Source organism: Miniopterus schreibersii (assembly GCF_964146895.1).
Source record: "Miniopterus schreibersii genome assembly, chromosome: X".
NCBI classification, from domain to species: Eukaryota; Metazoa; Chordata; class Mammalia; order Chiroptera; family Miniopteridae; genus Miniopterus; species Miniopterus schreibersii.
Window position 1 is genome coordinate 28,249,947 of NC_138104.1, and position 71,895 is coordinate 28,321,841.

General features: G+C 38.9%; 3 protein-coding genes and 2 pseudogenes across 11 annotated transcripts; 1 reads left to right on the forward strand and 4 right to left on the reverse strand.

Annotated features, from left to right (window-relative positions):
* Positions 1-3,982: 3,982 nt before the first annotated feature.
* TCEAL8 (transcription elongation factor A like 8) lies at positions 3,983-6,136 on the reverse strand. Of its 2 annotated transcripts, XM_081126061.1 has the most exons (3): positions 6,051-6,136; positions 5,554-5,622; positions 3,983-4,956 (listed from the first exon to the last, which is right to left on the reverse strand). In XM_081126061.1, the coding sequence occupies exon 3, from the start codon at positions 4,912-4,914 to the stop codon at positions 4,564-4,566; it is 351 nt and encodes a 116-aa protein (XP_080982187.1). In that variant the 5' UTR covers positions 4,915-4,956; positions 5,554-5,622; positions 6,051-6,136; the 3' UTR covers positions 3,983-4,563. The 2 variants fall into 2 exon arrangements, with proteins under 2 accessions (XP_080982187.1, XP_080982188.1); XM_081126062.1 differs by lacking the exon at positions 5,554-5,622 and having other exon boundaries at positions 6,051-6,134.
* An 18,335-nt stretch (positions 6,137-24,471) lies between these two features.
* Positions 24,472-29,415, reverse strand: LOC308551219 (transcription elongation factor A protein-like 5). Of its 2 annotated transcripts, none has more exons than XM_081125641.1 (3): positions 29,293-29,415; positions 27,921-27,988; positions 24,472-27,271 (listed from the first exon to the last, which is right to left on the reverse strand). In XM_081125641.1, the coding sequence occupies exon 3, from the start codon at positions 27,242-27,244 to the stop codon at positions 26,660-26,662; it is 585 nt and encodes a 194-aa protein (XP_080981767.1). In that variant the 5' UTR covers positions 27,245-27,271; positions 27,921-27,988; positions 29,293-29,415; the 3' UTR covers positions 24,472-26,659. The 2 variants fall into 2 exon arrangements, with proteins under 2 accessions (XP_080981767.1, XP_080981768.1); XM_081125642.1 differs by having other exon boundaries at positions 26,412-27,271; positions 29,373-29,409.
* A 4,694-nt stretch (positions 29,416-34,109) lies between these two features.
* On the reverse strand, positions 34,110-34,795 carry LOC308551522 (large ribosomal subunit protein uL1 pseudogene; annotated as a pseudogene). The gene has a single exon. The product of its transcript is annotated as a large ribosomal subunit protein uL1 pseudogene (transcript).
* Positions 34,796-38,930: 4,135 nt separating this feature from the next.
* LOC308551489 (protein BEX1 pseudogene) lies at positions 38,931-40,469 on the reverse strand (annotated as a pseudogene). 2 transcript variants are annotated; one of them, XR_014000604.1, is made up of 2 exons: positions 40,380-40,469; positions 38,931-39,561 (listed from the first exon to the last, which is right to left on the reverse strand). The product of XR_014000604.1 is annotated as a protein BEX1 pseudogene (transcript). The 2 variants fall into 2 exon arrangements; XR_014000605.1 differs by lacking the exon at positions 40,380-40,469 and adding an exon at positions 39,919-39,996.
* Positions 40,470-51,489: 11,020 nt separating this feature from the next.
* TCEAL7 (transcription elongation factor A like 7) lies at positions 51,490-53,390 on the forward strand. 4 transcript variants are annotated; one of them, XM_081125802.1, is made up of 3 exons: positions 51,490-51,562; positions 52,068-52,176; positions 52,481-53,390. In XM_081125802.1, the coding sequence occupies exon 3, from the start codon at positions 52,498-52,500 to the stop codon at positions 52,798-52,800; it is 303 nt and encodes a 100-aa protein (XP_080981928.1). In that variant the 5' UTR covers positions 51,490-51,562; positions 52,068-52,176; positions 52,481-52,497; the 3' UTR covers positions 52,801-53,390. The 4 variants fall into 4 exon arrangements, with proteins under 4 accessions (XP_080981928.1, XP_080981927.1, XP_080981929.1 ...); XM_081125801.1 differs by having other exon boundaries at positions 52,484-53,390; XM_081125803.1 differs by having other exon boundaries at positions 52,106-52,176; positions 52,484-53,390.
* The last annotated feature ends 18,505 nt before the right edge of the window (positions 53,391-71,895 follow it).

Genomic DNA, 71,895 nt, shown 5'->3' on the forward strand with positions numbered 1-71,895 from the left:
GAGGAGAAAAGTCAGAAATGGATAAATTGATTTTAGCTAGCAAAATCTGACACATAGGAGGCAACCAGTAAATATTTGTTGAATGAGTAAATAAATACAATGCATATTTGTGAACAAATGCATTTGAGTGTTTATCCTTTCCAGTATTTTCCTATACCTGTTATTTTTAAAGTAGAGTTTAGAATCAGTTTTATGTTTTTTGATATTTATGTTTATTGCCATTTTATTTTTGAAAAATAAATATCACTGCCCTAGCCGGTATTACTCAGTGGTTAAAGCATCAGCCCTAAGACTGAAGGGTTCCGGGTTCAATTTCGGCCAAGGATTAAAAATAAAAAAGAAAGGAAGAAAAATAAATATCATTTTATGAGAGGATATTTATTTATTTATTATTATTTTTTAATCCTCACCTGAGGATATTTTTTCCATTGCTTTTCAGAGAGAGTGGAAGGGAGAGAATGAGAGAGAAAAAGAGAGAGAGAGAGAGAGAGAGAGATCAAGTGGTTGCCTCCCGCACTAACCCACACCAGGGCTGGGGATTGAGCCTGCAACCAAGTATGTGCCCTTGGTCGGAATCGAACCCGGGACCCTTCAGTCCTTGGGCTGATGCTCTAACCACTGAGTAATACCAGCCAGGGCTGAGAGGATATTTAAAACATAGTTATGAAATAACACCTTGTGACCAGACAGAAATACAGCATCAATTTAGCTCACAAGGGAGAGTGGCAAGGAGGTCGCATAGAGCGGGGAAGCTTCTCAGCCAGGACCCACAGAGGTCTGACACTTATACCAGATTCTTCTCAGAAGTAATATGAAACAGAAAGCAAATGAGGAACTGAAAGAGCCAATAGCCCCTATTTCAGCTAAGAGAAAGGACAAAAAGAATTATACTATTTTCACCTTTACTTTTTTTCTGATCATAAAAACTCCACATGTTAATTGAAAATAATAAAACTAGAAATAGAAAGATAATGATGAAGTTAGAAATTTTCCATGAAAACACTACCTATAAATATTCACTTCAAAGAACTGGTTTATGCAAGGTCACATACTGTAAGACTAACTCAGATTGGAATCCAAGTTTATCTGTCTCTATGGCCATATATTTAACCACTTTGCTTTTTTAAACCCAAGAATCTGAATTTCATCTTCACCTTATTGCCCAACCAGTCCTTTAGGATGTCAGAAAAAGTAATAATGATTCCTCAGATGGCAGACCTAAAGAACAAGGATCATAATGGCATTGCTTCCTCCATCATAAATGCCTTCAAAAGCAACTTCACACCAATTCACAGTTTGACAGCCCTGGCCCCCAAGTCAAGGGCTGGACTTGCAGTGCATAGGGGTGTTCACACAGGTAGTGACACTTTTCTCCTGAGTTGAAGGACCACATGGTTTTGCAAACTCCCTTTACCTGGGGTCTACTGTGTCTCTGAGCCTTGGCTGATGCAGACATCACAAGCACTGCGCCAGGCACACACACAGCTAAAATCACCACAGAACCACCCAAACAGGCTGGGACATATCCAAGGCCCTTCTGGGAGCCTGAGCAAGGTGGGTGAGCTTTTGTTGGAAGTCCATCACTATTGGGGGAGGGGGGCTCACTTCACTGTACTCTGAGAGAAGGACCAGCCAGCGGCTTCTGCTTCAGCCCCTAGTGACCTGGTCAGGCCCAGGTCAGAGGTCTTGCTCAGAGATGATCCCAACCAATGTTCCCAGCTAGAAATCCCGGGGGCTTTATCTCCTCCTCTACAAAAAGTTCCCCAAAAGAGAAACAGAAGGAAGGAAAAGCAAAGTGCTCTGACTTCAGATGGGGCCAGTCATTGTCCTCTAGGTAAGCATGTCCAGGACTGCCTGGCCATCAGCCTAGGAGGGTCTGGTGCCTGCTGCAGGCTGGAGCAGAGAAACCAAAGTCACAACCTGGAGAGGAGTGTGGTTGGGGTGAGTCCTTTTACATCCTACCTTAGCACCACCCCTTAGAGCACCAGGGGGATGGATTCATCCTGCCTGTAAAACTGTCACAGTGAGCCCCTGGATCCTCATCTCACTCCAGCTGGAATCCAGCCTGACCAACAATCATCAGTCTGCCATAACTTTGAAGACTTGTCTAAAGACTTAAAAATCCCCCAAAATGGCATCACACAGTGAAAAGGGGGCACAGGGTTTGCTCACTGTTTTGTGAGCTGATCACAAAAAAAGAGAACTTGGATATATACTACTGATATTGGGAAAAGTGAATCATGACCAAACATAGTTCATCCTATATTATATTCCCTCCCTTGGCTTTTTATCTTGTCTTTCTTTGTTAAAGGGAATCTTAAATTTTATGTATAAATCTATCAATCTTTTCCTTTAAAAGTTCATACTTAAAAAATAAATGCAGTTATAGAATTCTACTTCCTGAATTTCAATAAAATTCACCAATACTTTCTTCTAATTATTTGTAATAAGGGAAAGCATACACTATATACCAGTTGTCCTCATGTTTCAGCACGTATGATAATCACTTGGAGGAACTTGTGAACTGTTATTTCTATAGCTCACCTTTTGTCAGTGAGTAGGGCCCAGAAATCAGTATTTTAAGATGTTCCCCAGGTGAGTCTGATGCAGGTGATTATACAAGACTTTGATAAAAGCTTTAGAGTGCAATCCATTCCATGCACTATTTCTTTTTGGAATTGCTTGTCACAATACTAGAGAAATAAAAAGATTTGTGCAAGATTATTGAGTGAATAGCAGAATTTGAAAAACTTATTGGTTCCTTGTTAATAATCAAGAAATCAATTAAAGCCCTGGCCTGTGTGGCTCCATTGGTTGGAGCATCTTCTGGTGCATGAAAGAGTCACAGGTTCGATTCCCACTCAGGGTACATACCCAGGTTTCGGGTTTGATCCTTGCTCGGGGCACGTATGGGAGGCAACTGATCAATGTTTCTCTTTCACATCTCTTTCTCCCCCCCCCCCAAAAAAGAATCAATAAAAAACATTCTCAGGTGAGGATTTAAAAAAAGATAAATCAGTTAAATGATAAAACATGATGTGTCCATTAAACAAAAGTATGTGGAAATATCAGGAGAAAAAGTTAAGTCTTTGTTTGACCTGTAAGGGAAGTATAATTCCTAACATTTACATAGTAGCCATTTGACTTCAAGTGCATTAATAAAGTTCTTACTGCCTTTACACGTTGTTTTTTACACATTTCAACTGGGGATGGGATCAGGTAAACGAGACTATTCCCTTAAATCTCTTTCCTGTATTGCTTTGTGCAATTTATACATATCCTGAGTCTTCTGAACCAGGAAGGCAGGCCCACCAGGAACCTTCAGGGAAAGATAATCTCACTTAAGAAAATCTTAGTCCTTAGACCTAGGGCAATAACTCTGACTACAGCATTTTTCACTCAGCCTTGTACCCTGTCCAACTCCCAAAATGAACTCATTATGTCTGACTCCTATGGAGAGGAAGGGTTGTGGGACTGAAAAACAAAAGGGGCTATTTTGCTAAGAACTCTGCAAAGCACCGTGACCCAAGCATTCCTGGGACAATCCCCACCTGTATTGTCACTGTAACGCAGAAAGAGGCTTCAGAAAACAGAGTGGGGAGTTCAACCCCCTGGGGACTCCAGGTAACTCAGTGGGGATTTGACACTCAACTCCAGAGCCCCATCAGCAGTGGGGCCAGCAAGGGAGCAAAGGACCCAGCAGACATGGCAAGTTCCAAGGGAGGGGAGGAGGTGGAGCTCACCATCAGAAGACTGGCATGGAAGCTTCCACCTCCTTGCCTATTGGATTTGTTCCAGAACACAAGTTGAGTCATGCCAGGGCCCTCCCTCAAATAACTATGTTCTCTAGTGGGTTGGGATCCTGTATGCACAGGTAGGAACATGAGCCCACCAAGCACATCCTAGAGTCCCTTCCTTTCTTCCCCACAGCTGCTTTGTGAGGCCAATTTTCCCCATGAAAAGACCAGGACTTAAGCAAGTGTGTCTGTAATAATTGCCAGTTTTATTCCTCTGGCTAAGAGATCCAGAGGTGACTTGAGGTTTACATTTTAATAGTTATTTCATCAAGAGTTTGGGTGCCCCCATTGCCCTTATAAGCTGGTTGTAAATTATTTTATTCTCTTACTTATTAAAAAATTTTAATTCTGTCTGTGACACGAGTTCATTAAAAAATACATATAAGCAAAAAGAAAACTCACACCACACAGAAATAAGCACAGTTAAGTTTTTGATGTATGTATGTATGTATATACACACGCACACACAATTTGGAATTTTTATCCTACATATGTGAACTGATACTAAATATGCTTTGTAACTTATGTTACTTTACAATATGGAATGGACATATTTTCATGCATTTGTGTGAAACTTCCCAAATGAAAAATAGACCTGGAGAATGGGTCAAAATACAAAATCCAGTAAGATGCTGGTTAACAAGGAAACTATCTAAAACAAAATTCCACCAGATGATTAAAAGTAAATTGAGGGTAAAAGGTATGTCATAAAATGCTAACAGAAAGAAAGCAGGGGCCATATTTTACTATCAGATAAAAAAAGAATTCAAGGCCTAAAGCACACAGGATAAGGTCGTCTGCGTGAATGTCTCTGCTTCCAATGCATCATCACAAACTTGTTTCTTACTCTTCTTATTTCTTCCCTAAGCCTTTCCAACTCATCTACTCCTCTTAGCATTTCTTCAGGGTCCAAATGCCTCACGGGAGTGTCCTCTTTAAATCCCTGGACAGGTTGAGTCAGCCCGCTTCTAAGGTTTCCTGCGTCCTGGCTTACACCTTCTTCCGAAGGTTGAGGATTTCCTTCTGCCTCCTGTGGTACATCTTCTGAAGGGTGGTCTTCCTCGGCCTTTGACATGTTCTGTGGTTTTCCTTCATTTTCTTCACAAGACTTTTGCATGTTGAATATTTTTCTATTATTGCCTTTTTAAATAAAGGAATCCTAGAAAACAAGGAAACAAAACAACTAGATGCCAGGCTAACACACCAGTAGCCAGAGTACGGATTCCCAGAGAGACTGGCCTTTTCTCATTCGGATTCCTAATTGTCAAAGTTTTCCAACTACAGAGGGCCAGATTCTCAGGCTCCGAACTCCCCTGACTCCACCCCTTCCTCCACCTCCCTTCCCTCCCCCTCTCACTCCAGCTCCATCTTCTTTCCTCCGGCTCCAGCCCACCATTTCCCAGCAGGCCCTGCTCCAGGCCCAGAAATGCAGGCTGCGCGGAAGCAATTAACCCTTCCCTCGCCACTGGTCTCCAACACTCGCGCCCTCTCGGGCTTTCCCAAACCATCCCAACCTCCATCCCCTCACCTGAGACCGGCTAGTCCAGTCTCAGGCCTCCCCTCCCCCTTCCATGCCTCTCCAACCTTACCCCCTCCCCCGCCTCATTTCCGCCGCAGGCTCTGCAAAGGCCTCCGGGCTTAATCCGGATGGGGAGAGGCTGCTGCGGCGACCGCGAGATGGGCTTTGGTGTCATCCACACTCCCACTCCCACCCCCCACCCCAAGGGGCATGAGGCAATTGTACCCTTACACTGACCTGCAGGGATCCAGGAGATTTTTCTCCTTCCCTCACTGGATTTGTGTCGCGCCCAAAAGACCAAAAGTCCTGCGGACCAACAGGAGTGCTTGGTGAGCAGGCCGGTACCCGAATCGCGGGTCCCCTTCACGATCCTAGGCCTTGTTCCTCTAAAGTTTCCCCACGTCCTCACCCTCTTTCTCCTTTTCAGGCAACCCCGCCCTCCCTGCCCGGTGCCCACCGGTTCCCTGCAAGCAGAGAATGGGAGATGCAAGTTATTTCCAAATTGTTTCTATGTCTCTCTCGCGCTCGACCCTCAATTGGCTACACTTCTCCCTCTCCACCCCCACTCCCCCCCCACCACCACACACACACACCAAACAGCCCAAAAATCCTGCACAAAAATGGGAGTTTGGCGGAACTGTAGTGTTGAGAAAGCAGTGCCGGCCTTGCTTGGCTTCTGTTCCCTGACTCCTAGACCGCAGGGTCCCCAAGGCAGCTTCCACCTTTATACTCACCTGAAAGGATCCGGGGCACTTTTCTTCTCCAGCAATAGGGAGCTGCTACAGGGAAGCAGGCCACCGACTATAAGGACTTCTGCACACGTCGACTCCTGGTCACGTGAGGGTCGCGCGTCATCAATGAGCTGGAGTCCTCAGTTACCCCTCCCTTTTAACACCGCAACCCGCCCCCTGCATTCCCTCCACTTGATGCTGTCAGTCTTTTTTCGTACTTGCCAATCAGAAACAATAAAACTGGTACTTCTCCCTGCAGTTTCTATTCGCCTTCCTTGGATTACCAGGGAGGATCAGCCTCTTGAGTTTAATCGACCATTTCTCCTTCATCTTTAGGGAATCATCTCTTTCACTCTCCTGCATCCAATTCGCCCACCCCCCCTCTTCCCCCAACACCCTACAGTCCACCATTTCCTCTGTGGTCTTATTTAGCATTAAAATGGGCGAAGGTGGTAGACCCTGCACGAGTAGAAAAGAATCTAGGAGTGAGGATGTGTGTTTTTTCTTTCACTAGTTTTCTTGAATAGGTGTGTGTCTTGGTTAATGTTTCAAACAATCAGCATACTTTTAAAATATTTTAAAGAGATCCTATATAAGAAATAATTGACACATTATGGAGCACAAATTAGTTATATCAATTTTTAAGACTTTGGAAAATAGCTACAAATGAAACGACAGTTTTCGCATCATATTGATGTGTTAGAAAAAAAAAATTTTTTTAACTCTTACTGAAACAGCACCTTTAAAAACTCCCAAATTAATGTGTGCAAAGAGGCCCAGTTTTCTCTAGTTAGCAAGTTTATATAAGTAATTCAAGACTTTTTTCTCTTTCTGGCTGAACTTGAATTATCAAGCGCTATGTCTGACTTTTCGTTGAGGAGTGCTGGATGGTTCCACTTGGTTTTCAAATGGAGGCTTCAGACAGACCTTCAAGTGCATCCAGTGCCTTGTTCATTAAATGAGTCCATAGAAAAGCCTGCTTTCTTCAGAGTAAGCTTCATTTTGGAACACAAAGAAATATGTTGGAAAATAACTCTCATACATTCATGAAACACTCAGAGAGTATCCCACTATTTGGTGTGAGGCTTATTAGCAGGTAGAATTTTTATTCACTCATTGGCACTCTTGAGATATTAAAAAGAGAACTAGCAACATGTATAATTGTTATGATCAGAACGAGGAGAGAACATCATTGCTGTAAAAAAAAAAAAAAAAAAAACTTGAGGAAACTGATATCCCCACCTCCCAGAATCCACTGGTACTTGGAAGTGTGTTGATGTCTGGAATGGCAATCTGGCCAGTGAGACCATCTCCAGAGTCTTGGGAAGGAGGCAAAGAGGGGTCTCTTGTCTAAGATTGTCACAGTGGGATATGGCAGCCAACAACAGAGTCCACCATGGGGAAGGAAGGGTTGGAAAAAATAAATGTTCTTGCTGGCTTAATGTTTTATAATTTATATTTAAGCATGAAAATGTTATTCCACAGTTGAAGGATACACTTTCTATTATTTGAGGAAGAGTTTTTAATGTAAATATAGTTAGTGAATTATAAAGATGTAGTCATTAACCGCCGTTACAAAATGTTTCCATTATTTCAGATCTTATATTTAATATAGGACAACTCTGGTATTTTTTTTCATAATATCATATTGCAAAATTGACCCCTTTTTGGGTGTACAGCTCCATGAAGTTTAACAATATATAGTTTTGTGTAATTACCAGCATAGTGGATACACAGTTCAATTACCCCCCCCCCCAAATTCCCTCATGCTATCCCCTTTGTAGTTATATTTTACCCCTTCCCTGAACTCTGGCAACCACTGATCTATTCCAGATTCCTATAGTTTTACCTTTTACAGAATGACATATAAATAAAATCTACCATATGTCACATTTAGAGACAGGCTTCATTCATTCAGCATAATGCCCTCAAATTCATTTAAGCTGTTTCATGTATCAATAGTTTTCATTCTTTTCTTTTTGCTGAGTAGTATTCTGTCATAAGGATGTTCCAGTTTATATGCCCATTTACCCACAGAAGGATATTTGGGTTGTTCCTAGTTTTGAGTAATTATGAAAAGAACTGCTATAAATATTTGTGTACAGGTTTAGGTCCTTATTGCTTCACCCAGGTAACCCCTTCTCTGACCTATCTGCCTTCAGCGCCTCCTTCTCCCTTTCCAATTTACCTTGCATGTTATCATCAAATTTAACTTCACTCTTCACTATTTTCAACTTGTCATTCTTCTGCCCAAAGGCCCTGGCTGGCAACCCTACCATCCACAAAGTAAACCCTACTTTCCTCATCCTGAAATGCAGCATTGATCAGAACTGAGCCTTAGAACACAAGTCATCCACTTCTCTGCCCCATTCAAAAGGAACTCTCATTCACTCCGCCCCAAGTGTGCCTTCTTCAATCTCTTTGTCCTTGCATGACATTTTCTTCCTCCTGATTGCCCTCCTCTTCTTCTTAGAGCCTGGTCCTGCTCATTCTTGGGGGTTCAGCCTTCATCACCCAGCTTCTGAAGCCACCCCAGCTGGAAGTGATCTCTCTCCCTGGATGCTGCACACAGCGTCTGCCCCTCCCCCTGCCATGCCCTCAGCAAATGTTGCCTTGTGTACCTTTCCCCATTCCTGTGTGTTTTTGTGTGGGGTGGCGGGAAGTGGAGAGAGGAGGGTTATCTAACTAGGCAGGTAGTCAGATGTGAATTGGGAATGGGGAGTAGAGGTCAGGCTCCAGCTTTCATGATGCTTGAGTGGCTCTTGTGATTTTAAATGATGCATCAGCCAAAAATCTCAGCGCTTCAGAAGGAGCTGTTGGCCAGTTGGCCCACAAAGGAAAATTCTTGACTGCACAAAAATAGGAACAGAAGTTTCATTGTCCATTCCTCTGCTTATTCTGCTTATATACCCCAACACTATTTTTATGGAACTATTATTGACAGAGGATATTGACCCTGTCTTCCTAAATGTTCACAAGAGAGATACAAATCTTCACCTTCAACTTGGTCCCTGAACAATTTCAGTGCATCAATACAACACTCAACTACCTTTGAAATTAAATTAATCACAGTAGCTTTTAAATATAAATAGATTTTTAAAAAATTTATCTTTATTGTTGAAAGAATTACAGATGTCCCCTTGTTTTACCCATTGACCCCTTCTACCCGGCACCCACCCCCACCCCAGGCCTTCACCACACTATTGTGGGTTATGGGTATATGCATATAAATTCTTCGGTTAATCTCTTCCTCCCCCACCCCCACCTCCACTTTCCCTCTGAGATTCGTCAGTCACTGGATCCATTTTGCTCATCAACTTATTTTGTTCTAAATAGATTTTTGAAGACAGTAGCACTATATTGAAGTAAAAACTATTTTTAAAAAGGAATGAAAAATATGCACATGTTAATTTTAACACTGAAGACATGCATTCTAGAACATAGACACCCTGAGCCTCTGACCAGGTGGTGTGAAGGGAGGAAAAAGGAGGCAGCATGTTAGCATTCAAAAGCTCTTACATAAAAATTTGATATCCAGAATATTGTTTTCTGTGTTCCCTTTAGAAGTCACTTCCACAGTTTTGTGCTCTGAGGAGCTATATTTAACAACTCCTCCTGCACATTTCTTTATTACTGTTTCAAATTCATCCATAGAAGAGCTTGAGATTGGTATTCCTCTCCCTCGCTTCTCTAGCATGCTCTGCATGGCTTGAAACATCCCTCCCAGCATGGCAATATCTGCTCCAGATCCAAAGATTTGGCCGCATAGTACGCACTCAAGTGGCCTCTATCAGATGATTTTACCCCTTCAGAGCGCAAACAGACTTAGCACATTCCGTTACTTTGCTAAACTGAGAGTAGTCCACCCATATTCTGATGTGAGTGGTGCACACAGAGTCTGGGCTAATTTTCACTTAGAATCCATCTGTTTCAGCCCAACCTAGCGTGGCTCAGCAGTTGAGCATCAACCTAAGATCCAGGAGATCATGATTGGATACCCATCAGGGCACATGCCCAGTTTGTGGGATGCAGGAGGCAGCTGATCAATGATGACTCTCTCCCTCTCCCTTCCTCTCTCTGAAATCAATAAAAATGTATTTTAAAAAAAAGAGTGCATCTGTTTCAGAAAGTAAACTCTTCTACCATCCCTCTTGTCATTCATTCCCTAACATTTGGAAATTTGGCATGGATGAGTTTCTTTTTTATTTATTATTATTATTGTAACTTATCTTTATTGTTGAAAGTATTACAGATATCCCCCCTTTCCCCCCCATTGATACCCTCCACCCTGAGTCCACCCCACTCCCAGTCCTTTCCCATACCATTGTTTGTGTCCATGGGTGGCATGGATAAGTTTCAAAAGTTCCACAAACTATTCAGAATAGCCACTGGCCACATCCAAGCAAATGAACTTAACTTGGAGCACAAATTCTATCATACTTACCTCTTTCAGAGAATTCTGCCCACTTCCTGAACTTATAGCTAAACGCTGCACACATCGTGGATTATTGTGGCAAAGATACCCAGTTATCCAGGGCAGAATGTTAAGAACTGCTGTGAACCTGAAATGCTGTGTCATAACCACTGTCTTTTCAAATGTCCCCATAGTGTCCATGTTGACCACTGTAATAAGAATCCCTGAGTTGGTCTGCTTAGACTTTTAATATGTGACAATATGTTCAAGATCCACCTCAGCTAGATTCTCAAGATTGCTTTGTTTAAGCTTTGAGGTCTGCATCTATGTTTAGCATCTGCTGGGTTGGGGCGTGAGAGCACACTTCAACTATACTACAGTTTGGGCCAGGTAACTTTTTCCTGTGGCAGAAGCACAGCTGTTGGGAAAACTGCTGTTGCTGCTGGTTGGGTGGTTTTTTTAAAATTTATCTTTATTGATGAAAGTATTACAGATGTCCCCTCCCCCCCCCATTGACCCTTTCTACCAACCCCCCACCCCCACCCCAGGCCTTCATTAAACTACTATCTGTGTTCATGGGTTATGCATATATGCATAAGAGTTCTTTGGTTAATCTCTCCCCACCCACCCACGCACCCCTGTCTTCCCTCTGAGATTGGTCAGTCTGTCCCATGCTTCTATCTCTCTGGATCTATTTTGTTCATTGGTTTATTTTGTTCCTTAGATTCCACATTTGAGTGAGATCATGTGATACTTGTCTTTCTCTGACTGACTTATTTTGCTTAGCATAATACTCTCCAAGTCCCTTCATGCTGTCTCAAAGGGTAAGAGATTATTCTTTTTTACAGCTGCATAGTATTCCATGGTGTAAATTTACCACAGCTTTTTTTTTTTTTTCAATCCTCACCCGAGGATATTTTTTCCCATTGCTTTTCAGAGAGAATGGAAGGGGAAGAGAGAGAGAGAGAGAGAGAGAGGGAAACATTGATGTGAAAGAGACACATCAATTGGTTGCCTCCCACATGCACCCCCACCTGGGGCCAGGGATGGAGCCTGGGACCGAGGTACGTGCCCTTGGCTGGAATTAAACCCAGGTCAGTCCACAAACCGACGCTCTAACCACTGAGCCAAACCAGCTAGGGCTACCACAGCTTTTTTATCCACTTATCTACTGATGGGCACTTGGACTGTTTCCAGATGTTAGCTATTGTAAATTTCGCTGTGACCATGAGGATACATATATTTTTTCTGATTGGTGTTTTGGGTTTCTTAGGATATATTCCTAGAAGTGGGATCACTGGGTCAAATGGCAGTTCCATTTTGTAGCCTATGCTACACTGTCCTTTAGACCCTGGATTTACCCATCCTAGCACTTCCACCCTGTTGGCTCTCTACTTTGTATCCCTCACTTATCTGAAAGTGCCTTGAGAAAATCCTAATCTAGTTCACCTTTGTAACAAAACTAATGTTGAAACATCAAGTTGGTGGAAATAATTTAAATTTCCATTAATATGAAAATGATTAAATGAATCATCCATGCTGTGGAAATTGTGCAGATACAAAAAAGAATGAAATAATGCACATCAAATTATATTCATGTACATTATATATATATGTGTGTGTGTGTGTGTGTGTGTGTGTGTATGTATATATATATATAATGTATATATGTGTATATATATATTTTTTTAATTGGACTGAGTTATATTTCCTGATGAGGGTGCCCCTATATTACAATGCAGTTACTAAAAGTTCACAGTTTTTTCATCTATCTTCTCTTATGTGATTTTTTACAAACTATAGTTGTAATAAATTAGGCACATTGAATTCTCTTGTTACATTCAGTGAAAATTCAAACAGGTCTTTTAATATTCACTATGTACCTGGCCTATGGAAGATATAGTTAAGTAAACATTTGTTAAGTTACTTGACTGAATGAAAAGGTACCAACGTACATTTGATCCCATGTTGGGTGTTGTTTTTTTTGTTTTTGGGGTTTTTTTTAAAGGAATACTTATCTATGCATAGAAAAAAGGTTAAAAGGATTTAAAGCAACATGTTAACAGGAGTATTTCTGGGAGATAGAGTGGTGTGACTTTGAATTTTTTATTTTGTTTCTAACTTATTATTATGAAAATGTTTAAATAAACAAAGAATGACAGAATAGTACAATGAACACCTGTATATCCTATGCTTAGATTTGACAGTTGTTAATGTTTTGCTACATTTGCTTTTTCTCTCACCCTCCCCCTACACAGGAGCAGGCAGACACACCCATAGCCCCCCCCCCACACACACACACTTTGTTTTGCATCACTATTTGCAAGTAAGTTGCAGACATTATAACACTTCATCCTTAAACATTAAAGCAGCATGTATCTCCTAAGAATAAGACCTTCTCCTATATAACCACAGCATTATTATTACATTGAAGAAAGTTAACAATGTCATAACATCAAATGTTCTGCTCCTATTTATGTTCCATCCCTATTTAACTTTCCCACTTGTCCTAAGAATATCTTACAGCTTTTTATTTAGAAAGCAAGAGCCAATCAAGGATTACACATGGTGTTTGACTCTTAAGGATCCTTAATCTCTCTCTCCAGAAAAACATAATATATTTATTAATAAATGCTTTATCATTACATCTTTTATTTTTTACTAAAGAAATATCTATAACAAAATTTTCCATCTAAACTATTTTCGAGTGTACAATTCAGTAGCACAATGTTGTGCAATCATCACCAGTATCAGTTTCCAAAACTTTTTCATCACCCCAAACAGAAACTATATACTCATTAAGAAATAATTCTCCAATCCTCCTTCTCCCCCAAACCCTTGGTAATCTTTAATCTCTTTGTGAAATAGTCTATTTTATATGTTTCATATAAGTGAAATTATATAATATTTGTCCTATTGTGTGTCTGGCTTCTTTCACTTAGCGTAATGTTCCATGTTCATCCGTGTTGTAGCATATCAGAACTTCACTCCTTTTTATGACCAAATAATATTCCATTGTGTATATATACCACATTTGTTTATCCATTCTTCTGTTGATGGGCATGTGGGTTGTTTCAAGTTATGTTTTTGAGTGAAGAAAGTGGCAGAACAGTATTTAGAGAATACCATTCTATCCACATAGACGCAATGCATATATATGCATGAAACTTGTTTATTAAGTAGTTCCAATTTTCTGGTATAAATGTAGAGTGCTTTTATATTTTCCAGTAATTTTTGTCAACTGTATTCTGTAAAATCTTCCCATTCTCACTGAATAATGAATTCTTTTAATGACTACTCAGTTTGTTTCCTCAATTATTCAGTCACTTCCATTCATTAAGAGAGTTTTATTTTGGTGTTCTTGAAGCTCAGTATGGTCTATTTTTAAATTTTTTGTTTTGAAATAATTTTAGTTCTAAAAAAGTGTTTTAAAAATAGTACAAAGAATTTCCTTATACCCTACATTCAGTTTTGTCTAATTATTATGGTGCATTTATAAAAGCAAAGAAATGAACATTTGTGCAATACTATTAACTAAATTACAGATTTTATTCAGATTTCTCCAGGTTTTCCAATAATGTGTGTGTTTTTTTCTGTTCCGGGATTAAATCCAGGATACTATGTTGCATTTAGTTAACATGTCTCTTTAGTCTACTCTGTGACAGTTTCTCTGTTTTTTCTTTCCCCCCCGGCCTTGACACTTTTGAAGAGTGAGGTTGTTTTGTAGAAAGTTCCGTAATTTGGGTTTGTCTGATGTTTTCTCATAATTAGATTGGGGTTATTGATTTGGGAGAAGAATACCACAGAGGTGAAGTGCCCTTTTTCATCACAGTGTCAGAGTTACATGATATCAACATGACTGATCACTGGTGATGTCTGCCAGGTTTCTCTACTTGTAGAGTTAACTATTTTTTCCTTTTTATACCTTAGTTGTTAGAAGCCCATATTAAAGAAGAAGGGGATTAAGTTTAACCTCCTGGAGGGAAGAATATAAAAGAATTTGTGGGAATGTTTGAAAACAACTACAGTAGTTAATAAATATTTGGGGTCATATGATTTGAGACTATCCAAATGTTCTGTGGATTTTGCCTGCAGCAATTATTACTGTGATGTTCTGATAGTAATTTTTTAAATTCTTCATTTTCTTCTAAGTTTGATGTTTCAAATTATTTTGTAAGGAAGATTTCCCCTCCCACCATTTATTTATTGATACAATAATTTGTTTTTATCAGTATGACTCATGGATTTTTAAGTCTTTGGGGTTATAATCCAATATGGTCATTATTTTTATTATTTTTATTTTTTTCCCCAAATTGTTGCAGCCTTGGCCATTGGGAGATCTTTCAGGTTGGCATACCCTCATCCTTTTTCTGCTCCCACGCTTTCTGATAGTACAAGATGTCCCAGATTCACCTTCTATTTTTCTTTTGCCAGCCTCCAAATCAGCATTTCTCCAAGGAGTCTTGGTTACTTTTATTGGATAATCATATTTAAGAATTAAGATCTGAGTGCAGGATGTTCTGGTTGCTACTGGGGTGCCATTGTCTGTAGGAATTCTCAGCTGACAGAACAAGGAGATACATGTATGTATACTAAATTGTATACATACCTATCTATATTTATTTACTGTGCTTATCTGTGTATATGTATATGCATATGTATATGTATACATACACAAAAATTCATACTAATACATGTTACTCTAATCCATTACCACAGGTATCCATTTAGCTTTCTCTCTGATTTTTAACTTGTATCTCTGATAGTGAGAAACCTGGTTCTTCTTATGTGCAATCAATTTACTTATTTATTTAACCTTCGTATATAGTTAGTTTCAGAATTTCTATCATGTACCCCTGTGAGAAAGAAATTTCCCAACCAGAACACAGTATTTATGTACAGTCCTTTTTGTCTTGAGCTTTGTAACATCCAGTCAAAACACTGTTTTTCAAAGCAACTTAGTCAATCTAGCTAAAGATTTGTCCTTTTTTAATGTTTACAAAGAATGAACTTTTGGTTTAATTGATTTTTTTCTTCTCTATTTCATAAATTTTCACTCTAATCTTTATTGTGTCCTTATTTATGTTCACTTCATGTTTGTTTACTCTTCTTTTTCCACTGTCTTAAGGTCTTAAGGTTGAAGTTTAGGTTCTTTATTTGAGATCATTTTTTAAAAGATTTTTTTTTTAAATCCTCACTTGATGACATGCTGAGAGAGAGAGAGAGAGAGAGAGAGAGAGAGAGAGAGAGAGAGAGACACTGATCAGCTTCCTTTTGTACATGCCCTAACTGGGGATTGAACCAGCAACAGGACGACACTCAACCAACTGAGCCACTCCGGCACTTTATATATAGGTTTTTTGTTTGTTTGTTTGTTTGTTTGTTTGTTTTTAGAGAGGGAGAGAGAGGGAAACATCGATGTGAGAGAGAAACATCAATTAGCAGGACCTGCAACCTGAATATGTGCCCTGACTGAGAATTGAACCTGCCACCTTCTGCTTTATGAAATGACACTCCAACCAACCAAGCCACACCAGCCAGGGCAAGATCTGCTTTTTTAATGTAAGCATTTTCAGCTACATATTTCCCTGCACTGTTCTAGCTGCACCCCATAAGTTTTGGTATGTTGTGTCTTTATTTTTATTCATCTCAATGTGTTTCTTGATTTTTCTTTAATTTTTTTCTTTGACCCATTGATTATTGAGAAGTGTGTTTTAAAATTTCTACATATTTGTATATATCTCATATTTATTTCTGACGTTGATTTCTAATCTCATTCTATTGTGGTCAGAAGACATACTTTCAATTATTTCTATCTTTTTACATTTATTGAGGTTTTTTATGGCCTATCATATAGACTATCCTGGCGAAATACTCATTATGTAGCTGAGAAGACTGTATTCTGCTATTACTGGGTGAAATGTTCTATAGATATCTGCTAGGTCTAGTTGATTTATACAATTTTTCAAGTCTTCAAATTTTCTTGGTGATCTTCTACCTCATTGTTTTATCCATTATTGAAAGTGAAATATTGAAATTTCCAGCTGTGATAGAGTTGTTTATTTTTCTCATCAATTTTGAGAATTTTTGCTACATGTATTTTTCAGCCTTGTTGATGGTTGCGTGTATATGTAATATTGTTTTATTTTCCTGATGGATTGACCGTTGTATCATTATATGTATTTTAGTAATGTTTTTAATTTTATTTTGTCTAATAATAGCATAACCACTCCAGCTTTCTTATGGTTATTGTTTTCATGCTGTATATATTTTTATCCTTTTGTTATCAATCTATTTGTACCTTTGAATATAAAGTGTGTCCCTTGTAAACAGCATGTAGCTGAATCTTTTAAAAATTCAGTCTGACATCTCTTCCTTTTGTTCAAATTGTTTAATCCATTCACATTTAATGTTATTACTGAAATAATTGGATTTATTTTTGCCAACTTACTTTTTGTCATCTGTCTCATGTATTTTTTATTCCTCTATTCCTCTTTCCTTCTTTTGTTTTAAGTTAATTGAACATATTTTAATGAACGATTTTACTTTCTTTAATGACCTTTTTGATTATATTTCAAAAGTTATTTTCTTTTTGGTTACTGTAGGACTTTGCATATACATATTAACTTATCAGAATCTATTTCAGATTTATACTTGCTTAATTCCAGTGATATCTACATCCAAAACTCTTGTTTAGTTCTATTCCCGTCTTCCAGTTATTGTGGTATTCTTATTGTCTATATTACATCAAAAATGTTATAAACCCATTCATTATTAGTATTGTTGTTTTATATAAATGTCTTTTATGGAAGATGAAAGAAGAAGGATTGTAAATATATATTGATATAATTTATTATGTTAACCTTCTTATTTATCATTTCTGATTCTCTTAATTTCTTCTGGGAGATTTTAGTTATGTTCTAGATTTATTTCAGCTTTGTTCCACCCATTTCTTTTGTGCTTTTATTGGCAAATATATTTCTTTTCTCTATATTACAAACCAAAAAATACATTTAAATGTGTTATTTTCAACAGTTGCTTTTAAAAATCACTTAAGAGAGAGATTCCAAGATGAAAGCAGAGTAAGTGGAAGATACACTAGCTTCTTCACAGGACCAGACTGGAATTACAACTAAAATATAGAACAATCAACCTGAATAACCAACTGAAGACCAGCTAAACAGAAGTCTTATAACCAAGGATTTACAAAAGAAGCCACATCAAGACTGGTAGGAAAGGTAGAGATTCAAAACGGGCTGGTCTCACACCCACAGGCAGCAACTGAAATTCTGGAGGGACATCTCAGCTGCAAAGCTCCCCTCTGAGGAGTGTGGGGGTCTCAACCCCATACCAAGCTTCCAAGCCTGAAGCATCAGAACTGGGAAGCCACAAAACATTTGGCTGTGAAAATCAGTGGGAATTCTGTCCTCCTGGGAGAGACAGGAGTATACTAGAGACAGAGGTGCACTCTTAAAAGGCCAACACACAAAATCTCATTCACAGTCACTCACCTTGGGCTCTGGCAGAGGAGGAGCAAAACAGACCAGACTCATGTGAGGAGAGACTGGGGTTTGTGGCTCTGGGGAGAGAACCGAAGGGACAGCTGCCAGCATCCCTGTGCTGAGTCCCTCTCCCACACTACAGATGTCATCTTCCTTGGGTGGAGCACTCCCTTTCTACACCATCAGCCTGGGGGAATGCAATAGCCCCACCCTTTGGATACTCTGATGAAGAGTCAGCTGTCTGAGCCAGAGTGTAGAGGTTTGGGCAGACTCAGGGGGTGCCAGTGACTAGTTGTGTGGCTTTGGGGCAAGGGCAATTCCCCTTACTTTCTCATGAACCCGACTGGCACCTTCCCCTGATGAGAGATCCGGAAGCCCCACCCTTTGGACACCTGATGCCCCAGCCCTGCCCAATGTGAGCTCCCCAGCAAGGTTGTGCAGAATCTGAGATAGACTGAATTGGGTAACTCTGGGGTGGTGACCACTCCTCCCATCTTCCCCAAAGCCTGATCAGAGCCTCCCCCACATGAAAGATCCACTAGCTTCACTCTCCCCACTCTTGGGCACCCCTCCCTGCTGAGCTTGGGCTCCCAGCAAAACCTGGAACAGACTGAGTTGTGTGGCTATAGAACAGGGCCATTTTTCCCTCGCACACCTGACCAAAGCAGAGCTTTCCCTTCACATGGCCAAATCTTGTTCTGCTTTGAACCTAATAAGCCCTGCTGGACTACCTCAAAAAACAAGAAAAATCTCAAATAAACAATCTAACTTTACACTTAAAGGAACTAGAAAAAGAACAACAAACAAAGCCCAAAGTGAGTAGAAGAAAGGAAATAATAAAGATCAGAGTAGAAAAAAAACAAAATAGAGTCTAAAGGAGCAATACAAAAGATAAATGAATCCAAGAGCTAGTTCTTTGAAAAGGTAAACGAGATTGACAAATCTTTAACCAGACTCATCAATAAAAAAAGAGAGAGAACCCAAATAAATAAAATCAGAAACGGAAGAGAAGTAACAACTGACCCCACAGAAATACAAAAGATTGTAATAAAATATTATTAACAGCTATATGACAACAAATTGAACAATCAGAAACATACAATCTTCCAAAAATGAATCAAGAAAAATCAGAAAATCTGAATAGAATGACTACAACTAATGAAATTGAAGCAGTATTCAAAAAACTCCCAACAGACAAAAGTGCTGGATCAGATGGCTTCACAGGTGAATATTACCAAACATTCAAAACAAGAACTAACACTTATCCTTCTCAAACTATTCCAAAAAATTCAAGAGGAAGGAAGACTCTCAAGATCATTTTACAAGGCCAGCATTATTCTAATTCTAATACCAGATAAAGATGCTATAAAGAAAGAAAATTATACACCAATATCTCTGCTGAACATAGATGGTAAAATCCTCAACAAAATATTAGCAAACTGGATCCAGCAATACATTGAAAAGATCATACACCAAGATCAAGTAGGATTTATTCCCGGAATGCAAGGTTGGTACCATATCTACAAATCAATAAATGTGATACACCACATAGAAAAAGGAAAGATAAAAATCACATTATCATATCCATAGATGCATAAAAAGCATTTGATAAAGTCCAGCACCCATTTATGATAAAACTTTCAGCAATGTGGGAATAGAGGGAACATACCTCAACTTAATAAAGGTCATATATGACAAACCCACAGCCAACATCATACTTAAGAGGCAAAAACTAAAATGATTCCCCTTAAGACAGGAATAAGACAGAGATGTCTACTTTCACATTTTTATTTAACATAGTACTGGAAGTGCTAGCCACAGCAATTACACAAGAAGAAGAAATAGAGGGCATCCAAATTGGAAAGGAGGAAGTAAAATTGTCATTATTTGCACATGACATGATGCTGTATCTAGAGAACCCTAAAGATTCCACCAAAAAAGTGTTAGAACTGATAAATGAATTCAGTAAAGTAGTAGGATACAAAATAAATATCCAGAAATCAGTTACATTTACATACACCAATAATGAATTATCAGAAAAATAAACTAAGAAAACAATTGCATTTACAATTCACCAAAAAAAATTAACAACAAATAAATTTAACCAAAGATGTGAAAGACCTGAACTCGGAAAATTGTAAGACTCTGCCTTATAACCCAGCAATTCCACTTCTGGGAATATATCCAAAGAAACCTGAAACACTGATTTGAAAGAATATATGCACTCCTATGTTCATAATTACCTTTATGTGTGCTTTTCTTTTTTCATGGATTTAAATAACTCCCTGGGGTCATTTGCTTTCAGAACTGGAGAACTTCCTTTAGTATTTCTTGTAAGGTGTATGTTAACAATAGATTCACTCATTTTTTGTTTATCTAGGAATGTGTTTTGCCTTCATTTTTGAAAGATAACTTTGGTGAATAGAGGATAACTGTTGGATCATTTACATTTTGAGCAGTTTTAATATATTGTTTGATTTCCTTCTGGCATCCATTGTTTTGATGACAGATTAGCTGCTAATCTTTTTGGGGTTCTCTTGTAAATTAGGAGTCATTTTTCTCTTGCTTCTTTCAACATTTTTCCTTGTCTTTGGATTTCAGCATTTTTACCGTGTTGTGTTTGTTTGTCGGTCCATTGAGCTTCCTGGATAAGTAGATGAATATTCATCAAATTTGGGAAGTTTTCAGAAATTATTTCTTTGAATTTTTTTCTGCTCCTTTTTCTCTTTTTCCTGTCCTTTTAGTATTCCTATTATGTATTTGCTGGTGTAATTAGCAGTGTCCCATATTTCACCAAGACTCTGGTCATTTTTCTTTATTCCTTTTTCTCTTTGTCCCTCAGATTGCATAACATCTATGAATCTTAATATTCACTAAATCTTTTTCCTGCTAGCTCGTCTACTGCTGAGCTACTCTAGTAAATTTTTCACTTCAACCTTTGTACTCAAAATTTCTACTTGTTTCTTTTCATAACTCTATTATTTTTTTTCTATTTGATATGACACTGTCATCATAACTGCCTTTACTTCTTTAATCACAGTAATTTTTATTCTTTGAACATATTTATATTGGATACCTTGAAGTTTTTATTAAATTCAACATCTGGTCACTCTCATAGGTAGTATCTGTTGCCTGCTTTGCTCCCCATGTATGTGTCATACTTTCCTGTTTCTCTGTAAGTCTTGCATTTTTTTCAGACAATATATTTTAGTAACCTTGAGTACTGGTCCTCTCCTTCTGGGGCTTACTTTTGTTATTTGCTTATTTGTTTAGTGACTGCTTGGATTATTTTACTGATATCTATTTCCTCCCTGCTATGTGAATCTTCTTATGTTGCTCCTCAGAGGGCACAGCACTGGGTATGCCCACAGTCTCTCTGAGATGACAGTGGTTTTGGCAGTCCTCTCTTTACTTTCTCTTTCCCAGAACATAATTGGCTGTTAAGCAACACTAATAAGTTGATTGATTGCTCTATTGTTTTTGACAATGCATTGGAGCATAAGTTGCTCCACAGATTCATGGAATTAAATTTGGTTCCTTTTCAGAGATAGTTTTTTAGGAGGGAGAGTGAATAAACAAGGCAATCATAGAGAGGGACAGGCATTCTCTGATGTTCTGATCAGGTCTTCATTTTAGGCAAGCACTGTGAACCTGAGTTTTGGTGGTGTAACCTTTATATGTGTTCATGCCTCTCCTCCAGATATAGTGTCAGAGCCTAGCTCACATGCGGGCCCACTCCTCTCATAGAGATTTTTGTTTTCTGTTTCCTTTCCCTAGTTGTGTTGGGTTTTCACAATTCCCTTCAGGATATGGGCTTTGTTGTCCTTCTTCCTGCAGATTAAGTCTTTGCTTTCTAAGGGAAATTAGGTCTGGTTGGAATTTCAACAGTGACTGCCGTCTCCCTCTCTGAACTGAAACAATAGGGCAAGTTTTATCAGAGTTTCTTTGACCTTCCTTGAGAACACCTAGTGGAGTTTCTAGAGTAAAGCCCCTCAGGGACTTCAAATTCTCATGCTAGCCCTCACCCAGTCTTTAGAAATTCATTAGCAATTTTTAACTAAATTTTCTTACTGTCCTACATGGTGTTTGGTGGTTTTTATTCCAAATAAACAAATGTTTGGGTACTATTTTTCCCTCCGTGAGTCTCTCTCTAGATTCTGGGATAACTGTTTGCCCTGTGGCCTTTGTTCTCTGATGGTCTTAAGAAAATTTGTTTTGTAGTTTATCCAATTTTTTTCCTACTGTAAGTGTGAGTGGCATTCTTTTCAGCTCTCCATTTGCAGTTGAAACCAAAAATTGTCTTGTTCATTTTACAACTTAAATATAACATTTTATTTAAAATCCCTTTGGTTCCCATAAGCAGTAAATTCTTTTGCCCTAGTGATCTGCAGTGGACAGGAAGTTGGGTACTATTCTCAGAAACATTTCTCTCCTTACTCCAGGAAATTTCTTGTTTGGGAGTATAGTGAGGGAGAAGTAAAACAGATTTCTATTACTATATGGCTGTCTTTAACAACACTGTCTGTTGGCCCAACAGGTGATAGGTTCAGTACTTTGATTGCCAGTCATAAAGCTTTGCATCTGCATTTTTTCCAGTCTTTTTTCCCTCTATGGAGAACTTTGTAGGGATAGAAATAAAACTCCATAGCATAACCATCTCAACATCCACATGCACTGTAAGCATAGCTCATGATTTGGTCGCCAAGGCAGTTAAGCTGTCAATTGGCATAAAATACCTTCTTGCCTGGCCGGCATGGCTCAGTGGCTGAGAATTGCGAGTTTGATTTTCCCCTCAGGGCACATGCCAGGGTTGAGGGCTCCATCCCCAGCAAAGGGTATGCAGGAGGCAACCAATTGATGTTGATGTTTCTCTCTCATCAGTGTTTCCATCTCTCTCTCTCTTTCTTCTTCTCTCTCTAAAATAAATAAAAACATATTTAAAAAATAAAATAAAATGCCTTGTTAAGGCATTAATGGTGGAGGAAGCAATGTTTTACTCTTTAAGTCTGTCATCTGAAGAACTATTACCACTATTCTGACATCCTAAAGAATTGATTGGGTAAAAGGTGAACATAAAATTCAAATCCTTGGATTTAGGAAATCAAACTAGTTAAGGATGATCAGCTTAGAGCCAAATAAACTGAGGTTCCAACCTAGGCTTTTCCCCTTAGGTATGTCACCTTACATAAATCACATCTTCTTTGAGCATCAGTTCAGTCACCTATATAGAGGGTATAATAACACTTCTTTCAAAATTGCTTGTCAGAATTAAAAGAGATAGAAATATAAAAAAAACAGACTATAAACATCAGTGATTTATATCACTTCTAGACCAGGGTGTAGAAAAATGAGTAGGAGATCTCTATGTATTCTTTTTCTCTGCTGTGGCGATATCATGATTAGTCTGAATCTCTGGGAAACTAGGGGGAGAAGAACCTCTTCAGTCCCAATTCTTATGAAGTTTGAGAAATAAACCTTTGTTGTGTTAAGCCACTGATGTTTTAGGGTTAGTAGCTATCCTAGCATATACTTAGCCTAACTTGACAAATGCACCCAAAGGTCTTCAGAGTTAAGCAACAGAATCACTGGAATGCTTGTTGAAATATGTATTATATGTGGTAAAACTATACTGAGGGCAGGAAATAGTGGAGATTATGATGGTAAGAGGGAGCTACTCAATTATCATATCAGAAAGTAAATACGTAAGGACTGAAATTAACAAGTCAAGAAAGAGCAGTTGCAAGTCATACACCTGATAAAGGACTTGTATTGAGAATAAGCAAAGAACTCTTACAACTCATCAATAACAAAACAACCTACCCAATTTTAAAATGGGTAAAGGATTTGAATAGACAATTCTCCAATGAAGATGTCCAGATAGTCAATATGCACATAAGGAGATGCTCAACATCATTAGCCATTAGGGAAAGATAAATCAAAACCATAATGGGATTCCATTTCATACCCACTAAGATGGCTGTAGTAGAAATTACAGACAATGGCAAGTGTTGGTGAGGATGTGGAGAAATTAGAACCTTTGTACACTACTGATGGGATTGTCAAATGCCACAGTTGCTTTTGGAAAACAATTTGACAGTTCCTCAAAAAGTTAAACACAGAGTTACTACATGACCTAGCAATTTCACACACAGAATAAATCCTAAGATTTCTCATCACACAGTATCTGTATGAAGTGATGAATGTGAATTAAACTTATTGTGGTAATCATTTCACAGTATATGTAAGTCTACCCATTGTGCTGTGAGCTTTAAAATTATATAATGATGTATGTCAATTATATCTCAATAAAACTGGAAACAAAATTTTGTTCAAAAAGAGAAAATATTAGCTTTGCTTCTTCCAACAAATTACTAACTAGAGGGTCAAATACTACACATTTGTGTGTTTTTTAAACCAGACATAAAACAAATAAATTACATTTAGAATATATCTTCATTAGCATGCTCTGAGGTTATCTACATAATAAACAAAAGCAGAACCATCATTTCTGTACTTGTAAATTTTATATTTTGACTGAATAGTTTATTTTAAAGGGCAAAAAAAGTACATGAATGTTCAGTACTGATACATGCTACAACATGGATAAACCTTGAAAACATTATGCTATGTGAAAGAAGTCAGATACAAAAGGCCATATATTGTATGATTCCTTTTATATGAAATGTCTAGAATAAGCAAATCCACAGAAACAGAAAGTAGATCAGTGTTTGCCAGATGCTGGGGGGGAGGGGGAAGATGGAATGCAGACACCAGTATGTGCTAATGGGCATGGGTTTTTTTGTGTGTGTTTTCAAGGTGATGAAAATACCCTGGAACTAGATAATTGTGATGGTTTCAGAACTCTGTTAATATAATAAAAACCACTGACTTGTATGCTTTGAGGGTGTACTATTCTGAGTGTGAATTTTGTGGTATGCGAATTACACTTTGATGAAACTGTTTAAAAAAAGAAATAGCAGCCTAGGCATATGATTCAGAAACACGGAGGCAAATATAAGAAATAATCCAAAACATTTACAGTAGTTGTCTCTGGAGAGTGGGAATGTGGAATGGCAAGGCAGACCACAGTTTTTAATAATAAATTCTTTTGCACTATTGGATTTTAAAATTTTGTACATGCATCCATTTGTTAAAAAGTAAAATGAGCTAAAAACAAAGGACACACACAGACATTGTGAGGACAGGTCAAAAGAGATTCTGATACATTGGATCTGAGGTGGGAGCCAAGATTCTGCATTTTCAAGCTAGGTGATTTGGGTGCAGGTAATCTGCTAGTAGCTAGAAAACTTGGAGAAGCACAACCATACCCAGTGTTAAAATCATTTAGCAATGAATCTCGATATAATCTGCTGCGTTCCTTTTGGAGTGGCAAGTTTCAGTTGTTAAAGATGAAATTACATGCTTAAGGCTATGTATTCAATCAAGCCAAAGACTGGGCCAAGAATTGAGGCCTTCTGACTCTATAATTAATGTATTCACTTTTAAACTTCCATTATGTGTTGTGGTTACCAAAATGAGTAAGATAAATTCTTTGCTTTGAAAAGGGCAAGTCTAGTGGGGTAATTATAATGCCTGAAAATATATTAATAAAGGTTTTACAAAGTATTTTTTTCACATTTCATGTCAGGATTAATAAAACTATAACATGAGAAGAGGGAACCTTCTTCACAGTTAAGTAGGGAACATAGTGGAGATTCAACTCACCAGGGACTCCAGAGAAATCAAAAGGGCTTTGTTACCTTGAGGATTCCAGCCCACCAGGAGCAGTGGGGCCCTTAGGAGGGTGCAGTACCCATAAGAAGAGGAAGGGTGGCCATCAGACATGGTATGTCCCAGGAGAGAGTGGCATCCACCTCTCAGCTGTTTGGACTTATTCTCCAGCAAAGTTGAGAACTTCCTTACCCTCCTCCAAACATCTGTCAGGGTTCTGGTCCTGCTAGTGCAGAGGAGAGGTAGGAGCCAGCCCAACACAGCTCACACACAGTATCTCATCTGATCTCCACAACCCTGGAAGGCAAGTTTTATTCCCACTTCAGGATGACAAGACAATGGATCAATAACTGCTTGGTCAATTCCTCCAGCTTCCAGTACCAGAGATAATGTGAGTTTTACACATAATTTCACATCCTGACAACAGGAATTTGAAGTGTCTTCACTACCTTCATAAACTCACTAAACAGTTATTTTGATTACTTGGTATACATTTTTCTACTTTAAAAAATCTTTATTATATTTATTTTATGACAAAGTAATGTGTTTTTTAGGGGAAAATGTGCAGATGAGAGAAAGGATAACCTCCTCCATTGTCACAACACAGAGAAAACCATTATTTCTCTTTTCTGTTATTTCTCTATTCCATAAGTTTCCCTGCACATGGATGTATCATGTAACTTTTTTTTCAAAAAATGGGCTGATGCTGTTTATGCAGTTCTGAAAACTGTTTATTATTATTTGTACAATGTACCATGAACATATCTTCCATGCACATAGGTGAAAATCCCCTACTAAAACAGAGAGCACTATATAGTTGGATCAAAAGGGTGCTGGTAACAAGGGTGACACCTAATGCAAAGTATCAGCATAAAGTTAAAGCACATCGCCTGGCAAATGCCTGCCAGGGAAAGCAGAGTTGGCAATATTTCCATCAGAGAAATCGGATTTAAAGGCCAATGTCATTAAACATATGGACCATCTTCTAAGTCTTTCTGGCCCCTACCTCCGCCCCTCATTCCCCTGACACCCCGTTGGCCCCTTGGGAAGAATGGATCCTGTACATCTCTTTGCATCCAATGAAAACCACCCGTTTTCTGTTTTTTCCTTAGCTCCTCCTGAGCCCTTGACACATCTCCACATTCTCTCATCATCTCCTCACTGCCCAAATGCCTTTCCTGTAAGTCCTCCTGATAGTCCTTGGGGGAATCTTCTGTCCCCCTGTCCGTTTTTCGCTTTGCTTTCCGGGGCACATAATCTTCAGCCGGGCGCTTTTCGGCAGCCCGCAGCTGGCTCTCTGGCTTGTCCTGGGGCTCTGGCTTGTCCTCACCGCGTGTTTTTCCCTCACCTTCAGACTTGCTCTGCTTTTCTTGTTTCCCCTCATCATTTGGCTGTCCCTTGTCCTGGCACTTTTCCTCCTGCCCTGGCTTCCCCTTCACTTCTGAATTTTCTTCCTCATCTGACTTTCCTTCATCTTCTGTATCTACTTCATTTTCTTGCTTTCCCTCACTTTCCAGCTTTCCTTCATTTTCGTGGTAGAGTTTTTCCATGTTGAGATGTCCCCTCCTTTGCTTGTCCTAGGACGCAAACAGGAGACAAAGGAGACTGAGTGCAGATTCTGAGAGTACTTGCCTCCATGATACAGGGGTTTCCTCACACGATCTCAGCTTCCAGGTGCACTCCCATCCATACATTTTTTTCCTTTCCTTCCCACTCCACACGTTTGTGTGAGCCAACTTTGCAGAAACTTCCATGGGTGCTTCTCCCCAGCATTTAAGTGGAGTGTGCTAAGAAGTATGTAAGAACAGATGTGTCCCTGAACTTTGCTCTGGCCTTGGCTATGCCCATAACAATTTTAACTGGGTAGCCTCCAACTTGCACTGACCTGCAAGAATCCTGGCTGGTTTCTTTTTTTCTCTTGCCAGCAATTACAAGACTTACAGATCTACAGACACAACAGCAATGACCTGTTCTCAGATTTCAGGGCTACTCTAGTATCCTCAAGAGGCTTCATAGATACCACACCTCCATCTCTTACTTCCTTGTTTTTCCCCACTATCCTCATCAGCCATGTTTCCTTAGGGTCCTGACAGAGGCCATGTATTCTGAGACTGCAATAGGAAAACTTGGAGGAGAGGGGACAGGTAGTGGCCTCCTCAACTTCTGCTCAGGCTTAAATCACTCCCAGTCCCAGAGGTTCTGGGGTAGTTGCCCTCTCCCACTGACCTGCGCTGGTCCTGCAGGTCTTCCCTTTTCTTGTCTGGGTTGGTGCTTGCAACCACAGACCTGAAGACCTATAAAGAGAGAGAAGACATATGGTGAATGAGGGATTAAGAAGTGAATGACAAGCAACAGGGATAGTGACTCTTTTTGGACTCTAGTTGTCAAAACTTTCCCAACTCCTGTCATCCATTGCCCTTTTTCCTTGCACCTCTGATTCCCCTCTACAGTCGTCCTTAACAGCCTCCATTTTCCTACCACTGGGCAATGGCAGAGAAAAATTATTTCCAAAGTGTTTCTATGTTTCTGAATGCTCCTCCCAAAATTCTATCTCACTTTTTCTTGCACAAAAATGAGTGAGGTTGAGAACAGTGGTGTTCAGAAAGCAGATCCTGCTGTGCTCAGGTCTCTGCCTTCCAAATTCCCTACCCCAGGGTGCCCAGGTAGCACAAAGCCCATCACTTCTCTAAAAAAGGTGATGGTAGAGTCAGGGGGCAGAGTAGAAATATCCAGAGCATTCCTGCCACTCCCCCCCTCGACATACACAGAAAGACCACATTTTCCTACAATGCAAGAGACAAATTAGTTCTAAATTCAGTAAAATTTTTGATCTATGTTGCCTCCTCATAAGCCTCCCTAGTTCAGACGCTACTTCTCCGCAATAGGGAGCTGGTCTCTAGACTGAATCTTTATCACTCTCCTAGGCAGCACCTGGCGCCCCCCCCCCCCGCAGCCCAAAATTCCCGGCTCCAGAGAGGGCAGAAGATGGGGAAGAGATACAGAGAGTGCAGTCCTGACCCTTTTCGGGGGTCTGCCCCACCCCCTACCGGAGATCTCAAGCCGTGCCTTCCTCTAGCCGCCCAGCAGGGATCAGGCCACTTTCTCGCTGTCCACCCCCCCCCACCCCTGCACTCTCTCCATCAGACGTATCCCGATAGCCTGCCTCCTAGGACATCCTAATTGGTACCCGTTCTCAACCCCTGGCTGGCCCCTCTCCATCTTCTCCCACCAAGCCCTCCATTTCTTGCACCAGAGGATGGGCATCGGTGGAAGGATAGAGGGAATTCAGTCCAAGACCTTCCCTGGTGTTTGCCCTCTGCCACCCCCACCTCAGGGGTCAGCAGGCAGCAGTGAATTTGTAGCCGTCCCAGGGAGATGCTTCCTTCTCCTCACATTTCTTTCTGCCATCAGCCTGCACTTATCCAGAGAAATAAGAGATGGTACCCAGACCTCTCCCACAACACTCACTCAGTTTTCTGCGCCAAAATGAATGGGGATGAGAGGGAGGTGGCATCTGTAAAGCAGACAGGATCCTCTAGCCTCGGTCCGTTACCACCCCTACCCCAAGGCTCCCCCCACCCACACACCTAGTACTGACCTGCAGGGCTATAAGACAGTTGGCCCCTCTGTCCCTCAGTCTGAAATCTCTCTTCCTCCACAGAAATAGGGGACGAGTACCTGGAGGAGAGGGACTTCTGCACACGTCGGCCCCTGATCACGTGAGGGAAACGTCACCAGTGGGCTCGGGTCCCTTGTTCCCCTCCCACCGGGAGAAAGTGCGTCAGGAGCCAGCCCACTTCTCTCCTTCACTATCCCGGTTCCCCTCGCCCCCCTTCAGTCTTCTCTCCTCACCGCTTGAGACTCTGTCACACATTTTAGCTTTTGTTAATCCCAGAGGTCAACTGTGGCCCCTTCTCCCTGTGGTATGAGTTCTGTTTTATCAGGGAAGGGCTGCATCTTCTCCTAGTGCTACTGGACCTTGGTACATCTCTGAGGAATTTTTTCTTTCTCTTCACTGATCTTAGAGCACCTATGCCTTGAATCTACTTCTCCACTCAGCCATGGATGCTCAATCCTCCTGTCCTCTGGACCTTCACATAATAGGTACTGGGTGGATTATCAGATAAGGAAGAGGGTAGTTGAAATAGAGCTTTTATTTTCTTCTAATTTTTTTTTTTTTTAGTTTTATTTCATTTACTACCCTCAGCATGGGTTACTCTTTTTTTAAGTTTAAAAGATTTTTCTTTTTTAAGGCACTCAGATATTGAGGATCAACTTCTGCTATTACAAGATATTTCTGTAAAAGGAATGTGACAGACTTTATACATCCTGGTATCTTTGCTCCTTGCTTAAATAAATTCTTAAAGTGCATGAAAGGAAAATGAGCTAATAAACATAATCTTATCCTTTACTCTCCAGTTTCTTTTTTAATGCTTCACAAAGTTTATAATCACTTTGAAATGCCTTGAAGAAGGTAATATCACAGTATCTCTGTCTTTCTAAAATTTTTGGTGTTTTGAGATTTTAATTTCTTCTAATTATTTTTTTAGCAAAAAATTTTTTATTGTTGACTCTGTTACAGATGTCCTCCATTTCCCCCCTTCCTTTGCTCCCCTCCACCCAGCGCCCACCCCTCCTAAGCCTTCACCACATTATTGTCTAAGTACATGTGTTATGCATATATGCATATATATTCTTTGGTTGCTCTCTTCCCATCCTCCCCACCTTCCTCCCTTCTGAGATCTGTCAGTCTGTTCCATTTATTCATGTCTCTAGTCCTATTTTTTTGTCAGTTTATTTTGTTCATTAGGTTCCACAAAGAAGTGAGACCATGTGATATTTGTCTTTGACTGGCTTATTTTGCTTAGCATAATAGTCTCCGTGTCCATTGTATAGATTACTCTTATAAGGAAAAAATTAAATAAAGCTACTTTCACTTGGGAAAAAACATATTTAATATAGAGGGGGAAACCAACATGATTCCAAAATTCTGAGAAAAAGTTAAGTTCATAACATTAAATTTTACTATATAGAAAATTTGATTGGCTACATACAAAATGTTTTTAATTTTCAGAAATAGCTGGTTCTGTCATGTTTTACTAAAATTATATGTATTTAATGTTCCCAAACAGTTACTGAGTGCTAAGTAGATTTGCTGGAATCTAGTAGGTAACACAATATTAGTCTTGAAAATGTGTCCTATGGCTATTTTCATTCAGAGATTTAGCTGTGAACAAAGGCAGCTAAGGGTCTGAGGGATGCAGACATGGTTTGATCTTTCCTGCCCTGTCAAGAGGGAAGGGATATGGTGTTTCCGAACCCCTCCTTGCCTTCCAGAGCCTCTCATCCTTTAAGTTCAGGCACCTGACAGTTGCTCACTCCAAAAATATACATGGAGAGGTAACCAAGATGGTGCCCTAAGTCAATGCTTTTGGTTCCTTCCCTCCCCCAAATTCCCACAGAGGTAATTCAACCCAGCAGATATGAGAATGCTGTTCTGACAACTGGAAACCACAACAGTTCTCTTCCTGATCCCTGCAGCAGAGTGTTTCCATAATGCCTGAAGAAGTGATTGGGGGGGGGGGGGGTTGGAGGTGTCCAGACCTGCCTTCTCTCTACCCTATTCACAGATCCAGGTGTAAGTAAGCTTCCTTGACCTTGCCTACCATTTGACTTAGGAGATGCAGCCTGCTGGGTCTCTCAACTCCAGTATCTTCACCTCCAAGGCACCTAGAAGGAGCCTAGCCATATTGCAGAGTTGTTGCCTGCCAGTCCACATCCACCCCATCACCCTCTCAGCCAGGTTAGGCCAGTGTGTAAGGAACTCTGACATGGTGACCATACTGATTGATCTAAACCAGGTGTTTTCAGTTGTGGAAGTCTGTACACTGGGAACTTGAGAAACCCTGATACATGAGCAGACTGACATCATGAATAAGCAGAAGCTAGGAGGTAGAGAAAGGACAGAGAGGAGAAGGAGAAATGCTACTTGGGAATGAGACAGAAAGTGGAAGATACAAACGGCAGCTGGGCCATATTAAAGGGAGAGCACTTACTCCTTGGGTTCAGGCATTCTTAACTAGAGAAACATATGAATGCCCTGGAATTATGTTCAAAATGCTGTGTGTGTGTGTGTATGTGTGTGTAGAGGAAGGATAGAATATGTACATTTTTTACTGGGCATGTACATTTTCCTAGGTTAGTCTATTGCTTTCATTAGATGCTCAAAGGGGTATGTAATATAAAAAACAACAAAGTGAAGTCCAACTGGCCTATAGAATATACTTCAACATTTTTTCCAATTACAGTTTATATTCAATATTATTCTGTATTAATTTCAGATGTACAGCATAGTGGTTAGACAATCATGTACTTTACAGAGTGGTCTCCTGATATTTCAAGTACCCACCTGGCCCCAGACATAGTTATTATGATATTATTGACTGTATTCCCTGTGCTGTAATTTATATCTCTCTGACTATTCTGTAACTACAAATTTGTACTTCCTAACCCCTTCACCTTTTTCACCCAGGTCCACAACTTCCTTCTTCCCCTCCCAACCTCTGGGAATCACTAAATTCCATCTCTATAATTGTTATTTTTAAAATGTTACATAAATGAATTTACCATTTGAGTTTTTTGACAGGATAATTTCCTTGAGATCCATCCAATTGTTACACACATCAATAGTTCATTCTTTTTTTATCGCTGAGTAGTATTTCATGATATGGATGTACCACCACAAGTTGTTTAACTATTCACCTGTTGAAGAATATTTGAATTTCCCACCTTTTGATTATTACAAATAAAGTGGTTTTGAACATTTGTGTACATGTTTGATTATATTCTGAACACTTTGATTATTATGAGGTTTTATTTTTTAACATGCTATTCCCCTGTTGAGGTGTGTGTGTATGTTTAGCTTCACCCTGGGTCCTGTGGACCTCACCCTGGCAAAAATGCAAGGCTGGTTCACACTGCATCATGGCAGATGTCTGGAATGGAAATTCAGCTCCCCTGTTGGCCTTGCTGACACTTTCTTGATGAAAGTGAGGCATTAACTGTCACAGTCTCCTTTGCTTCCAAGTAGGGGTGTAAGATCAGCTCTCCACTGGGCTGTTCTCACCAAGGAGGGTGCTAAGAGAGGGCTGACTGACACCAACTTTTTGCCACAGGGTAGCTCAACTTCTTTTTTGGCCCTACTCACACCAAGGGAAGAGAAGGAGAATGCTAGGTGACAACTAGCTCCACTTTCCACCCCCTTGGATGACTTCTTGATGCCAGGTACAGACTCAACTAGATCTTGCTGAACTGAGGAGATGAATCCTAGTGGTTACTAGCTTTGCCTTGCATAGCTTTGTTAAATCTCATTGCTGTTGGGTAGGAGTAGAGGCTCAGCTCACCCCTGGACCATTGTGACACTACTCTGAAGAGTTGGTCAGACCACTGCCTGCATCATCTGGGCAGAGATAGATTAGCTCCTTTTCAGTCCTACCAACACTATTTGAACAACTCTCCTGTTCTCCAGTCCAGATACTGTTAGTAGGACTAGAAGGGAGCTGATCTATTTATGCCCAGATGATGCAGTGGCCAGTGAAATGAAGTAGATTAGCTCCCTCTTGCCCCCCCTGCCCCCCCCCCCAGGCCAAATTACAGAACTGGGAAGGGGTCAGTTTTTCTTTGTCATTTTTCTGGAGTATTGTAGTTATTGACAGAAATGTTTTCTTTTTAATCTGTGTTTTTTTTTTTTTTCTTTTCTTAATTTTAGCAAATGTTTCATTCTCCATTGGGATGATCATATAGTTCTTCTATTTTACGTTAATGTGGTGAGTTCCAATGATTTTCAAATGTTAACCCTACCTTGAATCCTTGGGATAAAACTTACTTGGTCATGGTGTATTGTATTTTTTATACTAAAGTTTTGTTAAAATCTTTTGCATATACGTTCATGAAGGCGATTGGATTGTAGTTATTTTTTGTTACATAATTGTCTGGTTAGTTATCTAGGTAAATCTAGCTTTGTAGGATTATTTGGGAAGTATTTCCTGCTCTTCGATTTTCTGGAAGATTTTATGTTATGTTATCCTTAAATGTTTGGTAAAATTACCAATAAAACCATCTTGACTTAGAATTTTTTTTGGAGAAAGAATTTTAAATAAAATTTCCATTTATTTAAACTATAGGCTTTCTTCTATTTTAATATGTATGTTTAGTGCTATAAATTTCTCCTTGAGTACTTATTTTGCCACATTCCACAAATTGTCATACGCTGAGTTTTTATTTTCACTCAGTTCAAAGTACCTTATAATTTCCCTTTTGACTTCTTCTTTGGGTTATTTATTCATGTGTTATTTGAAGTTAATTCCAGAGGTCTTTCTGTTATTAGTTTCTTTTTTTTCCTTTTTTTCTTTTTTTGTGACTGTAGCAGTATGGTTTATTAATCTGTGCCTTAGTATAGGCGCTGGGGCTTGCTTATGGTGCTCTTGATGTACACAGCCCGGACGTTCTGCCGATTGTTTTTGAGCAATGACACCAGGAAATTGACAGCTAAGTGGATGTTGTACACAAGCTCATCGTCTGTCATCTTCACTTGGCCAACAGCCACTGCCAGACACAGCACCTCTTCATCTGGAACTTGATTGTGGATTTCACTTCATCGACTTTGGCCACCATGTTCTCATTGTGGGTCAACAAGGAAGGGAACTTCCCAGCCTTATTCAGGCCTGGGCCCAGGATTCGTGGAATCTGCTTGATCAGAGACTCTGACGCCAAAAAGGCATCATACTTCTTGGCCAGCTTCTTGACCAGTTTCTTATTCTTGTTGAGTTTCTTCAGCTCCTCGATTTCCATGTGGGGGATGTCCACAGCCTTGGCCTCATCGCAGTGCTGCTGGTCCCCCAGAACACATATGGAGAACTTGGGGCGGGGAGTGGACTTAAGCCCGACGGTGCCCGAGAAACGTTTGTCCTTCTGAGGGTCATAGTTCTTCAAGCTGATCTGCAACTCCACGGTCTCCAAAAACTTGCGGCGCTTGCGCTGGTTCCCGTGCAGGACCTCCCGCACCACCCATACAGGGTGTCGCGGGAGACTTTATTGCTCATAGTTCCTCGCCCCGCAAAAACCGGAAAAAACTGTTATTAGTTTTTTATTTAATTCCACTGTGCTCAGACAACATATGTTTCATTATTTGAATCTTGTAAACAGTATTGAGACTTATTTTATGACCCTGAATATAGACTACCTTGATAAATGTTCCATATGCATGTGAAACAAGTGTTCGTTCTACTGTAGTTGGTGGCAAGTTCTACAATTGTCAACTAGGTAAATTGGTTCATAGTGTTGTTCAAGTCTTATATATATATACCTGCTGATTTTCTCTCTACTTGTTCTATTTTTTTTAGAAAGGATGTTGAAATCTCTGACTGCAATTGTGGACTCGTCTGTTTTTCCTTGCAGTTCTATCAGTTTTTGCTCCATCTATTTTGAAGCACTGTAGTAAATGAATGTTTAGGATTGTTATGTCCTCTTGACCAACTCACCACTTAAAAAATTATGCAATGACTTTCTTTTTTTCTTTTTCTTTTTTTTTAATCCTCACTTGAGGATATTTTTTCCATTGCTTTTCAGAGAGCATGGAAGGGAGAGAGAGAGAAAAAAAATCCGTGTGAGAGAGACATATTGATTAGCTGCCTCAGACTCACACACCAACCAAGAGTCTGACATTAAGCCTGCAACTGAGGTATGTGCCCTTGGTCAAAACTGAACCCAGGACCCTTCAGTCTGTGGGCCTACTCTCACTTTAACGACTGAGCCAAACCAGCTAGGGCTGCAATGACTTTCTATGACCATAATATCCCTGATACTATTCTTTGCTGATAGTCACTCAAGCTTTGTTTTGATTAGGTGTTAAGATTGTCCGTCTTTTTCCATTCTTGTACTTGTAATTATTTGCATCTTTAAATTTAAAACAGGTTCTTATAGGCAGCATATATTTGTGTCTTCCTTTTCTATACAATCTAATAATCTCTGCTTTATAACCAAGGTGTTTAAACCATTGACATTAATGTGATTATCAATATTAATATGTTTGACTTTAATTCAGTCATCTTATTTGTTTCCATTTGGCCCATCTGTTCTTTGTTCTCTTTTTCCTCTAACATTTTTTTGACTGAAAATATTCTCTTATGTTGGCTTATTAGCTACAACATTTTTCATGATTGTTTTGAGGTTTATAATATACATTTTTAACATTTCATAATCTACCTTCAAGTGATATTAATGTATAGAATAAGAACTTTAAAATTGTGTGCTTTTATTTCCCTCTCTTGGTCTTTGTGCTATTACTGACATACATTTTACTTCCACATATATTATAAATCCTACAATACACAGCAATCTGGAGGCAATCACAAGTCTCACATTATTTGTTCCCCTCCCAGAGAACTTTGTCTTCCACTATCTATATTCAGTAACTGAAAACTGTTTTTTCATATATTTTGTCCAGGTTTCAGTTGTTTAAATTAGTGAGGTAAATCCAGTCCCTGTTGCTCCATTTTCATTTGAAGCATAAATGTGGCTTGATGTTTTAAATGATGGCTAATCATGAAGGCTTTATTTCACTTCTAACCAGATCATTGCCTCTGCTATGTGGCTTTCCTGAAAGAGTCCAGTGTCTGTGTATAGTCCCTGCTCTGCCTCTGACTAAAAAGTTCAAACTGCACTGCTTTCTTTGGTCACAAGATGGCCCTTAAGCCTATTTTCTGAATTTCTTTCAATGATCTTGAATTTTCTCAGGAAAAAAAAAACAAACCCAAAACAGAAAAACAACCAATAATCAGTAATTCTTTTAATTCAAAAGTTGAGATGTTATCTGCATTATTAATTCAACTTTGTTAGAATTACATAGGATTTAAATATGTATACCTGTTTATCATTTGCTGAATACCATTAAATCCATACGTGTTCAGTTTCATTCATCAAATAGCTACTAGATGTACAGGGTGTGCTAAAACCCCAATGGCCCAATCCATATCTACATATCAAACCTCTCTTTTGAATATCTTTTGTCTTTAAGACCAGGGTTCACTGCCTTCTCTTCACTAGATTTTTAGGCATTATTGGAAGAATTTGTCCCTTTTGACAATGGCCACTCTGAGTGAGAAAAGGCGGCTCACCACCTAACATATAGAAATGCTATAAATAGGAAAATGCAGCCAGACTCTTAGATATGGCTGTTCCTTCTAGGGAACTTCATGCCCTGTTCCTTTACTGCCTTTTGCTCACTTTCTGATGGTTGGTCACTGCCTGAGCATTTTATGTGGAGCCTAACAGCTCACATACTACTAAGAACCAAGGGAAGCTGGTTAGCAGAGGGCTTTCTCTCCAGAAACTACAATCTTAAACCCACCCTTCTCTGAGGCTCTAAGGGTAACTTGGATTTGTCTATACACAGAAGAAACGTAAATTTTTTCTGAGCATATGTATGTCTAACCTTCTATCACGTTATGCCATGGGTTCACATGTGAGCTTCCAGTTTCTCTATATGAAGGAGCTGCTGAAGATCCTTAGGCCAGTGAAGACAGAATTCTTCTGTTTGACATTGAAGCTGGTGCAAATATTGGCAATCAAGAGTAAAGAGTCTGGTGGGGCATAAGCTTCTCTGTTCATCAGTTTTCCTTCCAACTTTGGCTTTTCTCTTTATGAACTTCTGTATTACATGGATGTGCCTGTGTCTCAAGCACTTGAAAGAGGGAGGGCTTTGGAATTACTTAAGCATATGATTCATGATGTCTAGGGTTTGCCATGTTACATGTTTTCACCTGTCTTATTCACTTTTCCCTTTGGTTTCATAAGTGCTATTGTGATGTTATAGTCTAGAGCAGGGTTTCACAAACTTTCTATTAGGTCCAGATAATAAATATGCAGGCTTTGCAGGCAGACCATACTGTTTCTTTGACAACTATTCAACTCTGCCACTGTAGTGCAAAGCCAGCCATAGACAATATGTAAATTAACAAGTTTGGATGTATTCTAATAAAACCTTATTTATGGATACCAAATTTTGAATTTCATAGTTTTGTCACAAAATAGGTTTTTTCCCAATCATTAAAAAAGGTAAAATTTACTCTTAGCTCATTGGCCAAAAAAATAAATAGGCCAGATTTGGCTCTTGGACTGTGGCTTCCCAACTTGTTTTATAATCCTTATTTCTAAGTTTATTTCCACAAAAGATTACCTTCATACATAAAATGTTTTTCACCTACTTAACACACTCCAAGGAAACTTTATTCCCCAAGTTCTACTGGAACACTTAAACACAATAGTCTTCCTTTGGACTTCTCATGAGATCTCCACATTTGGGTGTCCACTGAATTCACTCACATCTCCTGACATCCAACTCAGTATAAGGTAATTCTTTATATTTGTAGGTTTCAGGGGGCTGGTGTGAGGAAGAACTGTCTCAGATTGAAAGTGAGCTCTGTTGCCTCACACATTTTGTAAAGTTTAATGAACTAGGGAGGTTTTTTTAGGAGAGAACTACACCTAAGGAAAGAGAACCAGACATAAAATGTCTTCCCATGATGCTAAACATGGAGAGGGGATTTCTGCACACTTTTATAGAATAGCGTGAGGATTCAATTGATTGGGAGTTCCAGAGAAATCAATGGGACTTTCTCACCTTGAGGATTCCTGAACATCAATACCCAGTAGAGAGATTGGGAATGAAGCAAAGCAGGAGAGAAATGTAAGTGCTTACTTCTTAGCTCAGGGGACTTGAGCATAGGACACCTGGCTTTAAGAAATTCCCCAAATATCTGAAGGGAATATCTAAAGGGTTGGGTCATGAATATCTCGGTGGGAGCAAGAACTTGCAGAAAACTCACAAACTTATTGCATTAACAAGTACTCACAGCAGCCCTGGGAAATGATTACCTTCATCTTGATAAATATAATGATCTTTAAAGAGATATATCTTGTTATTAAAGAGATCCAGAGGTAAGCTAAAACAGATTCTGACATGACTGCATAGTAAGTGTTCAGATTGCTTTTATCATGTGGTCAAGCTCTTCCATTAGGTAATATGTTCAGTTTTTTTAAAATGAGAAAATATAGATAAGAAAATAAAAATTACTCATAATTCTACCACAGAGATGAACACTTTAATTTTTTACTTCATGTATTCTTTGTGTATTCATGCATAAAATATTTAAGATCTAAAGTTAAAAAAATAGAAAATTATTTTTTAAACTGCTTTATTAACTTCACAATATGTAATGAGCATCTTTCCATGCAATAGGTAAAACTCTTCTGCTGACAGAAACTTACAAATTGGGTCAAAACACAACATTCAATTAGAAGCTGGTAATAGGAGACCCACAGGAAACAAGTAACACCAAAAGGTTTACAAGAAAGTACATCACGAACAAGTTTAGGAAGGTGTGTCTCCCTACTAACTTAAGAGAAAACATCAGAATTCATGGCATAAGGCAAAACTCATCATGATGGTCATGGTGAGGGGGGTCAGTGCTGACTGCCCGCAGACTATGACTTAACTGCTTTCCCCTCAGCTTTTCCATCAGCTGTCTCATCTCCTCCCCAACCCTTTCCCTGTTCTCTTGTCTCATCCTTGCCTGTGGCTCTCCAAGCCTCTGACCCCCGTCCCATCTATACTGCAGGATGGGCTGCCGAACACGGAACCGTCTACGATTTCCTCTTGGCACACAGTATTCACCAGCTTCCAAAGGGAGGGCCAAGGGCTCTCCTTTATTAACATCTTGTTCCTTTTCATTCTTTTTTTCATTTTCCTGTTGGGCATTTTTCATGTTGAGAGTTTTTACTGCTTGTTCTTCTTTGGACGCCATTGCTCCTAGGAGACAAGAGGTAAAAGGAACTATTTTTTTGGTGGACGGATCAGCACCGAGGACAGAGGCCCTACTACGCACCTTTCACGAAACAGCCTAGGATTTCAAAGGCTTTTTAAAATTGCATTTTTCCCACCTGAGAGGCTCCCTATGCCCTCTAGGGGGCCTCCAGTCCCAGCTCTCCCCCCTCCCTCTAACTCCCCTCCCCTCCCTCGCCCCAAACCCACCATTTTCCCTACGATCCAAGCCCAGGCCTCTGCAGGCACCAAAATGGAGGACGGGATGGAGGTAGGGGAAAGGATTTGGGGTCTCAGGGTTTTCCATTCTTTCCCTGCCCATGGACCACTGGGCCCCGCACCCACCTGGGCCTATCCTTGCTGTCTGCTCCTCCTCCCGATTCTCGCCGCGAGCGCGCTGCTGCCACACTTGGACCCGAAGACCTGCAGAGCAGCGGGGTGCGGGAGAGGGTGGCGCTGCAGCCGAGCGCTCGGTGCCCACCCGTCCCGATCACCCACCCTCCCAGCCCCTGCCTCCTGCACCAGCCGACCCCACCCCCGCACTGACCACCATTTTCGACACCAAGAAAGATGGGGGGGCGGGGGAACGAGAAGCAGGTGTTTCAGAAGGATCGTCGCCTTGAGCGGTCCAGCCCTCTCCCGGGAAAAGCTCAGCAATTTCTGCAGACACACGCGGGGCCGCGTCGGAGAGAGGGAGATGCGGTCTCTGCACGGCTTCGCCCCGGGGCAGCCAGACCTCCCAGGGGGCTCCCCAGGCCAAGGCCACTCTCCACACCAACCCCAGGGAGCAGCTCCGGGTCCCTTACCTGCTCCGCCTCAGCCTCCTGGGGCTGCCCTGGCCCGCGCGCCCTCAGGGCCACTGGGAGCAGCAACCGAGAAGGGTGCGAGCCACCGCGGGGTCTGGAGCTCCAGCGAGGCGCGCGGGAGCCTATGTAGGCCGGTCACGTGAAGCCTTCGTCAGAGTGCGGCCACGGCCCTGTCCCGCCTCCTCCTGCTCAGCTTGGTCAAGCAGAGCCCTGGGCCTTGCACACCGGCCCCCGCCCCCGCCCCCGCCCGGGCCCCGGCCCCGGCTCCGGCCCCCGCCCCATCCCCGGTCCTGGCGTCCCTTTCAAATGCGTCAGCAGGGGCCCAGTCGCTGTCTCTCCTTTGTGTATTTCTGGGCCTTTCTGTGCTGCAGGGGAAGGGAAGTATCTTTTCAGGGGACTGTTCATTCTTGCTGCCTCTCCTAGGACTTGCCTTTTCTTTCCTATGCTCCCAGGACACACCTCTTTCCACCTGCTGTCCTTTCTGCTACCAATGCTTTCCATTTTCCCTCCACTAAAATGTGTCAGCAAAAGAGCCCAAGATAGTGGATTTTAAAAAATTCCTAGTATCTCTGTTCTGCTCTTTTTATATTAAGCAAAAAAATCAATATACTTTTATAAAAAGGAAAAAGTAAAGTTGTTTTATTTGAAAAACAGTATTAAAGTTAGGAAAAAAACCAACCACCTGTCTCTTCTGCTAAGTCATTTTATAAATATAGACTCTACAGGCAGCTACTCTTTCAGAACTTGGAAAAGGACAGGGCAGCTGATGGCTCCTCTTGTGAGGCGCCCCTAGATACATGAGGCCCTTCCATCAGGTGAGCCAATGGAAGTGCAGAGAGCCTTGTTGGATTTTGCAGAACTAAAACAACAAAAACTTCTTTACAAATTTCTGGTTCAAAAAGCAATAAGTATATCTTGATCTACAAATATCATAATCATGTATTTAGAAAATCCTTAGCAAGTCTACAATACACTTATTATAGAACTAAGGACTTAATTTAGCAGGGTTGCAGTTATAGATACACAAAAATTCAACTGTATTCCTGTGTGCTAGTAATGAATAAATGGAAATGGAAACTGTGTGTGCTTATAAAATTTATGGTAGCTTCCAAAAATGTGAAATACTTGGAAACAAATTTAAGAAAACCTATTCACTGAAAACAACAAAACTCTGCTGAAAGAAACTAAAGATCAAAATAAATGTAAAAAAAAAAAAGGTCTTAGATCAGGAAACTGAGTACTGTTAAGATATCAGTTATCCTAGCCAATTTGGCTCAGTGGTTAGAGTGTGGTCCCTGGAAGGGTCCTGGTTCCATTTGGGGTCAAGGGCACCTGGGTTGAAGGCTCTATCCCTCACCCTGGTCCAGGGCATGTGCAGGAGTGTCTCTTTCACATAGACGTTTCTCTCTTTCTCTCCCTCCCCCCTTCTACTCTCTCCGAAAAGCAATGGAAAAAATATCCTCGGGTGAGGATTGAAAAAAAAAAAGAACAGAGAGATCAATTCTTTACAAATTGATCAAAATAAAAATTGCAGCAAGCATCTTTGTATAACTTGACCCACTTACCCCCAAATTTATATGGAAATGCAAAAGACCTAGAGTAGACAAAATAGTTTTGGGGAAAAAAAACACCAAATCTGGAGTACTGTATTATCTGACTTCCAGACTTAAGATGTAGTAATAATGGTAGTGTAATAATAGAGTACATAGACATTGGACTTAACAAAATTAAAAAGTTCTGCTCTTTGAAAGACATGGTTAAGGAAATGAAGTGGGAAGCTGGGAGAAAATATTTACAACACAGGTAACTGACAAAAAGTCTGTATCCAGAAGACGTATTAGGAACTCCTAAACTTCAAAATAAGAAGGCAAACAATGCAATAAAAATTATCAAAAGATTTGCATAAACATTTCACAAAAATACAGATACATGTACAAATTGTCAATGAGCTCAAGGAAAGATGTTTAATCTCATTAATCACCAGGGAAATGAGAAAAAATACAATGAAATATCACTGTATGCTGATCATACTGCTAAAATTAAAAAGTCTGACAATCCCAAGTACATTTGAGGATGTGGAACAACTGAGTTGCTCATTCATTGCTGGTGAGAAATTCAACCAGTTTGAAAGACTTTTTGACAGTTTCTTGAAAAGTTAAACTTATACTTACCATATGTCTCAGAAATTTTACTCTTAGAAATTTTCCCAAACAGAATTCAAAATGTTTCCTCAAAAAGATTTGTACAGGAATGTTCATAGCAATTTCATTCATGGTAGCTCTCAAATGGATACAATCTAAATTTTCATTAACAAGTGAATGAATAAACACATTTTGATATAATCAAACATTATGCAATAAAAGGGAACAGCCTGGCTGGTGTGGCTGAGCGTCGATCTATAAACCGGTAGATCACGGTTTGATTTCCGGTCAGGGCACACCCCCTAGTACGGGCGTGCAGGGAGCACCCTATCAATGACTCTCTCTCATCATCGATGTTTCTATTTCTCTCTCCTTCTCTCTGAAATCAATAAAAACATTTTAAAAATAAATAAATAAAAGGGCCCGGCTGGGCTTGGCTCAGTGGTTAAGCATCGACCTAAGATCCAGGCGATCGGGGTTCGATTCCCGGTCAGGGCACAGGCCCGGGTTGCGGGCTCAGTCCCTAGTCGGGGGCGTGTGGGAGGCAGCCGATCAATGATTCTCTTTCATCATTGATGTTTCTATCTCCCTCTCCCTCTCCCTTCTTCTCCCCGAAATCAATAAAGATATATTTAATAAATAAATAAATAGGCACAAACTACTGGTACAAGCAGTAACATAGATGAATCTCAAAAAATGTTATACTTAGGGAAAGATATCAGACACTGAAGTGTTCATTCTGCATGATTCCACTTATATAAAGTTCTAAAAGAGGCAAAACTAATTTATCTTGATATAAATTTAATCAAATCAGTGTTTGCCTGGCTTGAAAGTTGGGCTTTTTCTGACTATAAAAGAGACATATAACAGAACTTTCTCAGTTGAAGGAAATGTTCTGTATCTTGATGGGGTAGTAAGTCCACTGGTGAATACACTGGTTGAAATAATTGAACTGTATAGTTAAAATGTGTGTAAAGTAAAGTTTACTTAAAGATCAAATATCTAGGAATAAGTCTAAATGCTTGTAAGACCTCTACACTAAAAATTTTGAAAAATATTAAAGAAGACCTAAATAAATGTAGAAATATACCGTGCTCATGGATTGAAAGAAGGAGAGGGTGGAGGGAGAAACATCTACCCTAACAGTTCAGATGTACAGTCATAAAGGCGTAAACTAGGATAACAAATTCAGCTGTCAAAGTGAAGAAAGATGGAGGCTTATTGGCTGTGGAAAGGGTAAGAGTCAGACAAGGCTCTGAAATTTCAAGAGAGTAACTAGATGAATTAATAAGGCACATATTAGCACAGGAGATCACTCAAAGATGACTATAAAATATCAAATGAAGACTTAGAAGTCAAGTTGGCCCCCATAGACCTGTAGTCACCAAATGATATCATCTGGATAAGGGCAAACTGTTGGTGTCAATATTTTAATCTCCTGGATATAGTTGCCAATTTGCAGGAATTAGAAGAAAGAGGATCAGGTTGGACATAAGGAGGCAGCTAGCCAAAATCCAGACTGTGGTTAAACAGCCCAAACTCTTCCACAGTTAATTTGTAAGAAGAAGAAAGAGATGGAGGAAAAAAACCTGTACATTAATAGAGACTTTAAACAAATAGAAAAAAATTAAAGAGCAAGACTATACTATAGTGTCCCATTTGCACACTTGGAAGATACAACCATAAAGTATAGAAAGGAAATTATTGTTACAAATGTTAGGATATTAGTTACTTTCAGGGAGAAAGGGGTGGCTTCAATTAAGATGAGGCACATAAAAAGGCTTCTGGGGTGGCTGAAAAAGATCTATTTATTGATCTGAGTTATGGTTACAGGAGTGTTCTCCTTATACTATTTCATTAACCTATACATTTTTAATGTTTCTGGGTTATATTTTGCAATAAAAATGCTTTAAAACTTACAAGTTTTCTCTTTTTTATATGAATATGATCTAAGACACTTTTTCAAGAATCATAGCATGATAGCAAGGGTAACGATGGTGAGTGAAATTTCAGGGTCTCCTAATGACTTCATGATAAACAAGATCAGGGTTAAGAATCCTATCAAATGGATTAACTCAGTGATTTCCCAGTTTCTATAACTAGTCCTGCATTTCTTTGTCTTGCCATTCCATGAAATTATTCAAGATTTCATTGTGGTTTTCACTCAGTCAACATGGAATACCCATCTAGGATAAAACTGCTACAGAGCTCTGACATTTAAGGGGTTCCTGTATAGCCTTTTACAGTCTAAAATGGTTTCCTTGTTTTGCAGAAGAATTAGGCTCACTTTGTGCTGTTGTTTTTGTTTTGATTGCTTTTTAAACACAACTTTTAGAGATATAATTTACATACAATAAATCGCACACATATGAAGAGTACATTTCAAATGACTGGTGAATATTGACAAGTGTATACTCCAGCGTAATGAATACTGCATTTAAGATATGGAACATTTCCATTACTCCAGAAAGTCATGCCCCTTTGCAGTCAGTACCCCAACAAACTTCATTCTGGGAAATTATAATCTGATTTCTATCACTATAAATAGGTTTTACCTATTCAATAATGTTGTATAAACGGAAGCATGTAAGTATTCTTCTGCGCCTGGTTTCATCCATGTTATTGCCTGCATCAATAGTTTGTTCCTTATTATTGTTCAACTGTATATGTTTAGTTATCTATTGCTGCATAACAAATTACCCCAATACTTAGTGGCTTAAAACAACAAACATGTATTATTTCACAGTCTCCATGGGTCAAGAAATTAGACAAAGCTTAGCTGGGTTGCTCTCCCACAAAGTCTTCCACAAACTTCTAATGAAGGTGTTGACCAGGGCTGCATTCTCATTTTAAGGCTCAACCAAGGGACAGTCCACTTTCTAATTCACAAGGTTGTTGGCAGGATTTAGTTCCTAAAGGACTTTTGGACTAAGGGCCTCATTTCCTCTCTGGCTGTTCATATGTTGATGGATTGTTTCCAATAATAGGCTTTTATAAACTGCTTTGAAAATGTATGTACAAATATTTTTGTGGAAGCATATTTTTATCTATGGAGAGTAAATAAAGAATAGAATGGCTAGTCTTATGGTTAAGTATATGTTTGTAATTAAATAGTTTTCCAGAATGGTTGCACTTTAGAAATTAATATAGATGAACATAAAAAAAAATTCTCGCCCTGGCAGGTTTGCTCAGTGGTTAAAGCATCAGCCTGCGGACCATAACGTTGGGGGTTTGATTCCCAGTCAAGGGCACATTCCTCGGTTGCAGGTTTGATCTGGGCTCCTGTCGGGTGCATGCAGGAGAATGTGTCTCTCTCACATAGAAATTTCTTTCTCTAAAAGTTAATGGAAAAGATATGCTCAGGTGAGGATTTTTTAAAAAAATTTCTCACCAGCAAAATATGAGTTCCAGTTGCTCCATGTCCTCTACATTATTAGTTTTTGTAATTTGAATCATTTAATTAGGTTTTATTTTGAACTTCCCTGATGACTAACAATGCTGAACATCTTTTCAAGTGCTTATTGGCAGTTTGCATATCTACCTTTAAAAAATTTGTATCCAAATATTTTGCATAATTTTAATTGGGTTGTTTGTCTTCTTATTTTGAGTTTTAGGAGTTTTGTTTTGTTTTTTTAAAATATATGTTCTGGATGCAAGCTAGTCATCAACTATAAGTACTGTGAATATTTTAACCCAGTTGTCAGCTTGCCATTTTATCTTCTTAATAATGTCCTTCAAAAATCAGTTCTTCATTTTGTTGAAGTCCCATTGTACAATTGTTTTCTTTTGTGATCTGTACTCTTTTTTTTGTCTAACCTAAGAAATTTTTGCCTACCTCAATATTATTGCAAAGATTTTCTGCTGTTTTATTTTAGAAGTTTCAGGTTTTATATTCATGTTTATGATCTATTTCAAATTATTTTTTGTGTATGATGTAAGATAAAAATCAAGGATCCTCAGTGAGATATCTTGGAACTTTTGTTGGAAATCTATTGACCATATATGTTTGGGTCTATTTCTGGACTATGAAATCCAATTGTGCAATTGTTTTCTTTTATGATCTGTGCTCTTTTCTTTTATGCTGTGTGCTCTAACAACATTGTTAAACTCAATTAGTTCTAGTAGCATTTTGTAGATTCTTTAGAATTTTCATTGTAAAAAGTCATGTTGTCACCCTGGCTGGCGTGGCTCAGTTGGTTGGAGCATTATCTGGTGCACCGAAGGGTCACAGGTTCAATTCCCAGTCAAGGCACATACCCAGGTTGTGGGTTTGAACCCCAGTGAGGGCGCGTCAGGGAGACAATGGAGATAGGTGTTTCTCACACTGATGTTTCTCTCCTTGTTTCTCTTTCCCTCTCTCTCCCTCCCTCTTGCTAAAATCAATAAATACGTATCCTCAGGTGAGAATTTTTTCTAAAAAGCCATGTCGTCTGCAATTAAAGTGCATCTTAAGTAAGAGTGATGAAAGTGAATATCCTGCCCTTATTTCTAATCTTCTCTGTAGGATTATTATAAATTCTCTTTATCACTGGAAAAGTTTGCTGAGATTTTTATTTTAAATCATGAATGAGTGTTGACTTTTGCCAGATATTTTATACATCTACTAAAATTATAATGTTTTTTCTCCTTTATTCTGATAATAAGTGAAGTGCATTACTTGATTTTTGAAAATTAAACCAACTTTGTTATTTTTTTTTTTTTTAAATCAGTTTTCTGTTTCATTGTTTTCTGCCTTTATTGTTATTATTTCTTTCCTTCTATTTACTTTGGGTACAATATCCTTTTTTTCTCTAACTTTTGTGGATGGAAATTTAGATAATTGATTTTAAATCTCTCTTCTTTTCTAATGTTAGTGTTTAAAACTACAGATTTTCCTCTAAGCACTGTCTTAACAACATTCTCAAATTTGATATGTTATCATTGAGTTTGAAATATTCCTAATTTGCCTCATAATTTCCTTTTTGACCCATGGATTATTTACAAGTGTTACTTAAAATATTGGTATTTTTTTCTAGATACTGTATGTTTCTGATTTATAATTAATTAATTTTTGTAGTAGAAAACATACTCTATAAGTGCTATTCATGCAAGCCCAGATAACATAGAAAGTGCTCTCTGGTTAAAGGAGAAATAAAGCCTTAATATTAAAATATTAAGCCAACAACAGCATTTCTTTTTTCTAATTATTCCTTACCCAAGGTAGACTGTACTATTGACTGAGACATTATTCTGGATATTTTTGTGAGGGTATTTTTGGATGTGATTAACATTTAAAATTGGTGGACTTTGAGTAAAACAGATTGCTCTCCATAATGTGGGTGGGCCTCATCCAATCAGTTGGAAGTATGAATAGAGCAATGTTCTGACCTCTCCCAAGCCAAAGAGATGGCCTGCAGACTTGAGCTGCAACATTGGCTCTTTTGGGTCTTCAACCTGCCAGTCCACCTTGCAGAGTCTGAATTTGCCAGCTTCCATAATTGCAAAAGCTAATTCCTCAAAATAAATCTATCTATAGTCTCCTATTGGTTCTGTTTTGCTGCAGGCATCTATTTGTGATTACCCTAGAATAAAAGGCTCATCTGCCAACTTTTTCTCATTCTCAAAATGGTTCTGATGGTCAGCTTTAAATATTTGTTTTAAATATCTATATATAATTAAATTTAAAATATTGCATCTCAAGTTGTGTCAGGAACCCCCACACATTCAGGTACTCTTGGGTTCTCATTCAACATGTATTTTCATGACCATCAAGGAGCTGTTAAGAAGCCTAGATATGGGCCCCACAGGAAATGGCTGACAATTAAGGCAAATGGGCAGGGAGGAAAGAACACAGGGAGATAAACTCTTCTATAATCATGAACAAGCATCAGATTCTTCATGTGTAAAGTGTAGGAAACAATCTTTACCTCATAGGCTGGCAAGAGGTCACATGAGATAGCCCACTGGAGTACACTACCTTTGGGCAGTATGCTTGGCATATAACAGGAAATCACCAAAGGTGAGGTTCTCAGAAATCTCTAGAGGGCAAATACCATGCATGTCTTTGTAGTTGATGTTTGTGTTCTCCCCACCTACCCATCCACCTCCAAACTGACGCATATCAGTAGACATACAAAAAAGCACTGTGACTGCCCTTCATTGTGCTCTGAAGGTATAAGAACCCATCAATCATTCTCTAATTCCGTTATCCAGGGATAAACATAGTGGATAGTATGGTATATATATTTTTTATATTTTGTATTCTTTTTATTCTTAACAATGTATCTTGGCAACATTTCACTTCAGTATATATTAGATCTATGTGAGCTTTTAAAGTGGCTACATGCTATTGTATTGCATGAATAACTAGGTTTTATTGGAGATTGGTGAACATTTTGGTTATTTTCAAGTTGTTGCTTTTTCTTTTCTAGAATACGGTTGCTTTTCACCAACAAAGCTCATGCAAAGATCAAGTGTTCAATATATTTTTGCTGAAGGATAAAAAATTTTGGTGAGCAATCTTACACCATTGTTTTTTTGCATGTTCCTTATTAATTACTTAGTTAAATCCTGAGATGTGCTAGATTTGCCTGCAGAATCATTGTACCATTTCATATCTCCAGTAACAGCATAGGGAACATCCTACTCATCTACACTCACATAAAACCAGAATTTTTAGTCATACATTCTAATTGTTGAATACCTTTCCTTGCTATATCGGTCCTTATTGATATTCACAAAGGATTCAGGAGCTCCCCACCTCACCAACAAATCTTTGTCCTCTATCACAACTAACCATTCCTTAATAACTGTGACAACAGTGCTTCATTCTTTTTAAGACCTCTTCCTTTTTTAAAAGTATTTTCTGGAACCATTTACATCAAACTGGTTAGCAACAACTTTGCATTCATAATGAGCGACAGTCTTCCTAAAAACAAGTTTTAAGAATGCATCCCTCTTTCTGTTGCATCTGTTTCAAGCTAACAAATCAACAGCAACAAATACACTTAGATTAGTATCAAAATCTTTAGCAACAAAATGTTTAGTGTGATAAATGACTAAAAGTGGCTAGTTTCTGTGAGTGCTCTTAATTTCCCATTGTAGCTGAATAAGGTCTAAGGAAACATAAATAAAATGGAGATGAAAAACTACTTGATTCTGAATAATAGTGTTGAGGAAAGGTAGGATTTTTTGAATACACCATTGAAGGAACTAAAAGGGCATGGTACAAACTGGGAAAGAGGACATGATACTGAGATTGAACTAGTAAATTTTTATGACTGACTTTTGAGATCTGAAAAAAATCTAAGGGCAAGGTACTGTGGAATTATGGCTTCAGTAGCACACCTAATAAAAGTGTTTCACTTACCTAGCAGTGCTACAAAAAGGTAGCCTGTCCAGCTGCTCTGTACAGTTCAAACTTCCAAAAAATGTGTCTGCCTGGAGGGTCTATATTTATCATATGATTCAGCAGTAGAAACAGGTGGCTGGGCCTTTTTATCTTCCCATTTTGAGTCTTTTTTCCAACTGTACATATTAGATTGTATTTCTGATTATTGCTATTATATTTATGATTATTAAAAGAATACAATAAGTTTATGGAAAAGGATAGGAATTAATCAAAACAAAGGTGTGGAGCAAAATCTCAATCATTGACTTTTTATTTTTTAATATATCTTTATTGATTTCAGAGAGAGGGAAGGAGAGGGAGAGAGAGAGATAGAAACATCAATGATGAGAAAGTCATTGATAGAGCCCACAACCCAGGCCTGTGCCCTGACCGGGAATCGAACCCTGATCACCTGGATTCTAGGTCGATGCTCAGCCGCTGAGCCATGCCTGGCCGGGCTCAATCATTGACTTTTTAAATTTACCCTACCTGCTCTAGTTTTGTTATATCAACGTAAGAAACGTTCAAACATGTAGAAAATTTTTACGAGTTTATTTGAGCCAAATTGACAATTGCCGGGAAGCAAAATCTCAACAGATTGAGAAAATGCTCCAGAAAATGGCAGTTTTACACCTTATTTTATACATTACAATCAAAAGAGAAGATGCAAGTGGGTTACATGAAATCCACTGGTGGTAGATTAGGGGGCAGGAGAAAGCAAAGTGGGGGAGACCTCTGGGATTGCATAAAAGTAAAATGATAGACCCTTGTTTTACATAGGTGGGTACAGCATAGTTAATAGTCAACAATTAACATGATACCAATGAGGGGATTTGTGGTCTCTGCTCCGGTGCTTTAAGGAGTCCATGAAAAAGAAAATTACTTTATTATTGCAAAGGCAAGTTTATCAGGTATGTTATCCTAGATGCAAAAAGACAACAGACAGGCTTAATTAAGGTGAAGATTGACCCTTACTAGGGAAAAATACTGCTTTAGGACATGAGTACTCACCACGAACTGCTTTTAGTTTAAAAGTTTTAATTTCAGACCATCGTAAGTGGTTACTTTAGGTCTCTGAGTTTGTAAAGCCACCATGCAGGACTCCCCTGAACTTGTCAGGTTAGCATGTGGCCCCTTTTCATCCACAGTTTCAAGACTTGAACTGCAAAGGAAATGATGGCTATTAGTGACTGGTGGGGGGTGGGGTGCAGGGAAGAGTATTACTTTTCTGTTTTTGTGGCTTAGAAGAGGATGACTAATCCTTTCTGTCAACACAGCCACTAAAAAAGTAACAAAGGTTAATATGACTATGGGAAGATGCACCCTTCTCTGGTAATCAGAGAAAGGCGAATTTTATCCACAGGAAGAAGAAGCTACTTTTGACTTCTGGCATGAACAATGACAAAAATGAGTGACAGGGCCTGGTGTGGTGGTGGGGGTGCGGTGGTGGTGGTGGGAGAGGTTCATTAACCGTTCCACTTCTGCAGCACAGCTGGTGGGAGGGGAAGATGGGGACCAGTTGGAGGATGACGTAATCCTCACGTGACCACGAGCCGCTGTGAAGTTCCCCTATTCTCCGGCTTCTTTCTGCTCTGGGTACCAGCTCCTTACGTCCCTGCAGGCGTTGGTCCTTGTGGCCAAGAGGAGGATATAAATTCCTTAAATCCCAGCAGGTTGGTGTGAGGGACCCGATGGACTCCCAGGGGTGGTGATGGCTGAATCTAATGGTTTTCCCCAAATTCCTGCAGACTCATTGGAGATAACTGCATATTTTGAAAGGAGGGAGGGGTGGAGGCTGAAGTAGGTGGAAGTCTCCTGAAAGACACCCAGAGATTCAAGGACAGTTTAGAAATAATCAGCTTCTCTCCGATTGGCAAGCTTTCCCTTTATCTTTATCTTTCTCTCTCCAATTCCATTGAAGGAAATTTAGAGATAAATATAAAAGAATTCATCTCATTCAATGCCAGCCTGAGAGGTTGGGGAAGGAGGGAACTGTGGGCATTGCAAGGACTAGGCCTAAGGGTTAGGGTGGGGGGTGGGGGTAGAGACAGAGATCCAGGAAGCACAGGAACTGATGGGGAACCAAGAGGTAGGAAATATTGGGCAACGATGGTTATGAGGATCCCGGATTCAAGATAATAACGTTCATCTTATCTTTGGGGCTGGTGAATCCCCTAGGTTGGCCCCTTCCCTTCCCCCTTGCTTTCTGTCTGCAGGTCCTTGTATCTGGGTTCACAGACATCTTGAGGCAAGGAAAAGAGGAGGAAATTATCCCGAATTGTTACAGGTCAGTTTGAGGGAAATACTTAGCCAGGGGTCTCTGAGGGTGGAAGTTGGCAAGAGCCAGAGCTGTTAAAATTTGCAGGCTCACAGCTAACTCTCCTCTGCTCCCCTTCTCCCACCCATCACCCATCGGCGAGGCTATTAGCCTTGTCGGCTGGATAAATAGTGGGTTGCTAAGGAGGGGGAGGTAGATAGGGGTGAAATCTCAGACTTCTGAGGGCTGGGGGAGGGGGGGGATTAGGCCAGCATCTTGCTTCAAAGAGAAACTGACAAGCAATCTTACTCTACATTTTTTCTCTGAACTTAAGCAGGAAACAACTACATCATGCAAAAACCCTGCAAAGAAAATCAAGGGAAACTCAAGTGCAGCATGCCAAAGAGAGAAGAAAAATGCCCCTATGGAGAATTTGAACGCCAGCAAACTGAAGGGAATTTTAGGCAAAGGCTGCTTCAGTCTCTCGAGGAATTTAAAGAGGACATAGATTATAGGCATTTTAATAATGAAGAAATGGCAAGAGAGGGAGATGAGATGGAAAGCTGCTTGAAAGAGATAAGGGGTCTGAGAAAGAAGTTTAGGGCTCTGCATTCTAACCATAGGCATTCCCGGGACCGTCCTTATCACATTTGATGCATTTCTCCCCTGAATTCAACTATTTTCTGTTATTAATATCGCCACCACTGGGTTCTTTTGGTCTGCATTTTCTTACTAAATATTTATTATCATTTTACTCCAATTCAATGTTCCTTTAATTTACATATGACTGTTATTACCAACATCTCATCTTTTGACCCAATCTCATTCAATAGAATGTTTCATTCATTTGCATGAGGAGATGCTCATTGAATATTGTAAAGTAAAAACAATACTTTGCAAAACATTATACAATACATATATAATGAACATTTATATATGATATAATGCAAAAAAAGTCTGAATTATTATACACCAAAACATTAACAGTGACTCTCTGTGTGATCTGTACCTATTTATTTTTTTACCTATCTGGATCTTCTCATTTTCCAAAAAAACAAAACAAAACAAAGTATATATATGTGTGTGTATGTGTCTTTTACTTGTGTCACAAAAAGCTAAAATGAACAGACACAATAAAAGAACTTGTCAATCACCTTCGAAGGGCAGTGAAACACTTAACACACTCTTAGAACTTTAAATCACCTCTTGATCTCTTAGCTAGAGGAATAAAATTGGCAATTATTACAGACATACTTGCTTAAGACTTGGTCTTTCATGGAGAAAACATTGGCCTCACAGGGTAGCTATGGGGAAGAAAGAAGGGGACTCAGCTGTGCTTGGTGGGCCAATGTTCCCACCTCTGCATTCAGGATCCCAACCCACTACAGAACAGTCATTTGAGGGAGGGCCCTGGCATGACTCAACCTGTGTTTAGGAATAAGTCCAATAGGCAAGGAGGTGGGGGCTTCCATGCCAGTCTTCTGCTGGTGAGCTCCACCCTGTTCCCTCCCTTGGGTCCTGCCATGTCTGTTGGTTCCTTTGCTCTCTTGCTGTCCCCACTGCTGATGGGGCTCTGGAGTTGGGTGCCAAGTCCCCACTGAGTTAACTGGAGTCTCCAGGGAGTTGAACTCCCCATTCTGTTTTCTGAAGCCTCTGTCTATACTTTACAGTGACACTTAACACAGGTGGGGGTTGTTCCAGGAATGCTTGGGTCACAATGTTTTGCAGAGTTCATAGCAAAACAGCCCCTTCTGTTTTCAATCCCCGAATCCCTCTTCTCCATAGGAGTCAGACATGATGAGTTCAGTTTGAGAGCTGAACTGGGATAGAAGCTTGAGTAAAAGATGCTGTAGTCAGAGTTTCTGCTCTAAATCTAAGGTTTGTCTCCTTTTTCTTGCAACATGATCCCTCCCTGAAGGCTCCAGGCAGGCCTGCCTTACTGGTTCAGAAGTCTCCAGGGCATATGTAAATTGTACAAAGTGATTCAGGAAATAGATCTAAATGAACAATCTCTATCCCTTCCCCTGCTGAAACATGTAAAAATTCTTTGTGAGATTAATATATAACATTTATAAATATATTGTACTGTAGGAGTTCCAACCCCGGGAGAGCCACACTGTTCTTTGCTAGACTGAAAAAAACACAGCAGGCGACCAGAGAGGAAAGACAGCTTTTATTACTTACATCTGGAAATGACCTGGCCGCGGCCTGTAGGGTGAGTTTCTGTACCCAGCCTGGGTGAAGCAAGGGATTATCTAGGAGCTAGCAGAGGAGAGGGGGAGGGAGCCCTGCTGGGACCAGCCTGCTTGCCAAGGCCAAACAGAGGGTCTGGTGAAGCTTGTTAGCCAGCAAAGACGTGGGAAACCCTGGGATCTGGGCTTCTCTGCTCCTTGTGGCCACTGGCCAGGCAGACACCTTTCTACTGACTGGGGAGGGGAACTGGGCTATATCCTCATTTAACACTACATATACATACATATATAAAAATATATACTTTTAGTGTATACATATATGTGTATTATATATTTAGTGTATATGTGTGATATGTTTGTGTGTATATATATTTTAGTCTTACAAAGTATATGTATTTATATACATATGTATATAAACACAGTATTTTTCTTCTGACTGCATAAAATTGGCAACAATGTATTTCTAGAGAAATAGGAAAGGGATCATTCTCCAAATTCAGTCTATAAAATTATTGCAACACTGTATAACAGACCTCTTAAAAAGTCAGCTCCTTACATTATAATCATCTGGAGTGCTTATTAAAAATGCAGCACTGGCTAGTTTTGCTCTGTGGTTAGAGCATTGGCCGTGGGTTCGATTCCGGATCAGGGTCACGGGCACCTACCTCAGTTGTGGTTTGATCTCCAGCCCTGGTTGGGGAGCGTGCGAGAGGCAACTGATAGATGTGTCTCTAACATCGATATCTTTCTTTCTTTCTTTCTTTCTTTCTTTCTTTCTTTCTTTCTTTCTTTCTTTCTTTCTTTCTTTCTTTCTTTCTTTCTTTCTTTCCTTCCTTCCTTCCTTCCTTCCTTCCTTCCTTCCTTCCTTCCTTCCTTCCTTCCTTCTTTCCCTCCCTCCCCTCCCTCCCTCCCTCCCTCCCTCCCTCCCTCCCTCCTTTCTTTCTTTCTTTCTTTCTTTCTTTCTTTCTTTCTTTCTTTCTTTCTTTCTTTTTCTTTCTTTCTTTCTTTCTTTCTTTCTTTTCCTTCCTTCCTCCCTCCCTCCCTCCCTCCCTCCCTCCCTCCCTCCCTCCTTTCTTTCTTTCTTTCTTTCTTTCTTTCTTTCTTTCTTTCTTTCTTTCTTTCTTTCTTTCTTTCTTCTTTCTTTCTTTCTTTCTTTCTTCTTTCTTCTTTCTTTCTTTCTTTCTTTCTTTCTTTCTTTCTTTCTTTCTTTCTTTCTTTCTTTCTTTCTTTCTTTCTTTCTTTCTTTCTTTCTTTCTTTCTTTCTTTCTTTCTTTCTTTCTTTCCCTCCCTCCCTTCCTTCCCTCCTTCCTTCCTTCCTCCTTCCTTCCTCTCTCTCTCTCTCTCTCTCCCTGCCTCTCTCCTTCCCTCCTCCCTCTCTTCCACTTTTTCTCTAAGAAAAAAAAAAGCAATGGAAAAAATATCGTTGGGTGAGGATTACAAAAAAAAAGCAAAATTCTGGCACATATCTCCCCATACATACACACTCTTACAAACACACTGAGTCAGAATCTCTGTGTCTTTGGCCTTGGAATCTTCATTTTGGGGTTCCCATGATATCATGGTCTCCATTACTACTACTTCATAAGACCTAACTATAGACCCTGTTTCAGCTGAGCAGTGCAAAAGGAATCTCCTTATAATAAAAAAGCCTAATGGTTTAGAATTCATAATTAAGAATCTAACAGCCAAAATGGTGGTTATCGTAGCCTTAAAATGTCCCCCCTTTTCCTCCCACTGACACCCTCCTTCCCACTCCCACCCCCTCCTCAGGCCTTCACTGCACTATTGTTTGGAAAAAAAGAAATTCAGGGTATCCACTAAATAAATCTATGTGGATAATAAACATTATTCAGCCTTAGTATGAGGTGAAAAATAAATAAAATAAAAACAAGTTGTTATCCACCTATCAAACAGGCAAATATTTACTTACAATATGCAATTTTATTGAGAATCTAGGCTTTCTTATACTCAAAGAAAGAGTAAATTGCTACATCCATTTTTTATTTTTTTTTTCTTCTATTCACAAATAAGCATCAAAAGCTGTATATTTTAGAATGGAAACAAAAAAGAAAAAAAAACACACCTGTATATTTTACATACTACATGACTCAACAATTTACTGCTTGAAATTTGTCCTAAGGAAATAATCATAGTGGTGAGCAAATGTTCAGCAATGAGCATTTTTATTTAAGGAATTAATATATTGTAAGGATTTTTAACTTAAGAATCAAGTAAATGAACTATCCAATCAGAAGAAAATGAACATAGAGGCCTACTCACCACTTACACAAAAATATATCCCAGGTGGATTAAATACGAAAATGTGAAAAACAAAAATAAAATATTACAATGAAAATTAAGTAAGAAAAAAAATGTATAGTCTTGTGATGCGATTACCTTCTTAAGCATGAAAGAAAATCCAGAAGTTATAAAGAAAAACATATCAAAGGTCCAAAGACAAGAAATAACCTAGGAGAAAATATTTGCAATACCATGACAGATAGTGGAAAAACATTTCTAATACCCCAATAGCTTTTACAAATGAAAAACAAAAAGATAAACAAAGCAATAAAAAATGCTATATAACATAGCACGTCTACTGTTTTGTATTACCATAAAGATATATGTATACATGTGCACAGAAAAGCATAGATGGATGTCTACTGTGGCATTGTTTGTAAAAGCCAAAATATTGAAAATAGCCTAAGTCATCAAAAGGGAAAATTTAAATAAACCGTGGTCTATCTATATCAAGAAAACTACACAGTACTTAAAAAGAATGAATTTCTTATATTGTTGCATCTCCAGGAATATTGTTAAATAAAGATATATATTTTTATGTGGCTATTTTTTTTGTTTTGTTAATCCTCACCCGAGGATATCTTTTCCATTGATTTTTAGAGAGAATAGAAGGAAAGGGGAGAGAAAGAGAGAGAGAAACATAGAGGGGAATTGGTTGCCTACCGCACTCACCCAGAAGATTGAATCTGCAACCCAGATACGTGCCCTTGACCAGGAATCGAACCCATGATCCTTTGGTTCATGGGCCAATGTTTTAACCACTGAGCACATGGGCCAAGGCTACTTATTAGTTTATTTTAATATACTGCTTTAACCACACCTCCAATTTCAATCTCCTCCCCATAATTAAACACTTATCAGTTTGATGAGTATCCATCTAGAAATTGATATTTCTGTTTTGCATTTTAACTAAATATTATAATATTACATTATGACTTTCAAGTGCCCTTAATTAGGCTCTTTGATTATAAAGGAGACTCCTGCACAACTCAGCTGGATCATGGTCTATGGTGATTGTGCATATTAACATAGGTTTATAATTATTGTTTTATGCATTTCTCTTTTAAGTCATATAGAAAAAAAGCGGACTTATAAACCAAATATGCAAAACTTTTATATTTACTCATGTAGCTATCTTTACCATTGTTGTTTATTTCTTCATGTGATTTTTGAGTTACTTATCTATGTCTTTATTTCAGCTTAGAAGTCTTATAGGACTTTCCAGAGGTCTGTAAATACAAATGGGAATGAATATACTTTCTATAGTTTGAATGTACCTTACATTACTCAAACCATTCCCCTGTTAATTAACATTCAAATTATTTCTATGTTTTGCCCACTGAAGGCAATGCTGCCTGAAATTAACATGCTTGTACATATATTAAATTACTGGTGTTTTTATTTCTATGGAATAGATTCTGGAAAGTAAGATTTATTAATTTAAAAGTATGTGTTCTCTTACACCTCCCAGCCTCCCTTGCACATATGTTGGAGCCATCAAATGTAATATAAGACACTTCTAAGGCTTATAAACAACACTGGGTGATCTCTCCACTCTCCTTTCAGTAACCTTGGAAACCATGTGTGCCATCTGGAACACATGACTGTGAAGTGAAAGCAGGCTAAAAACCCAAATAATCAATGGAGCAGAGCCATGCAAGAGAGTGAATAACTCTTATTGAATTATGACATGAAGGAGTAATATATTGTTTTAAAGCCACTGAGCTAGCCCAGTTAATCTTAATATACTGCTTTAACTACGCCTCCAATTTCAATTCCCTCCCCACAATTAAGCACTTATCAGTTTGTTGTATATCCATCTAGAAATTTATATATTTCTGTTTTGCATTTTAACTAAATATTATATTATATCTACTGTCATATTACTTTTACTTAACAATATTACTAAAGATGCTTCAATATAAGAATCTCATTCTTTTTAATGACTGTAGTTTTTTTTATACAAGTAGGCCACAGTTTATTTGACCTTTCCCTTGTGATAATTTAGGCTATTTTCAATATTTTGGCTCTTATATACATGCTTTCCTGTGCACATGTGTACATATATCTCTATGGTAATACAAAACAGTGGAAGTGTTTGATCATATGGTATGTAGATATTTTTACTGGTTTGTTTATTTACCACATTATAAACCAGAAGCATATCCATCACCTCCGAATTCCTGATGCATATTGATGCAAAAATCCTCAACAAAATACTAGCAAACTAAGCCAGCAGCATATTAAAGAAAAATTTTCATCATTATTAATAGAAAATTGTCCACAAAAATCCAAGGGGTAATTTAACATATGAAAATCAATTAATGTAATATACATTACATTAATATAAGAAAAGAAAAATACATCATTACCTCAATTGATGCAGAAAAAGAATTTGAAAAACTCCAACATTCTTTCATGTTTAAAAAAAACACTAAAAAAAAACAAACCCACACAACTAGGAATATAAGAGGATAATAAAGGATATTTATGAAAAACTCAATGCTAGATGATACTCAATAGTGAAAGATTGAAAGCTTTCCATGTAAGATCAGGAATAAGACAAGGACACCTGCTTCCACCAATATTGTACTGACTTTTCTAGCCAGAGAAATTAAGCAAGAAAAAGTAATTAATGAAATCGAGGATTCCTTGTAAAGATGGGGGCATAGGTAAATGCAGTACTTAAATCTTCCAACAACCACATCAAAATTACAACTAAACTACAGAACAACCATTATTCAGAACTGCCTGAAATCTAGCCAAACAGAAGTCCAACAACTAATATAAAAAAGAAGCCACACCAAGACTGGTCGGAGGGACAGAGACTCTAAATGGGCTGGTCCCACACCCAAGGGAGGTGGTTAAAAATTGGGAGGGATAGCCCTGGTTCAGTTGGCTGGGCATTGTTCTGTGCAAGAAGAGGCTGCTGGTTCGATTCCCAGTCAGAGCGCATGCCCTGGTTGCTGGCTCGATCCCTATAGGGGGCATGCAAGAGGTAGCTGATTGATGTTTGGCTCTCACATCAATGCTTCTCTCTCTCTCTCCCTCTCCTTCTCCAGCTCCATTCCTCTCTCTCTAAAAATCAATTTAAAAATCTTTTGTAAAAAATTGGGAAGGATATCTCAGCTGCAGCATTTCCCTCCTTAGGAGCAAGAAGTCCCAGCCCCACACCAGGCCCCCCAGTCAGAGGGATGCCAGCAAGGGAAGTCTCCATAACTTCTGGCTATAAAAGCTAGCAGGGATTGTAGCTGAGTGTGACAGAGAGCTGCTGGATTCCCAGGAGGTTCTTTTATTTTACTTTAAATTTATCTTTATTGCTGAAAGTATTACAGATGTCCCCCTTTTCAACAGTGGGTTGATCCTGTCCACCCCACATCCATCTCACACCTAGGCCTTCCCCATACTAATGTCTGTGTCTGTAGGTTATGCATTTATGCATAAAAGTACTTTGATTAATCACTCCCAACCCACTACCCACCCCCTCTTTCCCTCTGAGATTCCTCAGTTTGTTCCATGCTTCTACATCACTGGATCTATTTTGTTCATCAATTTATTTTGTTCATTATATTCCACATATGAATGAGGTCATATGATACATGCCTTTCTCTGAATGGCTTATTTCGCTTAGCATAATACTCTCCAGTTCCATCCATGCTGTTCCAAAGGGAAAGAGATCCTTCTTTTTTATAGCTGCATAATATTCTATGGTGTAAATGTTCCACAGCTTTTTTATCCACTCATCTCCTGATAGGCACTTGAACTGTTTCCAGATCTTAGCTATTGTAAATTACACTCTTACAAACATAGGGGTGCATATATTCTTTCTGATTGGTGTTAAGGGTTTCTTAGGATATATTCCTAGAAGTGGGATCACTGGGTCAAATGACAGCTCCATATTTAATTTTTTGAGGTTCCCTACACCATTTATTGAAGAGACAGTCTTTCCTCCACTGTATGTTCTTGCCCTCTTAGTCAAATATTAATTGAGCTTAATGGCTTGTGTCGATTGTTGGGAAAACTGGACAGATACATGCAAAAAGATGAAACTAGACCACCAACTTTCACCATACACAAAAATAAACTCAAAATGGATAAAAGACTTAAATGTAAGTTGTGAAACCATAAAAATCCTGGAAGAAAACATAGTCAGTAAAATCACAGACATCCCACGTAGTGCAATTTTCACTGATACTTATCCTAAGGCAAGAGAAACAAAAGAAAAAATAAACAAATGTGACTACATCAAACTAAAAAGCTTCTGCACAGCAAAAGAAAACAGCCTCAAAATACAAAGGAACCCCACAGTCTGGGAAAACATATTTCCCAAGGATGTATCTAATAAGGGGCTAATTTCCAAAGTGTACAAAGAACTCATACTACTCAGCAAGAGGAAGACAAACAACCCTATTAAAAAATGGTCAAAGGACCTGAATAGACACTTCTCCAAAGAGGACATACAGATGGCCAAGAGATTTATGAATAAATGCTCAAAGTCTCTAATCATTAGAGAGATGCAAATTAAAACCACAATGAGGGCCTGGCTGGGTGTGGCTCAGCAGTTGAGCATCGACCTAGGATCCAGGTGATTGGAGTTCGATTCCCAGTCAGGGCACATGCCTGGTTGTGGACTTGATCAATGACCTTCTCATCATTGATGTTTCTATCTCTCTCTCTCCCTCTCCTTTCCTCTCTCTGAAATCAATAAAGATATATTTTTTAAAAAACAAAACAAAAACCAGAATGAGGTATCACTTCACACCTGTCAGAATGGCTACCATCAACAAATCAACGAACTACAAGTGCTGGTGAGGGTGTGGAGAAAGGGGAACCCTAGGACACTGCTGGTGGGAATGCAGACTGGTGTAGCCACTATGGAAAACAGTATGTATGTTGCTCAAAAAATTAAAAATAGAGCTGCCTTTTGACCCAGTGATCCCACTTCTAGAAATATATCCTAAGAATCCTGAAACACTAATCAGAAAGAATATATGCACCCCTGTGTTCATAGTAGTATTATTTACAATAGCTAAGATCTGGAAACAGCCCAATTTCCCATCAGTAGATGAGTGGATAAAAAGCTGTGGAACATTTACACCATGGAACACTATGCAGCTCTAAAGAAGAAGGATCTCGTACCCTTTGGGGCAGTATGGATGGACCTGGAGAATATTATGCTAGGTGAAATAAGCCAAGCAGAGAAAGGCAAACATCACATGATTTCACTTATATGTGTAATCCAAAGAACTTAATAAACTGATGAACAGAATAAATTCAATGACATGGAAACATAGATCAGACTGACAAATGTCAGAGGGATGGAGGAGGGCAGGTGGGTGGAGGGAGAGAGTAACCAAAGAATTTATATGCATATATGCACAACCCAAGGACATGGACAATGGTGGGGAGAGGGACTGGGGAGGGAGATGGGAGGAGGTGGAGTGGGGCATTAGGGAGAAAAAGGGACATCTAATATTTTAAACAAAACACAAATAATAATAATAATAATTAATAATAATAAAGATTCTCTCTTTTAGCATTTTAATTATAATGTGTCTGGGCATGAGCCTCTTTGGATTCTTATTGCTTGGGACTCTGTGCCTCCTAAATTTGTGTGACTTTTTCCTTCACAAGATTAGAAAAGTTTTCTGCCATTATTTCTTCAAACAAATTCTGTATCCTTTGCTTATTCTCTTCCCCTTCTGTTACTCCTAATAATGCAAATATTGTTATGTTTCATGTTGTCCCACAGCTCCCTTAAACTGTCCTCCAGTTTTTATTTATTTATTTTTTTGGATCTCTGATTGAGTGATTTTTTCTACCCTGTCTTCTAATTTGCTGATCCGATCCTCAGCTTCCTCTAATCTCCTGTTTATTCCTCCCAATGCATTCTTTATTTCTGCTATGTTGTTCTTAATTTCCTTCATAGTTTCCATATCTTTTCTCATGTTGTTGAGCATCCTTACACTCAGTATTCTGAATTTTATATCTCATAGATTGCTTATCTCCATTTCATTTAGCTTTTGTTCTGGAGACTTCTCTTGTTCTTTCATTTGAGGCTTGTTTTTTTGTCTCCCCATTTTGGCTACCTATTTGGGTTTGTTTCTATGTATTAGGTAGATCTGCTAGGACTCTCAGTCTTTTTGGAGGGTCTCTGGTGTAGGCCAATGTCAGATGCTGTTAGTGACTGGCCTTGAGTACCCTGTTTGAAGCTATCAACAACCCACTGCTTGTGGTTGCCTCTGCTGTGCTGGCTTGTTGTTTCCTCTGCTCGGGCTAGGTGCATTTGGACAGGACCAAGATGTACACCAAAGTCTGCTTTTCCAAGACCCGGGTCCAGAAGCAGATCAGCCAAAGAGTCAAAGCCCTCAAAGGTCCACCTCTGCCTGCAGGCTAATTGATCTTAGTCTCTTAATGAGCTTCAGGGACACAGGGAGGAGTGAGAGGTTTTCCAGTTGGTGGGGCAATTGCTCCCCCCCCAAGGCAAAAGCTGCCTGGCTGATAAAGGTCTGCCTGACAAAGATGTCCTCTGCAGTATGGGTGGAATGACTCAGCACAGGAATCCAGACAGCAGCCCTCTGAGCTCCATCTCCAGAGCCCTAACCCAGGATTCTTCTCTCACAGCTCTAGTCCACTCTGTCCTCACCTCTGCCAGAGCCCAAGGTGAGTGGCTGCACACAAAATTTTGTGGGTTGGCCATTTTGTGGATTGCCTGCATTTCCAACTGTCTCTCTCTGGCAGACAGAACCCCTGCTGTTTTTTGCAGCCAGCTTGGGGTTTAGGCCCCAGAAATCTCAGTGGGAACCCAGTACAGCTGAGATATCCCTCCGGACCTTCAGCTGCTGCCGGCGGGAACACAGCCAGCCCTCTCGTGTCTCCACACTTCCTACCAGCTTCTATGTGGTCTTTGCTTTACATTCTTGGTTATGAGGGTGCTCTTCAGCTAGTCTTCAGTTGATTATTCAGGATGGTTTTTCTATATTGTAATTCCAGTTTGTTCCTGGGAAAGTGTCAATGTAACTTCCACTGAATGCGCTGTCATTTTGGAATCCTCCGAAATGCCATTTGAGTGTCTTAATTTCTCCCTCATTTTAAAAGGACACTTTTTACCAGATATAGAATTCTTGGTTTACAGTTTGGGGTGTTGTTGTTTTGTGTGGGGTTTTTTTTAGCATTTAAAATATATCATTGCACTGATCTCTGTTCTCCATGATTTCTGCTGAGAAATTGGATGATAATCTTATTGAGTATCCTTTATATGTGAGAAGTCACTGTTATTGCTGCTTCCGAAATTTTTTCTCTGTCTTTGTCTTTCAGCAGTTTGATTATAATATGTATTAATGTGGTTCTGTTTTTTCTATTCTACTCGGAGTTTGTTGAGCTTCTTTGATGTGTAGATTCATGTTTTCATCAAATTTGTTAAGTTTTTGGCCATTATTTCTATTTCATCTTGAGTCAGTTTCAGTAGTTCATGTCTTTTATATAAATGTGTTCATTTAATCTAAGCTATCAAGTTTGTTGGCATACAATTGTTCATAATATTCCTTTATAGCCCATTTCTATTTCAGTGAAGTTTATTGTACTGCCCCCTCTTTTATTCTTGATTTTAGTACTTTGTATTTTCTCCTTCTTTTCAATCTAGTTAAGGTCTGTCAATGTTATTCTTCAAAGAAGCAATTTCTGATAATGTTAATTTTCTTTATATTTTTCTCCTCTGTATTTCATTAATTTGTTCTGTAATAATATCTTGTCTTCTGGTTGCTTTCAGTTTAGTTTGCTCTTCTTTTTCTACTTTTTAAAAGTGAATGTGGGAAGTTTTCAGCCATTATTTTTTCTTTAAATAATTTTCTACTCTTTTCTCTTTCCTCTTCTTCAGATACTTGCATCACACAAATATTGATTTGTTTAAAGGTGTGTTACATGTCTCAGAGCCTCTGATCATTTTTCTTCTTTCTGTTTTCTCCTTGTTACTTAGATTGCATAATCTCTATTTGTCATTCTTCAACTTCATTCATATTTTCTTCTTCCAGTTGAAATCCGCTGTTGAGTACCCCTAATGAATTTTTCATTTTCATTATTATACTATTCAACTTCAGTTTCCATTTTGTTTTTTAAGTTATCTTAGTCTTTATTGATATTCTGTGTTTGATGAAACATTGTCTTCATATCTTCCAGCATTTCTTTAAGCATGGCTTCTTTTAGTTCTTTGAAGATATTTATAACGGTTACTCTGAAGGCTTTGGATGTTCAATCTGACATCTTGTCCCTCTCAGAAGCAGTTTGTGTTGCCTTCTCTTTCCTGTGTATGGGTCTCATATTCTTGTTTCTTTGCATTTATAAGTACTCTTTTCTTGACCAAAGTTTAATCAGTCTCCTTTGAGCCCTCTTCTTGACTAGGCCCTGTCCTTGGACTGTCAAGAACAGTTTTAGCAGAGAATCTTGTTGATCTCAGTTTTAGCAAGAATCTTCCCACCTTTGCAATTCATTGAAGTTCCTCTTCTAATCAAGTTTCTTTTAGTAATTTTTAATCCAATGACTCCCTTTCCCTGCTTATTGATTACAAATCCCCTGCTGTCTCTGCTGTATTTGGAGTTGAATTCAGTCTCAAGGAATAAAGTTTTCCTTTCATATTTAATTATGTCTAGTATAATTTTTCTTTGACAGCATATTTTGTCATTTTTGTTGAAATCTGTACAGTTTAAGTAATATATTTTAGCTTCCTTAGCTACTGATTCACCTTCCCTCACCCACTCATTGTTTTCATTGTTGCTTGCTTATTTGTTTTGTGACTTGGCCAGGCTATGTTAGTGAAGCTTATTTCCCCCACTATGTGAACCTTTTGATGTCACTCCTCAGAGGGTGAAAATTTAAGCATATGCACAGGCATCCTGGGATTACAGTGGATTTTACCAACACTCTTTTTTTTACTTTCTCTTTCTTTGATCACTGTGTTAAACTGTCTGCTTCATTTGGTATTATGCTTGGCCTATTAGGCTCCACTAATTATAGTCTGATTGCTCTGTTGTTTTCAACAAAGCCCTGGGGCATAAAACACTCAAAAGTCTGATCAAATTAAATTCAGTCAGGGACAGTTGAGGCCAATATTTGAAGTTTATTCTGATCCCTAACAGACTCTTTTTTATTAACTCTCTCCCTTGTGTACAAGGTGGCTTATGGTTTAACTTGTTGCTCTTAATTAAAAGAACCTATTTGTTTCTTACTATACCCTTAAACTGGATCTTCCTCAAACTGTGTTTCAAATTAAGTCAGCTCTTTTAGGGAGCACATCGGAGTTCTCTATACTTACAGACTGCTTCTCTCCCTCAGCAAAGGCTCTGAACTGCTACTCTGGGGCAGGACAGTAGCCTCTGTTTTGTTTTGTTTGTTTGGCTTTCTTCTCTTGGTGTACAACCTCTACTCTAAGAGCATGTTGGGGTGAGGTCAATCAGGACCCCTGTATTCCTGGTCTGCCATTGGTGGGTAGAACTTCTGTCCAGTAGGTAGTGGCTGGTTAAAGAGGGAATCCATGACCTCTTGGCCACACTCACCAAAAATTTAGCCTCTTCAACTCTATTTTGGAAGGGATAAGAAATGCTGGTGGCCTGCCCTCAAAGTATAAGCTTTGATTGAGAGCTGAGGGGAAAAGAAATCCTGTCTTCTTTGCCATAACTGTCCAGAGTTTCTGTTGGCAAGAGAAAAATTCTGAGATGTCCTAATTTAAATTACAGCAGGAGGGAGAGTGGGAGAAAAAGACAACTAAAGTAATCAGTTAACAGCTGTAGGCTGAAACTAAAAAAAGATAATAACATTCCTGAATATTTGTTGAAACTTTGAACCAAATTCCAGGTGGCTATCTAAAGAAAAAAATAGCCAACCACCAGACATCACCACATCCTGCTTATGCATGAACTTTCCAGACTGTTGCCTACAACCCATCAAGTATAGTAGTAATACTTTTTCCTTGTGAACTATGCACCTATCCTAGAATTGCCCATTTCACTTATTCCCACTCCTCTCATTTATAGCCAATGTAAATTCTTTCAAAACAACTTACATCTTTCTTCCCCAAACTTATTGTATACAAGAACCCTGTCAGCTCCAGGATGGCGGATGCGTTCATCTTTTCCATCTGGCCCTGTTGTTGGTGGTTTAAACATGTCCCAGGACCTGATCCTTTTTCTGGCTAGCATATGGCTTAATAAACCCTTTTTTCAGAAAAGCTTTCAGATATGTAGGTTTTTATTTAACACTCTTAACCAGAGCTGGGTGGAGAGGAAGGAGTGAGCACGTCCTGGTTCAAATACCAGAAACCCTTGCTGTTTTTACCATTATTCTAGAATAAATGTTTCTTCATTTTCTGTTTTACCTTAGGACAATTTCTAGAGACACTAAATGTTTGGTTTTTTTTTAATAGGTTTTTTTTTTGTCGGATCCTTTTGTTTGGGTCTTCATAGCTCCTCCTGCGGTTATTCCAAAGGTGTATACAATGTCACATTTTTTATTGTAATTCAATTCTTGTAATAGATGTGGGGCTGTTTAGATTTTCTATTTCTTCTTTTTTCCCCTTTTGAAGTTGTGTTTTTTAAATAAATTCATGCATTTAATCTAAATTTTTAAATTTATTGGTATGAAGTTATTCACATTACCCCTTTATTATCTTCTTAAAATCTTAAGAAAATGTACTGTTGTTCTCTTTTATCCCTGATATTCATTTTGTGTCTTCTTTCTTGATCGCTTTTGTTAGAGGGTTTGATTTTATTAGTATTTATGTAGAATCACATTTTGTTTGTTTCTTTCTTCTGAATGTTTCAATTCTTTTAATTTCTATTCATAATTTTTTTCTTTTTTTTTTCTGTCCCCCGAGTTTCCACTTATTCCCACTTGACCCCCTCCACCACCAAGGACTGTTGGCAGTGGACAGGGACTGGGGCTGCCTTGGGATTAAGGCAGGAGCCCAGCCCAGGGACAGCCCTCCAGCACCCACTCTTCCTGGCCTCCCTCCCACACAATTCCTACTTTCTCTCCCACATCCCAGTCCCCAAGGCCAAGAAGGTCTCCCTGGCCCGCAAACTTGATAGTGGAAGTTCATAGTTGTTTCTTGCCTTAAGAAACGTGTGGATTTATATTGGTTCTTTCTCAAAAATTTATTTACAAGCAAACTTATATTATTTATATTTTCAGTCTTTCTTCTTTTCTAATATATGCATTTAGGCACATGAAATTTCTTACTAAACACAGATAGCTACATCCCATGTGTTTTCATGTGTTGTGTTTTCCTTATCACTCATTAAAGATAATAATAAATTTGTCATTTCTGTTTTTACCTATGAATTATTGAGAAATGTATTGCCTAATTTCCAAACGCCTTGAGATTTTCTTGTTGATATCTACATTATTAATTTTTAGCTTTATCCATCAGTCATCAGAGAACATATTCTGAATTACTTCAGCACTTTGAAATTTGCTGATACTTGCTTAATGGCCTTAGCGGAAGGTCAGTTTTAGCAAATGTCCCATTTGCCCTTGAAATAATTTGAATTCTGCATTTGTAGGTTGTATTGCTCTATAGGTAAATTAGATCAAATTTGTTAGTTTTGTTGCTTAAATCTTCAATATTTCAACCGATTTTTCCTGATTCTCCTATCAATTACTTATATGTCCCACAATGACTTTAGATTTATCTATTTCTCCTTTTATTTCTGATATTTTTTGTATTTTATATTTTGAAGCAATGTCACTAGGAGCATACAGATTTAGAATTTTAGTATCTGCCTATTAGATTGACTATTTATCATTATAAAATATATCTCTATCTCTAGTAATATTTCCTGACTTAATGCTCACCTTGTTGGCTATTTTCATAGCTACACCAGCTTTACTTTGGTTACGACATACATGTGTGTATTTTTCCACGCTTTGAATTTCAGTCTCTCTGTGTCACTACATTTAAGGTGTGTCTTCTTAAGCAGCATATGATTTATTCTTACTTATCCAGTCTCATTTAAAATATTCAGTCCATTTACATTCACTCTAATCATTGACATACTTGTGTTTGTGCCTCTCATCTTACTATTTGTTTTCTATTTGACCCTCTTGTTCTATGCTCCTGTTGAATTCATTAGACCACAAGGTCTTCACAGAGGAAACTTGTGTATCCCCTAAACTTGTGTTCAAATTTACGTGCACATATGTGTGTGTGAGAGAGGGAGAGAGAGGAATGTATCCATTTCTTCGAGGTGTATGCATGTGCTGATGAGATAGCCTATAGTTCTCATTAGTTTCAGAAGGAAGTTTATGATGTAAAAAACATGAGAGTCACACAGCTAATAAGAGGCAGAATATGGGTTTGGTGCTAATTCCTGGACTCTTAGCAAGTGAGCTATCTTGGGGCTATCTGGGGTAAAATTTTAATATCCTTACTGATACATTTATGATATTATTAGTTACCAAAAACCAAATTATTCTTTCCCACTATGATTATGGATTCTTCTACATGTCCTTTTATTCTAATTTTACTTTTTGCTTTATTTCTTTAGCTGTATATAAATAAAGGATTATGATACTATCCTGGTGGATTGATCTTTTTAAAAATTAAATTTTCTCTTTATTTATATAAATGTCCATTGCCTTGAATTCTACCTTGTTTGATATTTTAAAGTACTACAAGTTTCCTTATAGGTACAATTTGCATAATAACTTTTAACATTCTGTCAGCTTCATTCTTTCTCTTTTTATATTCATTGTGAATCTTATATAGCTATCTTATCATTTTACTTTTACTTGGAATCATAAGGGACAGAGTGGAGATTTAGATGCACCTAGAACTGACAGGTTCCAACCCTTGGACTCTTACAGCCTGAGTTATATTGCTCCCCTAAATATTGCACGTCCTCTCTCTTCTCAGTCTCCATGTTCTCTTTGGCTGATCTCATCCACTTCTGCAGCTGTCACTAGAGTCTTAGTTTTGAGAAAACTCAATTCCACATTTAGATCCCAAACTGCCCTCTGGCCCTACAAATGCTTACCCACTTCTCTAATGGAATTCTCTTCATAAATGTTCCAAGGGTATCTCAGTCTAAACAGTTTCAAAATTTGTTCCACTGCTTATCAAGATTAACCCTGTTTCTTTGCCACAGGCTTTCTGCTACGTGACGTTCAAGCTGCTGTGCTGGCTCTGATCACAAGGTAGCCCTTTACTTTACCTTTTTTTTAAAAATCCTCACCTGAGGGTATTTTTTCCATTGCTTTTCAGAGAATGGTGGGGGGGCAGAGAGAAGGAAGAAACATCTATGTGAGAGAGACACATCGATTGGTTGTCTCCAGCATGCTCCCTGACTGGGACTGGGGACTGAGCCTGCAATCAAGGTTCATGCCCTTAGCTGGAATCGAACCCAGAACCCTTCAGTCCACAGGCCAACGCTCCAACCACTGAGCTAAACCAGCTAGGGTTTTACTTTTTAAGTTTCTCCAATAGACATTCAAGTTTTGTTAAAGGAGAAACATAAATCCATCATGATATTTTAAAACAAATTAGGAGGTATTATTTACTACACAATACCTATTCATTTTTGAAATGCGTATGGATAAAAAAAACCTGAAGAAATCAATGTGGTGAATTTCTGTCCCATAAAATATACATTCACACAACTAATGTCTGTTTCTTTCCCATTGCTAAGAGGGGTCTTAATTTTTTATCAGATAGCTTTTCTCTGTGTCCTTACTTCTGCTTCTTCATAGTTTCTGCTTTCTCTTAATTTCATCTTTCTCACAATTTGGACTTATTATGTTGACTTCTCAAGCCTTCAGTGTTGGGGACTCCATTTTCCCCCCTTTGTTTTTTTTCTTTTTGGTTCTCAATATCAATTGCCTTATTATATCCATTATGCCCAGTTTTATTCAGTGTGAGGGAAAATATGATTATTTGTAAAAGAAACAATAAGATTGAGATTTGCCACTACTAAAATATCTGGAAAGATAATTTAATTTTAAAATTATATTTAAGAAAATAGGTGGCTGTATCTAGCTGTTCCATTCAACATTTTAATAGATTTATTATTTGAGAAGCTGAAATCACTGATTCTGGAGCCCAGTAGTTTTGGCTATCTACAGGTTTTAAAGTTTACTAGCTGTACAACCCCAGGTAATTTGCTTAGCCTGTATGTGCCTCAATTTCCTCCTATGTAAAGTGGGGACATTGGTAGAATAGCTCTCACAGGTTTCTTTTGAAGAATGGATTGATTAGTACCTGTAAATAGCTTAGACCACTGTCTGGAACATGGTGCACACTAAAGTATGTTAAGAATATTGTTATTATTACCATTGTTTTCTTCATATTCCAAATTAATGGAATGAGATATGCAGAATTGGTTTAATGGCAATAAGATAAGAACTGTACAAAAAAAACATGACATTGAAGCAAATAATGACAGAAAAATCACCTTTAATCACACATCCATTCCCACATATCATCAGTAGTGAATTCCTTTCTTTCTCTACTTACATATGCCCATTTCCATACATATTTATACACCTTACTTTCTTGATTATTAGATTATAGCATCAGCAATATAGACCATTGATTTGGAAACACTGTTTTGAGAAAAAATAAAACCATTACATAAAATCTATATTTCTATTTCATGATGTATCCCAACATGAGAAGTATTGAATTGTTCGGTGTGGCTCAGTTGGTTGGAGCATCCTCCCATACACCGAAAGCTTGTGGGTTCGATTCCCAGTCAGGACACATACCCAGGTTGTGGGTTCAATCCTTGGTCAGAGAGATTACAGGAAGGCAACCGATCAATATTTCTCTCTCACTTTGATGTTTCTCTCTCTCTCTTTCTCTTTCCCTTCCCTCTCTCTAAAAAAATCAATAACCATGTCCTCAGGTGAGGATTAAAATAATAATAATAATTTTAAAAAATAAAATAAATAGAGTCCTAAATAGAAAAAGACAATTTAGGTAATGTGATATATGCATTGCTAGGATCACTGAAATTTTGTTGTATTTCCTTGCAGTGTATTTCTAGGCATATTTGTACTTATTATAGCTTGAATGTCTGTGCCCCCTCTCACCCAAATTCATATATTGAAACCTAATGCCCACTGTAATAATTGGAGGTTGGGTCTTTGGGAAGTGATTAGGTCTTGAGGGTGGATCACTCATGAAAGGGATTAGTGTGACTGTAAAAGAGACCCCAGCAAACTCCCTTGTCCTTTCCACCACATGAAGATACAGCAAGGAGAGATAGAT

Bases quoted from the DNA above. Each gene is read 5' to 3' on its own strand.
- TCEAL8 (XM_081126061.1), bottom strand. From the start codon at position 4,914: ATGCAAAAGTCTTGTGAAGAAAATGAAGGAAAACCACAGAACATGTCA.
- LOC308551219 (XM_081125641.1), bottom strand. From the start codon at position 27,244: ATGGAAAAACTCTACCACGAAAATGAAGGAAAGCTGGAAAGTGAGGGA.
- TCEAL7 (XM_081125802.1), top strand. From the start codon at position 52,498: ATGCAAAAACCCTGCAAAGAAAATCAAGGGAAACTCAAGTGCAGCATG.